Source organism: Ornithorhynchus anatinus, chromosome 7 (genome assembly GCF_004115215.2).
Source record: "Ornithorhynchus anatinus isolate Pmale09 chromosome 7, mOrnAna1.pri.v4, whole genome shotgun sequence".
In the NCBI taxonomy this organism is placed as follows: Eukaryota; Metazoa; Chordata; class Mammalia; order Monotremata; family Ornithorhynchidae; genus Ornithorhynchus; species Ornithorhynchus anatinus.
Genome location: NC_041734.1, coordinates 57,097,078 through 57,169,166, shown reverse-complemented (window position 1 = coordinate 57,169,166; position 72,089 = coordinate 57,097,078).

Below are 72,089 nucleotides of genomic sequence, written 5' to 3'. Positions count from 1 at the left end.
GAAACAGTATGGCCTAGTGGAAAGAGCACATGCCTGGGGGTCAAAGGGACCTGGATTCTAACCCAGCTCCTCCACGTGCCTGCTGTGTGACCCTGAGCAAGTCACTTAACTCCTTTGGACCTCAATTTCCTGACCTGTAAAATGGGGATTCAATACCTGTTCTCTCTCTTACTTGAGTTGTGAGCCCATGTGGGCCACCGACTGTGTTCAGATTGATCACATTAAGCACACAATAAATACGATTAAATGAATGATCTTGTGTCCACCCTAGCACTTAGAACAATGATTGACATATAGTAAGTGTTTAACAAATACCATTTAAAAAAAGCCCAGCAACTTTGTGCTTTTGAGTCCCTTGGGACTGAGTTTCAGAAATCACACTGGATCACACACCATACAAAAATTGTCCCAGTTTGTCAGCATGTTAGATCAGTCTAATTCAGAGTTGGTTCAGGTGGGGCCCATATTTTTGATGAACACTTAAACTGAGTCAAACCTTGCAAATTTCTGACATGGTTTTACCTAGAAATTATTTTCTGGAATAAGTATTCATTTGATGGCGATAGACTCTAGGCATTCTAAGGTTCTTAGGTTTTTATTTCAAGCAGTAGTATTTATTGAGTGCTTACTTTGTGCAGAGCACTGTACTAAGCATTTGAAAGAGTATAGTAGACAGCAGACATGATCCCTGTCTTGGAGCAGCTTGCAATCTAGTGGGAGACACAGACACCAAAATAAATTACAGATAGGAAGCACTAGATAATAAAGATATGTGCATAAGTGTGAAGAATAGGGAGTGGAGGGAAGTGGAAGGGAGTTAAAAACAGTGTTGGCCTAGTGGAGAGAGCATGGGCCTGGGAGTCAGAAGTACCTGGGCTTTATTCCTGGCTCTGCTGATTGCTTGCTGTGTGACCTTGGGCAAGTAACTTAATTTCTCTGTGCCTCAGTTTCCTCAACAGCAAAATGGAGATACTTATTCTCCCTCCTACTTAACTTGGGAGCCCCATGCAGGACAGAGACTGTGTCTGACTTAATTAACTTGTTCCTACACCAGTTCTTAGATCAGTGTTTGACCCATAGTAAGTGTTTAACAAATACCATAAAAAAGGAGGCATGAGAGTATCCAAGTGTTAAAGAAGGCATGTAGGGTGAAGGTGATGATGTTGATGAAACTACTCAAGGAATTATATCTCACAGTCAAATGGAAAGTTGGATGCACTGTAAAACTTCAGTTTGGTTTAAAACTGGAAGTCACACTGGGGACATATACTCTTCTAGAAGATTCTCCCTCCTACTTAGACAATGAGCCCCACGTGGGACAGGGGCAGTGTCCAAACTAATTAGCTTGTACCTACCCCAGTGCTTAGAACAATGTTTGACACATAGAAAGTGCTTAACAAATACCATAAATTCCCTGGTGCTCAAATGGTTTGCTAGTTCTTTGTCTCTCCTCCTGTTGATGAGCAGTCTGCTCCCTAGAAGGCAGAATTTAGGGGCACAATTCACCTCTGGGTCCTCGGTGTGAATCAGAAAGAGAGAAGGTGTTTCTAATTGCAGGTAGGCACAGTTTTCTTCAGGCTTATTGTTAGACTATATTGCTTTACTGATTGTGCATTTGCATATCTTCTTGTAAGTGTGCCTCCAGACACAGTCAACTGGATATACCAACTTCTGCATGACAGATTCAGAGATTTTCAATGAAGTTCATAGCCTGCTGAGCTGGAAGAACTTCTTGGAAATCTGAGTTCATTATAGGAATCTTTAGATGAGATTATTTTAAAGAATCATTATGATTTAAAGGAATTCTATGAAATTTGATATACTTTATGAGTTAATCTTACGTCTACTCTGTCAAAGAGCTAGATAGGTTGTTGTTTTTTTCTGTTGGAATGCCCCAAATTAATAGAGGTATTTTGTAAAAGTCCAAAGTTAATAACAGGAGAAAAGTCATTGAGGAAAGGAAAAGATGAGAGGAGGTTTTTCTTTTAATGAGCCATAATATTTGTTAATCACTTAATGTGTGCTAAGCACTCAATGCTGGGGTACATACAAGATAATCAGGCCCTACAAGGAGATCACAGTAGGAGGGAGAATAGATATTGAATCTCCATTTTACAGATAAGGGAAGTGAGGCACAGAGTAGTTAAGTGACTTTCCCAAGATCACCCAGCAGATACATGATGGAGCTGGAATTAGAACTCAGGTCCTCCTACTCCCAGGCCCGTGTTCTTTCCACTAGGCCACACAGGTTCTCATCTGAATCCATCTGAATCTCTACCCCCAAACTGCTCTAGGTTTGAAGACCAGTATTACTGAAGGATCCCTTTTTCCCATATTTATTACAAGCAGTCTAAGACCTGGGAATCCACAGGATCTTTGTAGGAGAATTTTTTTAAAAAAAGCACCAGACATAGATATTTAAGGGAGGACAATTCGAGAGAATGACATAATTTCTGCCTTCACTTCAGACCCTTGTTTATTTTTGATGACTTTGATATTATTGCCTTTCTACTGAACTTTAAACAACAGTGCAAATATGTACTTGGTGGGTCTCAGTGAGGAGCTGCCTGTCATTTCCTAGGCCAAGATCATTAACAAGAATAATTTTCTGACATGATAAATATTTTATTTATTACCTGCTTCCTCCTTGGTGAGTGGGTGGGTGGAAATATGGGCTGGGTGAGAAGTAGGATGAGGGTGGTGAATCAGTGTTATGTCAAAATCAGAATTATATTTTGGATCCAAAGCTGTTATCTCCTTCTCCCCACAGACCCTAGGAAAGTTTGCATACTCAATTAGTTTAATGACAATGTGGAGAATGGTATTTCCAAACAGTGGAAACAGCCAGGTTGTGATTGTTCCTGCTGCCTACGTGTATGCCTGTCAGGCCCCATGGAAATGACACTTTGAACATACCGGTGTGACATATATTTCAAGGAAAATGCTGCAATTTAGAGCTGACACCTGAATCAATGAGGCTACTCAGCAAGATCCATTCTCATGCTGACACAGGTTCAGTTTAAAGGGTCTCAACAACTAAGTTCTCTGCTTCTGTTTCTCTCTGTCTTGCTCACTGTCTCTATCTGTCCCTTTGTCTCTTCTCAACTTTGGAACTCTGCTGCTGTAGACAGAACTCTGGTCTCTATGAAGCCTTCTAAACTGCTATTGGCCTCCTCTTCCCCAGATTTAGGTGATTTTCCTCATTATTCCCCCTTGAAAAATTTATGTGTCATTGAAAGCAAAGCTAATCTCTCTCCAGCATCTTCCTTCCTGTTTTGTTATTACATTTGTTAAGCACTTATTATGTGTTAAGCACCGTTCTAAGCGGTGGAGTAGATGCAAGTTCATCAGGTTGAACACAGTCCCACATGAAGCTCTCAGTCTAAGGAGGATGCTGACCCTGCTCATCTCCCTTGTCCCTTCTCTTCCTTCCCCACAACCCAGAACCATTTTTCCTCCCCTTCTTTCCTCCAATCGACCTATTAATCATTGGCATTTATCGAGTATCTATTGAGTGCTAGGGAGTGAACTAGGCCCCTGAGAGAGTATAACAGAGTCAAGAAACATGTTTAGTGTCTTCATGGAGCTTACTCTCTAAAGGGGAAGACAAACAAAATTAATTTTCTGATAGTGCAAGTTGGAGGTAGAACAACTATATGGTAAGAAGTAGTGCAAGCCTGTCAGGTTAGAATAGCCAAACAAACTGAATATACAGATAAATATTTACATAAAATATGAGGATCAGAGCAAATGCACTAGTACTCAGTGTGGAGTGTGGAGACCACACAACTGAGGTGCTGTGAATTAATTGGGGAAGACCTCCTGGAGGAGGTGGGATTCAGGAGGACTTTAAATAGGGAGAGCTGTGGTCAGGCAGAGTTTTAGGCTGGAGAAGCAAAATAAGCTAGACAACCTCCTACAACTTCCTTGCTTTTTTTATGGTTCCTTCTTCCAGCTAAAAGAAAAGCAAGAATCAATCAATTAATCATATTTATTGAGTGCTTATTATGTGCAGAGCACAGTACTAATGCTTGGGAGAAAATGATACAACAGAATTAGTACAAACATTCCCTGTCCATAATGAGTTTACAGTCTAGAGGGTAATTACAGTCTAGAGGGAGCATCAGGCTTTGGGAAATCAGAATCATTGGGCACATATGCTAGGTTGGGCATTCAACAGAAATTCAAGAACCACGAGAGCTGGGACTAGCATTCTCAGGGCCCAGCTTATCTGCCTTTTCTGGCTCTCTGAGTTAAGGGGAGAGACAGGGTGTCTAAAGAGCAGAACTCCCCATTATGGTTCCTTTGGTTCTACTCCATAAGTTTTCCCTCACTGCACTGCACTTGGGAACATCAGTTCCTGGGTCCAACACTGCCCTAGCTTCAGTTGGCAGGGAAGGTGCTTAGGGAACAACATTACAGGGAGATAGTACATCCCCTTGATTCTATTTTAATGCTATTGTTTTTGTCTGTCTCCCCCGATTAGACTGTTAGCCTGTCAAGGGGCAGGGACTGCCTCTATCTGTTGCCGATTTGTACATTCCAAGCGCTTAGTACAGTGCTCTGCACATAGTAAGCGCTCAATAAATACTACTGAATGAATGAGAAAGGAAATATTTCTGGTCATTAGATCCCCTCAAACCCAGGTGGAGATGTGTCAATACTGACCAAGACCCACCACTTTTGGGCAAAGCAGAGAAAGAATCAGCAGGGGTTCTGCCCTTTTTGTGGAGAACAGGGTTTGGAAATGTCAGCCCCTACAAGTTGTCCCAGATATGGCTCCTGGCCTCAAGGGAAGATCAACCTTGTGTTAAGTTGTTGGAAAATGTTTCCCAGCAATTTCCAATGATTTTCTTTTGGGAATTTTCTTACATCTTCTTGAGAAGCTAAGCTCCTAGAAAGCAGGACTCATACCTCTGACCAGAATCTCATATACTGTACCTGCTAGAGATAACTGATGATGGGGACAAGGAGGAGGAAGAAAGAGGAGAAAGGGACAAGAAGAAGGGTACCCTATAATCATGCAACTCTGTTGCTGAATTGAACATTCCAAGTGCTTAGTACAGTGCTCTGCACATAGTAAGTGCTCAATAAATACTATTGAATGAATGAATCATGCACAGATGTTGTAGTTTAAATCTCCTATTAGTTGAGTCAAGAATCCTTAACTTCACTTCCAAAATCAGAGTCCTACTTGGAAATTTCAAGCCAATTCCTCCTGCCCCCACTCCCATTGATTACTGAGCAGCCGTGTGGCTTAGGGGAAAGACCCCAGACCGAGGAGTCAGAGGATGGGTTCTAATCACAGTTCAGCCACTTAGCTGCTGTGTGACCTTGGGTAAGTCACTTAACTTTCTCAGTGTCTCTGTTCCTTCATTTGCAAAATGGGGATTCAATACCTGTTCTCCCTCCTAACTGGACTGTGAGCCCCACGTGGGACCTGATTATTTTGTATCTACCCCAGCCCTTAGTACACTGCTTGACATATAGCAAGCACTTAACAAATACCACATTTATCATTATTATTATAATTATTATTATTTCAGGGGCAACTGGTCCTCAGAGTGAGTCAAGTGACAGAAGGGATTTGGCAGGAGCCTAAGACTCCAGTTCTTTCTTTGATATCAGTGAGGTAACACATGGTGCAGAAGGGGCTGTGTCAATTAGCAGCTGAGTAAGAATGAGTGAAGCCACAGGTGCATTGTCAAGATTAATAGCCTGGCAGGTTAGGGACTGGAAGGGGACCAGGTAACATTACACCTGAATGATGAAGCAAACTAATATGAAGTGACTACAACAAAGGGAGAACAAACAGAAAGTGATGAACAAGGAGCAGGGCGAAGGGAGCTAATGGGCTCAGTAAACAGAAATTAGAACCAAATGCACCAGATCTCCAGTTCCAAACCCAGAAATATTCCTGGGAAGGGAGCTCCAAAGCCCTGACTGTATGTCTCACTCCCAGAATGACAATAACAGACCCCTCATTGTTATCAATTTGGTTCAACCGATGTTAACCATGGAAAGGGAAGAAAAATGAAACACTGTCTTGGAGAACAGAAGCCACTGGGTCCAAGCAAGCATCCCTGCTCTCCTGGAAGGTTAATTATGGAAATAACAATTAGAGAAATTAGTGCAGCGCCTGAGGACATTTCAGTTGGAGCTTAGGAAACAAAAAAGTGATTACTCACCAAGAAAAGAGGAGAGAGGCGAGTGATTTGGATCTCATAATAGTGAAAAGTTCCAGCTTGTATCAGAGGGCATATAGGCCCTTCCAGTTCAATGTGGAGAAGTGGGGCCAATAAAAGGATGGTAGGAGAATACGCAAGAGGGAGGAAGGGAGGCTTCCTTTTTCTTAAAGATATAAAATGACTCTTCTGTTCATTTCAGTAGCCTGACACCACTCATAATTTGGGGTCCTTCTGCTCCTCTTTTCTCCTTCAGGTTTTTCCACCTTAGACTAACAAGAAATAACAAAACCCAAGATTTGCAAGGACTCTCAAGATATAATCTGGTCCAGCCCATTGCCTTCATGTAAATCATCTGGGACATAGAGTATCTGTCCCGGTTTTAAAGAAGTTCAACAAGCCTCAAGTTAATGTCACCTTTAGCACTTAGGTATTCATTTATGCCTTTCCCTTTTATAAATGTGTGTTCCCTCCCTATCAACCCCACAGAGATTGAAAGCCCCGTCCTCGAGACTGTAGGCTCTTCGTGGGCAGAGAACACGTTTACCAACTCTGTTGTACTGAACTCTCTCAAGTGCTTAGTACAGTGCTCTATATACAGAAAACACTCAATAAATACCATTGACTGATTGATTTGGGGACAGGGACCAGGTTTAAATTCAATAATATTGGGTTTCCCTCAGTGCTTAGAATGTTATCTCAGGGTTTTTTCTTTTCTCTCCATATGTGTCTGCTGCAAGTGAGCCCCCGATTCCCTACATATTATATATTCTTTTCCAGAGCTTAGAACAGTGCTCTTCACACATTCATACTGAATGTGCTTGTGCCTGTGCTTGGTAAAGAGCAGAGGACTCAGTAAATGCCATTCTACTACTACTAATATGACAGTGACAACTATGTAGTACCTGTATACTTATGCATATCTATATCCTCAATTGCACATTCAATTATTCATTCTGATTTCAATATCAGAATATGTTATGACACATTTTTATGTCTTTCTTTCCTATTAGGATGAAATATCCTGATGGTCAGGGAGCAGGTCTTGGGCTTCTGTTGCACTTTCCCAAGTGTTTAGTTCAATGCTAGTTTCCCTGGAAATCAGGAGTTTCTTCTTCATGTCTAACTGAACTCTCATTTCAATGCAATAGGCCCACTGGCTTATGACTAAGTACATTCACCCATGGGCCAATGCTCACGCCTCTCCCTACACCGATGAAGGTGTAGAAAGCCCATCCGATGAAGAAAGCCCATCTTCCACCTTCTTTTGGACTCGATTAATAATAATTGTGGTACTTAAGTGCTTATTTTGTATCATTCATTCATTCAGTTGTATTTACTGAGCACATACTTTGTGCAGAATACTGTACTATGCACTAATCAGGCACTGTTCTAAGCACTGCAGCAGATACAAGATAATCAGTTTGGACATAGTCTCTATCCTTCATGTGGCTTACAGTCTAAATATGAAAGAAAACAGGAATTGCACCCCCATTTTATAGATAAGGAAACTATAGCCCAGAAAAATAACTTGCCCAAGTTTATTTAGCTGACTAGTGGTGAAGTAGGATTAGAACCCAGGTCCTCTGACTCCCAGATCTATGCTTCTTCCACTAGGCCACGTAGCTTTTCAGCTTAAGTGAACAACTGGGTCACCAAATTATGTCTCCTTGAACCAGGTGGTGGTCTACAAGCTGCTTTTCTTTTGGAGAGTAGCTTTGGCCTCTTTGGGCAGGATAGAGTTAAGTAAGAATATGTGGGCAGACTCAAACTTTGACTCCAGAGGAAGTCATCTTTCCAGTGAGGTTTGCTCTTTCTGTGTAAACTCCTTGAGAGCAGGGATTGTGTCCACCAACTGTAGTGTACTCTACCAAACATTTAGTATCATGTCCTGCACACAGTAGTGATAATAGTGGTATTCATTAAGTGCTTACTATCTGTCAACCACTGTACTAAAGCACTTGAGTAAATACGAGATAATCAGGCCCCACATGGAATTCACAGTCTCAGTAGGAGGGAGAACAGTTATTAAATCCCTATTTTGCAGAGAAGTAAAGTGACTTGCCCAAGGTCACAGAGTAGACAAGTGGCAGAGCCAGGATTAAAACCCAGATCCTCTGACTCCCCAGGCCCGTGTTCTTTCCACTAGACCATGCAGCTTCAGGGCTTGATAAATACCACTGGTGGATTGATTGACTGATACACCCAGGGTCCCTGTCTGCATAAAAGACATTAGGCCCCATTAAAGCCTGCCTGGCAGTGAGCAATCTGTACGACCAGGCTGCAGGTTGTGGATGGTGATGGATGGACAACGATCAGGCCGATCGCTCTCCAACGCCTGCCGCCAGATCAAACCCCTCTTGTCTTCTCACTCCTGTTTTTATTTCGTTCTGTTCCACCTCATCTCTCATTTAACAGGACCTGCCAAAGCTGCCCTTTGATTTTTTTCCTTCTCCTTCAGAGCTCACACTGCCTGACAGCCAGAGAGATGGAGCTTTTTGGAAGAAAACTTGTAATGTAATGAAATTTTAAGGATTGGAGGGAGAGCAGCTGTATGTTCATGATCAGGAGTGAATGCCCAAGGCTTTCCTTTCATCAAAATGAGCCTAGAGCTAGTGACTCCTGGTTCCAAGCCTGGTTTGGGGGCAGGTGGGGAATTGAAGGATAAGATTTCTCATTAATGCTGGGGAGGTGCTGGGGAAGAGGTGGGTAGGGTGTTCTGAAGTCTGTTCGGAAATCTGGGCCAGGGCCAGGACCAGATTAAGAATCTGAACCACCCAGAACAGTGGGAATCCAGTGCCTCCCAGCCCATCCAAGTCAGCACTACCCAATCCCAGCTCCCTGAAGTGACCCTTAAATTGGAATGGGAGAGAAGCAGTGTGGTCTAGTGGAAAGCACTCAGGCCTGGGAGTCAGAGGACCTAGGTTCTATTCCCTGCTCCTTCACTTTGCTGGGTGACCTTAGGCAAGTCACTTAACTTCTCCTCATCTGTAAAATGGGGATTACAACTGTAAACCCAGTCAATCAAATTTATTGAGCACTTACTGTGTGCAGGGCACTGTGCTAAACACTTGGGAGAGTAAAATAAAACAGAGTTGGTAGATATGTTCCCTGACCACAATAAGCCTGTGTGGGACAGGGACTGGGTTCAACCTGATTATCTTGTACCTACCCCAGTGCTTAGTACAGTGCCTGGCACTTAGTAAACGCTAAAAAAAATACCACTGGATTAAAAAAATGGGCCTGACCACAAACCCAGGATCAGAACTGGGCTCTCCAAACATTTCCTTTTTCCTCACTCTCCTGGCTCAGCCCCGTTGGGATGCTCAGTCCTTGCAAAGAACTTTCTGCTCTGTTTTTCATTCTTATTCCAAGCACTTAAGACTACACACTCAGGTACCTAGACATGCTCACTCATTGTTCACATTGTGACTTTCTCTTGGCCTTCTCCCTTCCCAAATTCCCCTGGGTCAGTGAGAAACAACTGAGAGTGTTTGAAACCAAACCAAACCTGACTGAGGTAGGCTGCTTGGTGTTCCAGCACTTTGGACCTCCAGGGACTGAACAGAATGAAGCCACTGCTGATACACTGCCCCTCCAGTGGGACACAACAGCGAGCCTGGGAAAGAATGCAGGGCTTCTAGTACTCAGGACTCCAGCCTCCTCTTTAAGCCCTTTTGAGATAGCAACAAAGCTGGTGCACTTGGGGAGGGGAAGCAGGGAGGAGAACCAGGAAACAAGCTTCTTACTACTTTCTGGTAATGAGTGTGTTGGCCATACCGCATTAATCAAGGCATTATAAAGATCTAATAACAGTTTCACATGGGCCAGCAACATGTACCAGCAGTAATCACAGTATTAAATATTCAGTGTTTTTAAAAATCATTTCTCATTCAACCCAACCTCTCATAGCTTCTTAGAGAAGCAGCGTGGCTCAGTGGAAAGAGCACGGGCTTTGGAGTCAGAGGTCACGGGTTCGAATCCCGGATTGGCCACTTGTCAGCTGTGTGACTTTGGGCAAGTCACTTCACTTCTCAGTGCCTCAGTTCCCTCATCTGTAAAATGGGGATGAAGACTGTGAGCCCCACGTGGGACAACCTCATTCCCCTGTGTCTACCCCAGCACTTAGAACAGTGCTCGGCACATAGTAAGCGCTTAACAAATACCACCATTATTATAGCCCCACTTCTCTCCCCCCTCCCTCACCAGTTTGCTCTGGGAATTCAAGAGATGGGGAAGATGCAAAGTGAGCATCAAGGACCCACTTCCTCTAGTGGATGAGTTCCAGCCACGGTTAGCCCATGAATTTTCTGGACAGGGTAGGTCCCCAGCAACTGATCCTGAGATAAGTTCTGTGGAGATGAGGGTGGGGTGAATATCAAATGCTTAAAGGGTACAGATCCAAGTGCATAAGTGGTGCAGAAGGGAGAGAGAGTAGGGGAAATAGCTTAATCTGAGAAGGTTTCTTGGAAGAGATATGATTTTAATAAGGCTTTGAATGTGGGAGAGTGGTAGTTTGTTGTATATGAAGAGGGAGGGAGTTCTAGAGGAAGAAGTGGGCAAGGGGTCAATGGTGAGTTAGATGAGATTAAGGTACAGAAAAAAAGTTAGCCCTGGAGGAACAAACCAGGCCGGGTGGGCTGTAGAAGAAAAACAGTGAGGTAAGAGGGTGAGCTGATGGGATGCTTTAAAGCTATTGGTAAGGAGTTACTGTTTGATATGGAGGTCGATGGGTAACCACTGGAGGTTTTTGAGACTAGGGAGATGGTGACTGAATGTTTATCTAGAAAAAATGATCCAGGCAGCAGAGCAAACCCCAGACTGGAGTCAGGAGAGACAGGAGGGAGGGAAGTCAGTGAGGAGGCAGATGCAGATTGAAAATGGGATATAAGTGCTCAGATCAGCATAGTAGCAGTTTGAATGTCAAGGAAAGGGAAAACTTTAGCAATGATGTGAAGGTAGAACCTACCAGATTTGGTGACAGATGTACTTAGACTGTGAGTCTCATGAGAGAATGGGACTGTCTCTGACTTCATTATCTTGTATTTACCTTGGTACACTGAGGTATGGCTCAGTGGAAAGAGACCGGGCTTGGGAGTCAGAGGTCATGGGTTTGAATCCCCGCTCTGCCACTTGTCAGCTATGTGACTGAGGGCAAGTGATTTAACTTCTCTGGGCCTCAGTTACCTCATTTGTAAAATGGGGATGAAGACTGTGAGCCTCACGTGGGACAACACAATTACTCTGTATCTACCCCAGCACTTAGAACAGTGCTCTGCACATAGTAGGCACTTAACAAATACCAACATTATTATTATTATTATTACAGACCTTGGCACATAGTAAGCACTCAACAAGTGGAACTCTTGATAATGCCAGAGACCCCTCAGTTTGGCAGGGTCCTTGGGAAATCACCTTATCCACCTCAGCCTCTGAGTAGGATGGATGAATAGTCCCAAGGTAGTTTCACCTGTTGCAAAATTCTCCAGGGAAGATGTTGCCTTGATGTCCTGCATCCTCAATCAATCAATCATATTTATTGAGCACTTACTGTGTGCAGAGCACTATACTAAGTGCTTGGGAGAGTACAATGTAACAGAGTTGATAGACATGTTCCCTGCCCATAGGGAGCTTATAGTCTAGAGTTTACAATCTACAGTTTAGCTTATGCTGTAGTCTCCATTCCAGGATCTCACATCTCAGATAAGTGAGTGACTGGAGTAGACAGATAACAATAATAATTATGGTGTTTGTTTAGCGCTTAATATTCAAGCACTGTTCTATGAGCTGGGGTAGGTACAAGGTAATTAGGTTGGACACAGTCTCTGTCCCACATGGGACTCACAGTCTCTATCCCATTTTACAAATGAGGTAACTGAGGCACAGATAAGTTAAGTGACTTGCACAAGGTCACACAGCAGACAAGTGATGAAACTAGAATTAGAACCCAGGTCCTTCTGCCTTCCAGGCCCGTGCTCTATCCACTACAACATGAAATCTCCAATGCAAAACTCAGCTTGTTTGCAGGAGCATTTTTGTTTCCAGGAAGGGTCCTCAAGTTCCACATTTTGGCCGGGGAAATGTTTCCACCTTCTCCATACCTGGCAGATTTAGAGCAACGAAGAACTTTTGGTTTCTCCAAGGAGGTGAGAGTTTGGCTCAGGAGGAGAGAAAGAGACATAGTTTCTGCCTTCCTTGTTTACGCATAAGTGCAGAAGATTTATATACTGTCATGTTAACCTCTCACCTCTTCAGAAGAGGAATCAAATCCTGCAGAGATTAAAGTGACTCTAAATCTATTCCAATTTGACTGATGCATGAAAAGGGTCAGGAGCAGAAGGATCTGGCTTTTAGGCATGACTCTCTCTGTAGACTGGGTAATCACCAGCCTGCTAAAACTGAGTGGCCTATATTTGCTCAGCTGATTCTATTTTGGGCCCTCATCACAATAAATAATGCAAGCAAACAGCACGGAAGCTCTGGATGCAACTATGTGTCATCTCTCAAACAACTTTGCATTAAAATGAAGGGTGCCAGTTGGCACCTGTTCAAAATGAAATCAAACAAAATGTGACTGAACAACCCCAAATCCTAAAACGTTTGAAATTCCTTCCTATTTAAATGAGAGTTTAGAACTAGATATTTTTGCTTTAAAGGGGACACCGAGACCTGTAAGAAGAAACAAAATAGGACAAATCTAAAAGTTTAAAATGATATTGCTCTCCAACCAGCCCTGGTCCCATTTGTTTCTGAATTAAAGACTTAAGCAGAACTTGATCTTGACCAGTCTCTGGACTGCTCGCTCCCCCTCTACCTCACCACCCCTGAGACTTGGTTCTCCCTCCCCACTTTTTCCTCCTTCTCATCCCTTACCACCCTCTTCGAGTACTGATCACTATTACTTACCCTCCTCCTGGTCCCACCTCTGCATTTCTGACAGATGATGTTTTTCTCACCTTCCTCCTCTTCCTCCTTTCTCTTACTCTGATCCTTGGAGATCTCTATATTGATGATAATGATACTAATTTTGGTGTTTACTAACCACTTACTATGTGCCAAATCCTGAACTAAGCACTGGGGTAGACACGACGTAAGTAGATCAGACAGAGTCCCTTCTGCCTGGAGTTTGCAGTCTAAGATAGAGGGAGAACAAGTAATTTCATCCCAACTGTATAGGTAAGGAAGCTGAGGCACAGAAAAGTTAAGTGATTTGCCAAGGTCACACAGTAGGCAGGTGTCAGAGCTTGGATTAGAAACCAGGACTCCTGACTCCCAGGCCTGTGCTCTTTCTGCTAGTCGATGCTTTTTCCCATCCCTCCAACCTCCCAGATATTCTTTTCCTTTCACTTCCCAACTCAGTGACCTTCTGCTTCATCCCACCACAGCCACACATCACTGTGGGACACACACTCAGTCTAATCATCTCAAATCAAAGCACCTTATCTCTCCTCACCAATTCTGGCTCACCACAGTCTTTTCCAAAAATCTTCAATTTGTCACTTTACTCCCCCGCACCCAAAAAAGTCTATGTGCCTTAGTACTATGTTCCAGGCACAGTACTAAGCGCTGGGGTGGATACAAGCAAACTGAGTTAAACACCACGACATGGGCTCACAGTCTAGAACCCCATTTTACAGATGAAGTATCTGAGGCACAGAGAAGTGAAGTAACTTGCCCAAGGTCACACAACTGACAAGTGGCAGAATGAGGATTAGAACCCATGACCTTCCCCTGGGCCCTAAAAGGACTCACGGCCTAAGAATAAGCACGGAGGGTTGGCAGTAGGGGAGAGGGAAAAAAGCAATAAAAACACAATGTCAACATAAAAGACAAGATTATCCATAAGAACAAAAAGAATACTACAGCACTGCATCTAAAAGAGGAGAATTTTAGCTCCTTACTGATCAGGCAGAGGGATGTTCAGAATCCAACTGTCACAACTGTCACAATGGCCATAGACACAGTCACGATCTTCCAAAGTTCTAACGAGAAAGCCTCATGTCCCTGATGTTCTTTTCTTCTTGGTCCAAAGCCTAAACTCCACCTTCTCCTTCTACTTCGTTTTTCCTTTTGGCTCTGGGGGTGGACCAGGGCTCCACATTCTTCAGTTTAACTAAATACTTCATCCCCACCTCATCCTTCTTCCCTCCTCTCCCTGACTTCCACTTCTCCCTTCCCGGTCCCTCCCCAGCAAACTCCTGCAGGAAGGACCTGGAAGAGGGCAACGCAGGTGGGAAGCTTTAGGATGAAGAGCTCCCGGGAGGCAGGAGCATGATGAAGTAGGGCTGTCGGAGCTGATAAAACCAGCTTGGCTTCAATCGGACAGCCGGAGGCCTGAGGCAGGAGACTGGAGGCCACCGAGCCTCTGCTAACGAAAGGCCTTTATTCCCAGGACCTCCCGTCCCCTTTTTCTTTCAACTCTCTCCCTCTTCCACCGATGGGCCTGATGCTCCTGCCTGCGGCTCATTCCCATTCTGCCAAATACAAAATAAAGGAAGTGATTGGGAAGGAGTGTCTCAGGAGGCTGCTTCTATAATAATAATAATAATGGTATTTATTAAGCACTTACTATGTGCAGAGCACTGTTCTAAGCACTGGGGTAGATACAAGGTAATCAGGTTGGATCCAGTCCCTGTCCCACACGGGGCTCTCAGCAGCATGGCTCAGTGGAAAGAGCAGGGGCTTGGGAGGCAGGGACCAATTAATGTTGGTATTTGTTAAGCGCTTACTATGTGCAGAGCACTGTTCTAAGCGCTGGGGGAGACACGGGGGAGTCAGGTTGTCCCACATGGGGCTCACAATCTTAATCCCCATTTTACACATGAGGTAACTGAGGCCCAGAGAAGTTAAGTGACTTGCCCACAGTCAGACAGTCACACAGTCACACAGCTGACAAGTGGCAGAGCTGGGATTCGAACTCATGACCTCTCACTCCAAAGCCCATGCTCTTTCCACTGAGCCACGCTGCTTCTCTAAGCAGCGTGGCCAATTGTCAGCTTTGTGACTTTGGACAAGTCACTTAACTTCTCTGTCCCTCAATTCCGTCATCTGTAAAATGGAGATTAAGACTGTGAGGCTCAAGAGGGACAAATTGATTACCTTGTAACCCCCACAGCGCTTAGAACAGGGCTTGGCATATAGTAAGAACTTAACAAATACCATTATTATTACTATTACTATTATTTTACAGGTGAAGTAACCGAGGCACAGAGAAGTGAAGTGACTTGCCTAAGGTCACACAGCAGACAAATGACAAAGTGGGATAAGAACCCATGACCTTCTTACTCCCAGGCCTAGGCTCTATCCACAACACCAGGCTATTTCTGTAGGAACCAAATCACGGGGGACTAGGAGAAAGTGAGAGAGGGAACTCTGAGACCCCAGGGGTAATGCTAATCCTCTGCTTCCACTGATTTCTTCTTGGTTCCCTCTTAATCTTGTTTTAGAGGAAGGGAAAGGGAAGAAGGAGGGAGAGGAAAGTGAGGGAGAAGAGGGCCAAAAGGAAGAGGAAAAGAAAGAGGTGGAGGAGAAAGAGGTAAACGAGGGAGGGGGGCCCAAGAGGAAGAGGAGAAGAAAGAGGTGCAGGAGGAAGAGGAAAACGAGGGAGAAGGGGCCCAAGAGGAGGAGGAGGAGGAGAAGAAAGGAGAAGAGAATGAAGAGGTGGAGAAGAATGGGGAAGAGGAGGAGAAGAAAGGAGGATAGGGAGAAGCAAGAGGAGGGGGAGAAGGAAGGGAGGAGGAGCAGAAGAAGAAGAAGAAGGAGGAGGGAGAGGCAGCACCCTAGAACTCCAGGCCGGTCTGGGAGCCCCTAAACTCCCTGCCACCAAAGCCAACCTCCCCAGGGCAGTAGAGCTGTCACCCCAGCGGGGGTGTCGTTTCTCCCCAGGCTTTTTCTCGGGGCTTATTCCCTTAAAACCGGCTTCATGGCCCGGCCCTCCTGGGCTTGGTGGGAACGGAGCCATCGCCCTTGAAGCATGGGGAAACAAATGGTACCTGTGGGCCGGAGCTCTGAGCCAGAGTCCTCGGGGGCAACGAGCCAGAACTGAAATCCGGGTGGGTGGAACAGCTGCGGGACTGGCTGTGGTTGGGGCGGGCACAGCGAGAGGCAGGGATGAGAGATGAAAGCGGTCGGAGTGACAGCTCCCTTTCCTCTCTCTGGGCACCTGTCCTCTCCTCCGGGACATGTGTCATCTCCCTAGGGCATCTGTCCCCTTCTAGAGGGCACCTGTCATCTCCCTGGGGCACCTGCCCGCTCCCCTGGGGGCACCTGTCCACGTCCTGAGGACATCTGTCTACTCTCCGGGGGCACCTATCCAGGGGGTACCTGGGCACTTCCCTGGGGGCACCTGGCAAATTCCCAAGGACATCTGTCCTCTCCCGCAGGGGCAACTGGCAACTTCCCGAGGACACCTGTTCAATCCTCTGGGGCACCTGTCCACTTTCTGAGGGCACCTGTCCACTTCCCGAGGGCACCTGTCCTCTTTCCGGGCACCTGTCCTCTTTCCGGGCACCTGTCCTTTCCCCAGGGCACTTGTCCACTCCCTGAGGGCACCTGCTGATTCCCTGGGACCTCTGTCCTCTCCCCTAGTGCATTTGCCCCCTCCCCAAGTCACTTGCCCACTCCCTTGTGGCAGCCCAGGTGGTACGGAGTTGTCACGGCAGGCGCCCCGATACAGTACGCCAGACGGATGACTACCCTGAGCCCTGCCATCGTTCGTCAGCTCATTAGAAAACACCAGGGGATTCGTTCTCCCTCTAGCAATTCAATATCTCTAGCTCTCTCTCTGTCTGCCTCTCATTCTCTCCTGCTCGCTCTCCATCTCTCTCTCATTCTCTGTTTTTGTCCTCTCATTCTCTCTCGTTTTCCCTTTGTTCTTCTTTTCTCTATTATTCTTGCTCATTACCTTTTTTCTTTATAATCTCTCTCATTTTATCTTTTTTCCATTATTCTCTCATTCTTTTCTCTCCCTTCATCTACCCTTCCATCAATTGCTCATCAGTTGCTATTCAGTGCAAGATGAGAAACTACTATAATTCCACAGCTACAGCAGGCACCTCACCATCCCCCATCTCACAAAAGCCCCTCTCATAGAGCGGAACTCCAAACCTCATCCACCCTGAGGCCTAGGCTTGTCCATTCCCTTTCCTACCCCTGCCTAGTCTTCCAGGGGTCCTGTGGGAATGGTGGCCGGGCCCGCTCCCCAGTCCTCTCCTTTCTCTCTCCCACAGAGCTCCAGGACCCTCCCCTTAAAGGCGGAGGGGACGGGGGGAAAATGGCATTCCCGGGGACCCAGCCTGCACCTCCCCGGATTCATTCATTGACTCACTAATCATTTTTAAGCACTTACTGCATGCAGAGCACTATACTAAGAGCTTGGGAAAGTACAATACAATAAAGAGTGACAATCCCTGCCCACAATAAGCTCACAGTCTCGAGGAAGGGAGACAGACATCAAAACAAATAAATAAAATTACAGATATATACATAAGTGCTGTAGGGCTAGGAGGTGGTGGGGAGAGCAAAGGGAGCAAGTCAGGGTGACGCAGAAGGGAGTGGGAGATGAGAAAAAGTGGAACACAGTCTGGGAAGGCCACTTGTAGGAGATGTGCTTTTAGTAAGGCTTTGTAGGCGGGGAGAGTAATTGTCTCCTCTAGTTGTCCCTGGTTAGGATAGGAGCTGAGGAGGTGGGAGGGTGAAGGGGAGGGCATTGTAAGCCACTGAGGTCTGGGGGCAGGGCTGGGAGGAACCAGCTGGCAGAGGAGGCTGGAGGGGGCAGAGTTAGTATGGGCTCCTGATGCCAAGGCTACTTCACTCTTCCACTAGCCCCCGACTGCTGACCCCAGCCAGGGCCCCCCAACGCTCAGCCCTCAGTCCCCAGTTCCCAGCCTGGCAGAGAAAGATGATTCCTTCTCCCCATAGCAGGGCAGACGTGGCAGCTGCGTGCTGGGCCTGCTGAGCAGGGGCTATGGATTTTCTCCTTTGAATTCACCAGGAAAGGGATCGATCAAACTGAGGAGACATCAATAGTTCCAGGCAACTGAATCAAATATATAGGAATTTGGTACCATGAACCATCTGGTGGCCCCACTCAGCCCACCCTTTGAAATACCATAATTCAGTCTCAGCCTTGAGGGCTGCAGCCCCTCCAGACCACCACAGAGACGGCTCACGGGGGCATCTCTCAGAGATAGGAGCAATCAAAGCATCCAGGGGTCACTAGAGGTATTTAAGTGCTTACTATATGCCATGCACTGTGCTAAATACTGGGATAGAAACAAGATAATCAGATCGGACATCATCCCTGCCACATGGAGCTCACAGTCTGAAGGAAGGGGGAATGGGTAGCTTATCCCCAATTTTTACAGATGAGGAAACTGAGGCCCAGAGTAACTGAGTGACTTACCTTAGGTCACACAACAGGTAAGGGGTAGAGGCAGGATTAGAACCCAGGTTTCCTGGCTCTCAGTCTTGTGCCTTTTCCACTAGGCCACACTGCTTCTCAGCAGTCCAGGGCCTCAGCTCTTCCCCTGGGATCCCGCAGATTTTAAAGTCCCAGATTGTAGAGGCCACTTTGGCTGACCCACTCCCTGCTTCCGGACCCTAACCCACTAAACTGGCCATAGTGGAATAGGTGGAAATTTGTTGCAAATTCCCCATCAGTCTCAGCCGACCTCAAAGTTAGGCCTTCTGCATTCCTCTTCTGCCTTTTTTCTGAAACAGCAATGTGATGAAACAAGTTTCATCTCCCACCTTCTCCCTCTCCACTAACTATACCATCTCTGGCTGCAAATTTTCACATAAAGTTGCCCCTGTGATTAGCCTAGTGGCAGCCGTACTACGAGCACACCATGGTCCCTAGGAGACCAACTGTCCAGTGGTCAGTCTTAGCTCAGAATGGAGAGTAGGTGCCCCCTGACTCTGGTCTTGGCTCCAGGCAGAAGCCCAGCAGTAGCAGAACCACCTGGAAGAAGAAAAAAAGGGATTCTCTCCCCGACAGTTCCAGGGAGCCTCAGAAAACTCCAGAGAAAATGGAGGGCAGATAAATATCATCATCACCAGCAACAACTACATTGTCTGAGTGCCTATTGGGTGCTGAGTACTGCACTGGGTGCTTGGGAGTATGCACTAATGGTAAAAGACATAATACTTGCCCTCAAGGGATTCACAATCTGCAGGAGGAGGTAGGCAGCCTTGGATTGTAAACGTACAAATGAAAATAGAGGAAAAACCATAGCAGTCACTAGAAAAACAAGCATAAGCAAAAGAAAAATAAAGGAATGAATACTAACAATAAGTAAATATACATATGAATGCTAAGGGTGACTGCTGAGGGTGCTCTAAGATGAGCAGAGTGACCTAGTGGAAAGAGCACAGGCCTGAGAGAGGACCTGGGTTCTAATTCTGCCTCCAACTCATCTGCTGTGTCACCTTGAGTAAGTCATTTAACTTTTCTGTGCTTCAGTTCCCTCATTTACAAAATGACATCTCAGTACCTGTTTTCCCTTCTACTTGGACCGCGAGCCCCGTGTGGGACCCGATTATCTCGTATCTTCCCCTGTTTTTAGTAGAGTCCTTGACACATAATAAGTGATAACAAATACCACTACTATTATTATTATTGTTGCAGAGGTTATAAATAGTGGTATTTACTGAGCGCCTACTGTGTTCAGAGCATTAATCTGAGCATGAGAGGGTTTACCAGAATCAAAAGCCTCAGTGCAATGACTTGGGGAAAGAGTCCTGAAGGAGGGGGGTTTTGAGAAGAGTTATGAAAGTGGGAGGAATTTGGTTTGGTGGATTTGAGGGATAAGGAAGAACCATGAGATAGAAGGGTACATGCAGTGGGTGGGAAGCTGGTGAGTAAAGAGCAAAATTCAGATTGGGCTTTAGCTAGGTAGAGTGAAGATCCTGGGGTCCCAGAGCTAGAAAGGAATTGGCCTAGAAGGCCATATCATCCATCGACCTGCCTCCAGGTCGGATCATATAAGACTCTCTCCTGTTTTCATAGCTCTTCCCAACTCCCATCCCATCATAAAAACTAGTATATTTAGCCCCTTTCACTAGCAGAAAGTCCTTCTTTCTATCTAATCTTATCTAGATTATGCTTAATGAAGAACTGGCCTCTTTTCAACCATCCCTGACCTCGCGACCTTTCCACAGAAAAGATAATTTTCCAAAATTAAGTGGGAAAAAAAGGAATTGAGAAGGGGGTGGGAAAAGCATGTGTTTTCCCAGGCAAGTTGTCCAGTCATAAGAAGGTGTCATTACAGAAAGCAACCGGCAACACAGTCAACAGCCGACCAGGACCCCAAACCTGGACCCGAAGCCAAAGGGAGAACCAGACTCCTTATTTCCTTCCTGGCCTCGGGTAGGGAACTCGCTCAGCAGGAAGCTGAACAAGATATTTATAAGTTTGGTAAATAAACACATACCCAATTAGCCAGAATTATCCACATTGTTAGAGTAACTGAGAAGCTTCAAAACATCTAATAAAACAATCCCAGGGTTCAGCATCTCATCTGCCTCCATCACCAGAGGCTCAGCCGGGGGAAGAGAAAACATTCTTTAAGCTGATTTGTTTTTATTTGTATTTATTGGTCTGCACGCACGTAATACAGAGACCGCCCCATCTGGCACACAGCACTTCTTAAAGGGAGCAGAGGAGCAATCATGAGGATTGAAATGAATCCAGATTTGTCCATGGGTTTAACCAGCTTGTTGTCTCTTTCAGCCACAGATATTTGGGATTGGGGAAGAGAGAGGGAGAGAGAGGGTAGGGGAGAGTGGAAGAAGACAGGGAAGATTTGAAAAGTCTGGGGCTGTTTCTCTGACAATCCAAACTTTAGTGGGAGTAAACAGTCCTGTAAACAGTCCTCAGTGTGAATGATCCAGCCCTCTGACTTCTGTTCCTTTTGGCTGCCCATTTTTGTGTCACCTCATTGGTCTTTTGTGTGTCCCCAGGATCAAGATGGGAAAAGTAAGAGAAGAAATTGAAGTCATTCCACTTCACCCTCTGTGATCGGGTCTGGTTGACTGAGCTGGATCCGAGTTATTGATTCACTTGGGTTTTATGCTGCCTTCACATTATTTTCTCCTATTCCCTTCTTGACCATTGGCAATCTGGCTTCTGCCCCCTTCAGTCCACTGAGACTACACACTCCAAGGTCACCAATAACCTCTTCCTTGCCAAATTCATTGGGCCGTACTCTTCTCTTTGATCTCTGGGTCACGCTTTTTATAGTATTTGTTAAGCGCTTACTATGTGCCAAGCACTATACTAAGCAGTGGGATAGATACAAGCTAATCAGGTTGCGCACAGTCCATGTCCCACTTGGAGCTCGCAGTCTTAATCCCCCATTTTACAGATGAGGTAACTGAGGCACTGAGAAGTTAAGTGACTTGCCCAAGGTCTCACAGCATACTAGTGGTGGATATGGAAGGAATCCAGGTTCCTTTGATACCATTTACCACTCCTTTCTGGAAACACTATCTAACCTTTGTTATATTGCTGATACAATTCTCTCCAAGGTCTCCTTCCATTTCTCTGGTTTCCCCATCTTGGTCTCATTCACTGGACCCTCTTCGGCCTCTAAACCCCTAAATGTGTTTGTGCCTCAAGCTCTATTCTGGGTTTCTTATTCTCCTCTCTTTACACTCCATTTGTTCACTGACCTCATCCATTGTCACATCTTCAGCTACCACCACTCTGTGGATGCCTCTCAAATCTATCTCGCTAGTGCCTGCTTCTCATCTCTGCAATCTCACATTTTCTCTTGCCTCCTGGGCATTTCTACATGGATATATCCTGCCGGCAACTCGAGCTCAGTATATTTAAAATGGACTTCACCTCTCCCCTAGAAAACCTACTCCTCCTCTTCACTTTTCCAACACAGTCAACCACACCATCATCCCTGTCCCAGAAGTCTGCAACCTTGACACTATCCTTCTCTCCTTGTTAATACAATATTAGCTAATTGCTTACTATGTGTCAAACATGGTTCTAAGTGCTGGGGTAAATAAAGTTAATCAGTTTGGACGCAATCCCTGCTCCACACTGGGCTCAGGATCTAAATAGGAGGGAGAACAGATATCTAGTCCTCATTTTACAGGGGAGGAAATTGAGGCACAAAGAAGTTAAGTGATTTGCCCCAGGTCAAACAGCAGGCTAATTGGCAAAACCGGGATTAGAACCTAAAGCCTTTGATTCTCTAGCCTATGCTCTTTCAACTAGGTCATTTTGCTGTCACTAAATCTTACTGGTATATTCACTTACCCTTAACATTTAAACGTATTCTCAATTTACATTAATTTAAACTGGAAGTCAGAGGATGTGGGTTCTAATCCCAGCTCTGTCTGCTGTGTGACCTTGGGAAGTCACTTAACTCCTCTGAAAAATCGGGATTAAGACTGTGAGCCCCATGTGGGACAAGGACAGTGTCCAACCTGATTATCTTGTATCTACCCCAGGGCTTAGAACAGTGCTTGGTACATAGTGCTTAGCAAGTACTGTAATCATTACTATTATTATTACTATCTATTTATCCTTCCATACTTCCACGGTCAATCTGTGGAGTGACTGTACGCTCCCTAAGCTCCCTCTGGGCTGGGATCGTGTCAATCATCTCCACTGTATTGTACTTTCCCAAGTACTTTGTACAGTGCTCAGCACACAGTAAGTCCTCAAAAAATACCACTGATTGAATGTTGTTTCTTTTTCTCCAACTATTTGTGAGTATTTTGTGTCAGCCAGCCACCCCCCCATTAGACTGTAGGGTCCTAGAGGACTGGGGCCATATCTTTTAGTCTATTGTACTTTCCCAAACACTTTCTATACTGCTTGCTACACAGTAGGTGTTCAATAAATACTTACACTGCCCCCATATTGTAGATGCTGTTGTTTGATTCATTCATTCAGTAGTATTTATTGAGCACTTACTGTCTGCAGAGCACTGTACTAAGCACTTGGGAGTACAGTACAATAATAAACAGACCCATTCCCTGTCCACAATGAGCTTACAGTCTGGGGCGGGGAGGGGGACATTCATTAATATAAATAAATTACAGATATGTACACAAGTGTTGCCCCTCTCAAGGTCGCACCTTTAGAGTTTCTGGTACTCTACAAGTCTCGGCTATGGGAGGGAGAGTCAAGCAGAGACCTGTCCATTCCATTCCTAGCTTGGCCAGGGCCAAGGCAAAACTCACCCATGCTGAGCAGCAGTGGCAGGAGAGAGAGTCAAGGGCGGAGATTCAAGATTACTGGGCGGAAGGAGGCAGTGGTAAACCACTTCTGTATTTTTACCAAGAAAACTCTATGGATAAACTACCAGATCGATTGCAGATGGAGATCGGGGTGTTCTGGGAGAGATGTGTCCATGGTTTTGCTATGGGTCGGAAATGACTGGACGGCATAGGACAAGACATAAGTGTTGTGGGGCTGGGAGGGGACAATGTGGGAGAATATTTTTAAGTTTGGAGGGGAGAAGGAACTGGAGAGACAGAGAGCTTACCCCTAGTGCTTCCCAGAGAGTTAGAGGCACCAGAGATTCCTCTCCAAGAGTCTTGCCTCCTCGGCGGCCGTGTCCTCCTGCTTCCTGCAGCGGGCAAACAACTCTTTCTCAGGCATCCTCAGAGGCCGTAGAGTGACGAGTGCATGGAGGGATTTCTCCGAAAACATGAAGTGGGTACATAAAAATCGAATGTCTAACAGGAACTGTTCTTGTGCCAAGTTATAAATCTCAGCTAATTACAAAGAAGCATTGGTCTCCAGGGCTTTGCCTCCAGCTCTAGTTTTCTCAGTCCAGCACCTCTCAGCACTCTGCTACCTTCCTCCTTCCCCTTCCCCAGGAGGAGGCTCTGAGACTTCCCAGAAGGGAACTTGGTCTTCTGTGTCTTGGAGTCAGTGGAGAGGAAGGAAGAGGCATTGTCCCTGATAGGGAGGGAGGCCCAGACCATAGTGCCAGGAGAACAAATATAGACAAAGGTGAAAGCTAGGAGAAAGCTGGGCCAGATGAGAAATAGAATGAGAAGCTGCTTAAAGCACTAAAGCATCTAATCAATCAATGAATCAATTTGTTAATCATATTTATTTAGCACTTACTGTGTGCAGAGCTATGTACTAAGCAGTTGGGTGTGTACAATATAACAGAATTGGCAGACTTGTTCCATGCCCACAATGAGCTTTCGGTCTAGAGGAGGAGATAGATATTAATATAAATTACAGATATGTACATAATTGCTGTGGGGCTGAGAGAGAATTGAATAAAGGGGGCAATGGACGGGGAGTGGGAGAAGAGGAAACGATGGCTTAATCGGGGAAGGCCTCTTAGAGGAGAAGGGCTTTTAATAAGGCTTTAAATGTGGGGAGAATGATGGTCTGTCAAATATGAAGAGAGAGGGCATTCTAGGCCAGAGGCAGGATAAGGACAAGGGGTCAGCAGTGAGAGGAGATCGAGGTACAATGAATTAGGTTGGCATTAGAGGAGCTAAGTGTGCAGGCTGGGTTGTAAAAGGAAATCAGGGAGGCAAGGTAAGAAGGGTCAAGGTGATTGCTTTAAAGCCTATGGTAAGAAGTTTCTGTCTGATGCAGAGATGAAAGATCAATCAGTGGTATTTATTCAGCACCTGTATGCAGAACACTGTACTAAGCACTTGGGAGAGTGCAAATGAATTTGTAGACATGATCCCTGACCTAAAGGAGTTTACTATCTAGGTACATCTTCATTTTAGTCAACAGCTCTTCTGCAGTGTTATAGAGTACATTTGCTTTTCCATGATTATTTGTCTTCCTTCTGGTTGATGTTGCTCCCCTCACTGTCTGACTCTCCTGTCCCAACTCTTTTCATCTCTCTCACTTTCCTTCCTTTATCTGATTTCTATCTCTGCCCCTTTATATATCTATTTCTCTCTCTTTCTTTGTCTTTGTTTCCCTTGCTTGTAGTAGATTAGGACTGTGTCTGTTATATTGTACTCTCCCCAGAGCTTAGTGCAGTGCTCTGCACACAGTAAGTGCTCAATAAATATGACTGATTGCCTTTCCTTTTCTCTTTTTTATCCTAGACTGTGAGTCCCATGTGGTCCCAGTCCCAGTCTGACTGTGTCAGATCTGAGTGTCTTGTATCTACCCCAGGAGTTTGCACAGTGCTCAGCACATAGTAATTGACTAATACCACAATAATTATTTTTCCTTCTTTGTCTAATCCCTCTCTCTCTATTCTGCATTTTTTCTATCTCTCTTTCCCATCTGCCTCCATCTCTCTTTCTCTCCTTAGTCTTTCCCTGAGCAGATGAATAGTGTTTTTATTTCAGATATGAGCAGTGATAAGACTCCTCCTAATTATCTTGATTCCTCTCTGACTGTTTTGCTAGAAATGCTAGTTTGCCACTTAGCTATTCTTTCCCTGTTTTCCTACATATTTAATTCATGTGTATTGCAGACCATTTAACCAGACTCAATGAGCTGTGAAGATCAAGATATGAGCCAGAGAAATTGTTCATTATTGAATTAAGATGCTAAGCTTAAGCTTCAGTGATATAAAGATTGGGCAGATGGAAGACCTTAGTGGGAATGGAAAGTAGCAGCTTCAGGCAAGTTGGCAGCAATTTGGAAGAGCTGGAAAAAGCCCTGTGGGTCATCGAGCCTCTGGGACTCCCTCATTCAGGCCTGAAAGCACGGGTTTGGGGTTCCCCAAAGTGGGATCCAATTGCTTCTCTTCCTGCTGTTGTCTCACTTGTTTCCTGAGTCCCAACTGCATCCTGCCACTAACAGGACTAATGATCAGCCAAATAAAAGAAACAGAGAGCAGCCACGGCTCCAAGCTTTCACTGTATTAGCCCAAACTCCAACTGGTTGGTCCAATGGACATCGGGAGAGGCAAACTACGTTCCATGTGTCTCCTTTCCCCCTACCACTCTAAAATGGGAGGTGGTGGGGCAATGGGAGCACTTGGACAGCTTGAGGGGCTGTAATACTGATAGGAGTGTGGCACTGAGGGTTGAACTTGGACTGAGCAGAGAAAAACGGTCAAGGACTGGCAGCCTTCTTTGACAAACAGTGTCAGACGATCAAGAAGATACTCTGGCAGGTGCCAAGAAAGCTCTTGGTTGTAAGCTCCTTGAGGACAGGAGTCATGTATACTAATCCTATTCTACTCACCCAAGCAATCAATCAATCAATGGTATTTTTTAAATGATATTTGTTAAGAGTTTACTGTGTGGTAGGGACTAGAACTAAGGACTGAGGTAGATACAAGTTAATCAGGGTGGACACAGTCCATGTCCCACATTGGATCTCTGCCTCTCCTGGCCCTGAGGGAAGGTGATGGCTGCTGACTGGGACTGGGGCTGCTGGCCTGCTCGGCCGTTTGTAGCCAGAGCTCTGTTTGCAGGAGGCACAGCTGGAGGAGTGGAACAGGAGTTAAAAAGTCCCTGGTTCCCCCTTCCTTTCCTCTCCCCTCTAATCTGTAAACTCATTATGGGCAGGGGATGTGTCTACCAACTCTGTTATACTGTACTCTCCCAAGCACTTAGTACAGTGCTCTGCACAAGGTAAGTGCTCAATAAATACAATCAATTGATTGATGAAACTCAAAAGCTTAATCCCTACTTTACAGATGAGTTAAATGAGGCACAGAGTAGTTAAGTGACTTGCCCAAGATCACTCAGCAGACAAGTGGTGGAGCCAGGATTAGAACACAGATCCTTCTGACCCCCAGGCCTGTGCTTTACCCACTAGGCATGCTGCTTCTCTTTACTGAAGGCTTAATGTGTGCAGAGCACTGTATGAAGCACTTGGGAAAGTTCAAGAATTGGTAGCCATGATCCCTGCCCACAAGGAGCTTTCACTTTACAGAGTAAGACAGACATTAAAATAAATTACAGTTAGGGGAAATAGAGTATAAGAAAATGTACATAAGCACTCTGGGGCTGGGGTGAGTATCGAAGTGCCTATGGGGTACATAGCCAAGTGCATAAGGGATGCAGGGGGAAGGGTGGGTAGAAGAACCATGCTTACACACATTAGAGACTCAAATATTTTTGACTGATCAGTGAGGTTGCTGCACGTGTCCTCTGCACCAGATTCCAGCTCAGTCATTTGCCCCCAGACCTGGACAACTGGGCACTGCTACAATTTGGAAAAAGGAGACCTGTACTCTTCTGACTGTTGAGAGATGCCCAGATTTCTGTGGCCGGAGATGGGCACACAACCTAAGTAGGAGGACCTGGCACTCTGGATTGTGGCTAGGTGTAGATATGGGTGTCATCTCGATGGGGACAATGGGGACAACTGTCTCCATGGCCCACAGGCTGCAAGATGACTACTTTTTTCCCTTGTGGCACTTGTGTCCCACTTTTCTGAGGTCCCCTGATGCACAGGGGGGAGGAGTGCTAGGGGATCCAGCTCCCCCAGTTCCAGTTCCTCCACCCACAGATTTTACCACCTTACCCCCAAGAGCACATCTCAGGAACTGGGGGCCGGGACAGGTGTATAGCCCAATAACACATCACCTCATCCAAAGAGCAGACATTTTCCACGAGGCCCTGATGGCTCCCTCAAAAGTGCATGAAGCGGGCAGGAAGAGACTGAGTTTAAGGGATGGCGAGAACATCTTTTTCTCTCAGTCCTTGAGCCAAGGATAAACACTATTACTACTAGAGACTGTAAGCTCATTGTGGGCAGGGAATTTGTCTGTTATATTGTTATACTGAACTCTCCCAAGCGCTTGGTTCAATGTTCTGCACACAGTAAGTGCTCAATAAATATGACTGAGTGACAGATGGGATTGAGGGGGATTAGGCTTGGATTCTCCTGGTCACAGCACTGGTCCCATCTCAGAGTCCAAGGGGAGTTAGTTCTTCCATCTCCTCTGGTCTGTCAGGTCCAAGAGGACTCTGGGTACAGAGAGCTCTACAGTTTAGGTTCCCTGTGACTCCATGAGTCCAGGCCCTGTGAGTCCATATTAGGTCTTGGCCCTCTCCTAAGGAGAGGGCAGGAAGTAAAGGAAACACAACTGGGTGGGATTCTCTCTCCATTCTCTCCCAACTCATTAAGTGATTTCCCCTTATCTATCGACAACACACCCTATACCATCACTACCTTCAAAATGACATTTTGTCCCCACGGTTACACTCTGTCCCCTCGCTCCATGACCCCCACTTGTCCCCATAACCAAAATCATATCAGCATCAACACGGCTAACTCTGGGGCCATGTTCCCTGGTCAGCCTCTCTCTGAAAAGCAAGCAAGACTCAGCTCACAAATTACATTCTGGACCTTATAATGCCTAAAGCATGTTTCCCTTTGCATTTCTCAAGGTTTCTCTGGGGTTTTGTGATGATGGCATCTTAATTAGGGTCTCTTGGCCTCGTCATAATGGGCCAAGGACAGGAGGAGAGAGATGCATGCTGCTAAAGAGATTTAATTAAACAATATCAGGCTGATGGCAGCTGAGGGAAAGCTTGGAGGAAAATCCGGAAGTTAGAGAAGCAAGTCTGAGGAAGGATTGTGAGTTTTCAGTGACTCATTGTGGCTCTTGCTCTCTCAATGACAAGAGAAAAGTTTTGATTTGCTAAAGATTTTCCCTCTCCTTAGCCAGCCAAGGTCTAGTTCTCCAGATGAGCTCCAGGAGCTTTGGGAGGCTGTCTACCTCTCTGCAACCGAGGTTAGGGTCTTATCATAACAACTGGACCCCCAACTTTCTCTGGGGAATTCTGAGGTTAGGGAGAAGACTTGTGTTTCTCTTCCATATGCTTGTCCCGCTCCAATTTTTATATGGGTGGGGGCTTCAGAGAGGGCTCTTATGGAGCCCCCGGGCCTGTATATAGGTCAGGGTAAGTAATTCTGAGGCAAAGAGCAAAACATTTATCCCCTCTGATTCCTCCTGGAGCAGACAGTGGCCCATTATGGTAACACTTAGGTGTCGATGGCATAATTTCCTGTGCATGCTCATTTTGAAAATGCACCTGAATTATTTAATAGTCCATAATGGTTTTCTGCAAAACCATTACCCACAGCTGGGGGTGTACGCTGGACAGACATTGAGGGGTGAGGAGGTGGGCCTGGGATTGCTGGGGCCTTGCATTCAGAGATGGGAGAGGAAATTAACACTTGTTGCAGGCCAGATTTGATAATGGCCAGTCTCAGGGAGCCAGAAAGTGCCCCCTCCCTCCCCCGCCCCCTCCAAGCGGGCAGAGACTGGTGACGTAAATGGCAGAGCTCCTCACCTCCAGGCAGAAAGCAGAGGAACAGCCATCTTCAGGCAGGGGTCCGGGAAGAGATGTGACGCGGGAAAAGGACAGAGGGAGAACAACCAGCCTGAGCGGAAGTTTGAAAGTCCAGTCTCTGCTTGAGCCAGGCTGGCTGCAATCAAAGGGAAAAGAGACTGAGGGAGTGGAGAAGCCACCACAAGGATGGGTTTCTCCCCTGGGAGCCTGGGCCACCTCAGGGAAGGCGAACCCTGAAGAACTTGGAATATCAGGGAAAAAACAGCTTGAGCTCTTCCCTCTTTCCCTCTCCCTGTGTCCCAGGAGAAAGGTGCTGGGATTTGGGCTTGGATTCCTTGCTTAGCTCACTCCTGGACAGTGGTTCCAGCTCAGAGGCAGAGAGGGGCTGATCCAGGCTTCCATGGTATTTGTAAAGTCCTTACTACATGACAGGCACTGTACTAAGTGCTAGGGTAGACACAAGCTAATCAGGTTGGACACAGACCATATCCCACATGTCTTAATCCCCATTCTAAGGCTCACAGTCTTAATCCCCATTCTACAGAGGAGGTAACTGAGGGACAGAGAAGTAAAGTGACTTATCCAAGGTCACAAAGCAGACAAGTGGAAGAGCCAAATTAGAACCCAGGTCCTCTCCCACGCCTGCACTCTCTCCACCAGGCGACACTGATCCCCTTGGCCACTGGGAGTGACTGGCTAATCACATGATGGGAGTCTGGGCCTGTGCCAGCTGCAGACACACAGTTCTTCCATCACTTTCCAGAGAATAGCTCAGGAGACAGCTAGAAACCCTGGATGCCACACAAAGCATCAGAGGGAAACAGTATGCACTGAATAAAAGCTAGTTCCCTGCCCTCACAAGCACACACACACACTCCCCCTCCCCCCCCCCACTCCCGCCCTTTATCATTCATCAGTGTCAGAGGCAGCATCTAAACTACTCATGCTGTCTTCTTTCCTGTTCTCATTCTGGTCAGCAGTCCTTAGGGAATTCCAGCATTTTACTCATTAAACTTCATTTTCAAAATCTTCAGAGTGTGGGCACAAAAATAGTTTATTAGGTTCCCTCTACCTCAGAGGAAAAAAAAACCAGCAGCTCATAGTCTACTATACTTCATTCACAGTGCTCAAAGATAAGAAGCAGCGGGGCCTAGAGGAAAAAACATGGGCTTGGGAGTCAAAGGATCTGGGTTCTAATCCCAGCCCCACCACTAGTCTGTTGTACGACCTTGAGCAAGTCACTTCACTTCTCTGTGCTTCAGTTACCTCATCTGTAAAACAGGGATTAAAACTGTGAGCCCTCTGTAGGATAGGGACTCTGTCTAACCCTTATTAGCTTGTCTCTACCCCAGAGCTTAGTACAGTACCTGGCGCATAATAAGTGCTTAACAAATACTACAATTATTATTATCATCTCCCCACAAGAATTTCTTCTTTTTGTGGAAGATTTTCATGGCTGTTTTCTGCATACTCCAAGATCTTCAGTATTCTCCTTCCCTGAGGTAGCCCAGGCTCCTGGGAGAGAAAACCCACCCTTGCAGTGGCTTTCCCACCCTCTCTGTCTCCTTTCCCTTTAGCTGCAGCCAGCCTGGCTCAAGCAGAGACTGAACTTTCAAACTCTGCCCAGGCTGGTTGTTCTCCCTCTGTCCTTCTTCCACACACTCACATCACTCTCAAGGAGCCAAACCCAACATTGGCCCCTCCTCACACTCTCTGTGACATCTCACCAGGGAATGGGAAAAAGGTTACATAGACTGGACAGAGAGTGAGGAACCGAGATGCTGAACTTCCCTGGGCTGTAGCAACTGGAAGAGTGCCTGGGCAGGGAAACCTTGAGCCCTTGAGCCCTTTATCACATGAATGTAAATACTCTCAGCTGCTCACCGATGAGCAGAGGGAACAAGATGGCAGAAAGTGCCCAGTGGACTCTGGGAGAACATGCTGAGAAGAGTCAGGTTGTCTGACAGAGAGTATGGTTCAGCTTGGCTGAGCTGATGGCCTGTGATCCCTCAAGTTCTGGATTCCCTCCTATTATCTCCATTTACACACACTCCCTTGGAGAACTTATTCGCTCCCAGGGCTTCAACTACTAGGTGGATGATTTCTAAATCTGTCTCTTCAGCCCTGACCTCTCTCCTTCTCTGAAGTCTCACATTTCCTCACACCTTCATAACATCTCTACTTAGTTGTCCCTCAGACACCTCAAACTGAACAGATTGAAATATAACTCCTCACCTTCCCACCCAAACTTTGTCCTCCCCCTGTCTATCCCACCACTTTCAACAACACCACTATCCTTCCTGTCTCACAAGCCCATAACCTTGGTGTTAGCCTCGACTCATCTCTCTCATCCAACCCACATACTCAATCTATCACCAAATCCTGGCAGCTCTACCTTCACAACATTGCTAAAATCTTCCCTTTCCTCTCCATCCATAGTAATATTACATTAATCCCAGGTACTTTCCCAAATGCTTAGAACAGTGTTCTGCACACAGTAAGCGCTCTATAAAAATGACTGATTAAGCACTCCATAAGTACCACTGATTGACACAGTTTGTGATCCAGCCTGGTGCATTCACTGGTGAATGGCAGATATCTCCTTGTTTACTTTCCCAGTAAAGCAGGGAAAATAAAGCAGTTTGGTTTTTTTTAAGTTGTTTTTAAATTAAAATCCTCTCATAGAAAACACTTCTACTACTAACTGAATGTACCAAAAATGAAGTACGAGATGTGTTAAATTCTGTTATACAAAGTGCTTAATTTATTAAGTCATTTTCTTTAAGATGGAATTTTCTGATCTGATGTGTATTGAAAATAAAGTAACAGTGGTGGATGGGATATCTGGGAAACACAGAACCACTTAATGAAGCAGCATGGCTCAGTGGAAAGAGCCCGGGCTTGGGATTCAGAAGTCATGGGCTCAAATCCCGGCTCTGCCGCTTGTCAGCTGTGTGACTTTGGGCAAGTCACTTAACTTCTCTGTGCCTCAGTTACCTCATCTGTAAAATGAGGATTAAGACTGTGAGCCTCATGTGGGACAACCTGATTACCCTGTATACCCCAGCGCTTAGAACAGTGCTCTGCACATAGTAAGCGCTTAACAAATACCAACATTATTATTATCCTATCTAGCCTTGACTAATAATAATATAATAATGTTGGTAGTTAAGCACTTACTATGTGTCAAGCACTATTCTAAGCACTAGGGTAGATACAAGATAATCAGGTTGTCCCACGTGGGCCTCACAGTCTTCATCCCTATTTTACAGATGAGGTAACTGAGGCACAGAGAAATTAACTATCTTGCCCAAGATCACAAAGCTGACAAGTGGCATAGCCAGGATTAGAACCCACAACCTCTGACTCCCAAGCCTGTGCTTTTTCCACTAAGTCATGCTGCTTCTCAACAACAGCCAACAAGCCTTCTGAGACAACTGCCTCCTCACTGACCTCCCTGCCTTCTATCTCTCCCCACTCCACTTTTCTGCCCAGACCATTTTTCTAAAAAAAATTCAGTTCATATCTCCCCACTCCTCAAAATTCTCCAATGGTTGTCCAACTTCCTCCACAAAGAACAGAAAAGCCTTACTATTGGATAAAAAGCACTCAATCAGCTCTCCCCATTTTATCTTATCTCACTGATTTCCTACTACAACCCAGACCACACTCTTCACTACTCCAATACCATCTTTCTCACTCTACCTTGCTCTCATCTTCTCTCCTGCCTGGAACTTCTTTCTCCTTCAACATATAATAAAACACCACACTCCCCACCCTCAAAACCTTTTTAAAACCACATCTCCTTCAAGAGGCCTTCCACAACTAAGGCCTCATTTTCCTTCTTCCTCTCCTTACTATGTCCCCTATGCCCTTATATCTGTACCCTTTAAGCACTTGAGAGTCATCCCATCCTCAGCCCCACAGCACTTGCATACATATCCATAATTTATTTTAATGTCTGTCTTCCCCTTTAGACAGAAAGCTAAGTAAGTTCTTGGTAGGCAGGGAATGTCTACCACCACTATTATATTGTACTCTTCCAAGCACTTAATACAGTGCTCTGCACACAATAAGGGCTCAGTAAATACCACTGATGGAATGATTGTAAAATGAGTATTCAATATCTCATCCTCTTCCTACTTAGACTATGAGCGACATGTCAGACAGGAACTGTATCTTACCAGACTAACTTGTATATACCCTAGTGCTTGGAAGAGTGCTTGACATATAGTAAGCTCTTAACAAATGCATAATAAAAATAATGATAATACTGATTATTATTGTTGAGCTGAACTGGATGCTAACCTACTCACTTTACCTCCATCTCATCTATATCACTGCTGACTTCTCACTCATGTCCTGCCTGTGGCCTGGAACACCCTCCCTCTTTATATTCGACAGATGATCACTCTCCCCACTTTCAAAGCCTTATTGAAGGCACATCTCCTCCAAGTGGCCTTCCCTTCATTTTCTCTTCTCCAACTCCCTTCTGCCTTGCCCCTTCACTTGGATTTGCTCCCTTCATTCTCCCCTCCCTCATTTCCACAGCACTTACGTACATATCTGTAATTTATTTATATTAATGCCTCTCTCCCTCTAGACTGTAAACTCATTGTGGAAAGAGAATGGGTGTTATAATGTTATAATGTACTCTCCCAAGTGCTCAGTACAGTGCTCTGCACCCAATAAGCACTCAATAAATCTGATTGATTGATTAGGTGGGGTGACTAGAAACAGGCACTAGGTTCTGCGCCTACCTCCACCCCTCTAAATTAGCACATGCTCAAGACCAGATAAAAGTCAGATTGAAAGACCTGGAGAAATATAATCAACTTTTTCCTCTATGCTTAGGAGGAAACTGAACCCTCTGGCAGAAGAGTGCAGGCTTCTCTGAACCTAGTGTCCTGGGAGAAAGGGAGGGCTAGGGGAGCTGTAGGGGAATAAAGGTGGAGTCACTGCCAGTTCTGCAGGTGGAGGGTGAGTGCCCTGACTTGTTAGACTGCCCCCTAGGTTTTGAGTGTCCTAGCACCATCTCCTCCCTTGAAGGCTCCCAGATCTTAGGTCGGACACACACAGAGGTAGCTTTCTCCCCCATTCAAAGTACACTGACCTCGCTTGTCAGTCCTCTGCCCTGGAGCATTAGCTGGGAGACTCAGAAAATCAGTCGTCAGAAAGTGGTCCTTGAATTATAAACCAGCTGCCCTTCGAGATCAATATGACAAGGTGCTTCTGGGGAAAAAGTTGCTTGAAGCAAAGGAAGGTTAAATCTCCCTGAAAGGCAATCAGGCCTCTAGCCTGCCTGCAATCTCTCCTGGGCAGTGATTAAGGGAAAATTCCAGATATTCAGCTGCTGGAGGGACAGCTCACTACCCTCCCCTTTTGAAAGAAGCCCACCTGGGGGTGGAGGACCTTGGGCGGAGGAATGTCAAGCAGACAGTGAGAAATCACCACTGCCTGCCTTTTGCTCATTCCCATTTATCTGATCCAACCCTGTTCGCAGAGAAGGGTTGCTTGGTGTGGACATCAGAGCATTCATTTCCAGTCAGACTCAATAAATCATTTTGATTTGGCATTGAATCAGTCTCCCTCTACTTCTCCTACTGGACAGGATTCAATCTTTATTTTATAGATAAGCAAACAGGGGCACAGAGAAGTTAAGTAACTTGCCCAAGGTCACAGAGCAGACAAGTGGCAGAGCCAGAATTAGAACCCAGGTCCTCTGACTCCCAGGCCTGGGGTCTTTCCACTAGGCCATGCTGCTTCCATGCTAATTTAATTTATGCTATTATCACTTGAACTTTATATTTCAGTTTCTTTGCCTGTTCCATCTTCTCCATTTGACTAGCAGGATTTTCAAGGGCAGGAACCTTGTCTTCACCTTCCTCTGTCACTCCCCATAACTCAGTGACCTCCAAGAGGCCTTCCCCAAATAAACCCTTATTTCCCCTACTCCCTCTTCCTTCTGTGTCACCCTTGCACTTAGGATTTGTACCCTTTAAGCACTTGATATCCACCCTACCCTCAGAGCACTTATGTACATATCTTAATACTGCATTGTATTGTATTCTCCCAAGTGTTTAGTACAGTGTTCCGCACACATTAAGCACTCAATAAATGCCATTGATTGATTGATTGATAAGACAAGAGTACTTTAAAGAGACCCAAGAATATTGCTGCAGAGGGTGGGGATCAGAGCTCAGGACAGAAGCAGTAGAAGGACACAGCTTATAACAGGTTCACTTCAGGTGGATAAATAAGCAAGTTACTTGTTTAGCAAAACCTGGTTCATTTGCTTTTCTATAAACCATATGACTGCAATCAAGAGCAAACTGAATGGAGGCTGTAGACTGGTAAGTGAAGAACGATCCTAGTTAGACAAGAAACAGCCACTGTAACACTTAAAAACTGACACTGATTGCTGCTCAAGACTAGAAATGATTTATATAAGAGTTTGTTCATCATCAATGGCATTTGTTGAGTGCTTACTGTGTGCAGAGCACTGTACTAAGCACTTTATGTGTCCTGAAAGAAAGTGAACTAAATCTCACAGAGGATCCTCAAGTACACTGCAACCCAAGTATAGGAAAGTGAGGGGAGAGAGAGGAAGAGAGAGACAGAGACAGACAGAAAAGGGGAAAGCTGTGTCCTTGTTTAATAGTATTAATCGATTAAATGCAACCTACTAGTCCAGAGAATTCTGGACAAGCATTTACCAAAGACATGACAAATAGACTCAAACTTCATGTAAGATCTCAGAAGAAGGTGGACACTTTGCAACCTAACCCAGCTGAAGACTTTAAGGAAAAATTGTAATTCTGAAATGTTAGCAGATTCCTCCATTAGAGAGCAAATGGTGGCCAGAATGAGAAATGCAGACATAACGAAAGCACAACTGAAACTAGAAGAACAGATTTAAATCCAACCATTACATATGTTAAGCAGCTGAAGTTAATTCATAATGCAAGTGACTGATAGGAAACAACAATAGTTAAGGCTGTGTGGCAGAGAATAGCAAGAATTGGGTCAAGGTGACAAATATGAAAACAAGCCAATAGACTAAGAACAAAGACAACATTATATTAAAAAGAAATTGGGGATTGACCACAGAGTTATCCTTCATCACATACTAGTGCAATACTTTGCAGGGGACAGGAACAGGAACTGTGTCTGAGCTGACTGAATTTTGTTATTGTTAAAACACCACATTGATTAGTAATGACAGTCACACACTTGAGCATTTTACAGGGAACAAGAAAGAAGACAACTGGGGATTTTATAAAAATAGTTGTGGTATTTAAAATTGGGTGGAAACAGATGGGTTTGGATTATTAAGCTTTTAAGGTAAATGTTAAAACGTTAGAATAGAAAGTATATCCATATTTATTACAAAGGGAAAACTGCTGGGATGCTACTCCTTTAAGAGAAAGAATACTCCAGAGAGGCACAGGAAGTACTGCGGCAGAGGAGTGAAAGCAAAGTTAAGGGTAGGAACAGTGGCAAAGTGTGATTTGTCCTGAGTTCACTTGTAAGTAGTTCAATGAGAGAAGCAACACCTGACTGAATTCCTTCCCTGGAAAGACCTACAACAGCCATATTACAGACAGTGGACTGACTGAGAAGCTGCTTGGTCTAGTGGAAAGAGTATAGGACTAGAAGTGAGGAGTCTTCAATCAGTCAGTTCCATCTGTTGAGTGCTTACTGTATACTTGGGAAAGTAGGATGTAGACAGAGTTGGTAGAGATGTTTTCTGCCCACAGCAGTTTACAGTTCAGTTTTGCCATCAATGAGCTCCTCTGTGCTTCAGTTTCATTCATTCATTCAATAGTATTTATTGAGCGCTTACTATGTGCAGATCACTGTACTAAGCTCTTGGAAAGTACAATTCAGCAACAGATAGAGACAATCCCTGCCCACTGACGGGCTTACAGTTTAACTGGGGGAGACAGATGGACAAAAACAAGATAACTTAATCACGATAAATAGAATCAAGGGGATGTACACCTCATTAACAAAATAAATAGGGTAATTATATACAAATGAACTCAGTGCTGAGGGGAAGGGAAGGGAGGAGCAGAGGAAAAGGGGGGAAAGGGGGCTTAGCTGAGAGGAGATGAAGGGGGGGGACAGAGAGGGAGCAGAGGGAGCAGAGGGAAAGAGGAAGCTCCTTATCTGTAAAATGGGGATTAAATATCTGTTCTCTCTCCCCTTTCCTCAATGAGTCCCAGGTGGGACAGGGACTGTGAGCTGATTGAATTGTATCTAGCACAGTAAGTGCTTAACAAATGTAATAATAATAATAATTATTATTATCAATAAGGTTAGGCTTGGAGCCACCTTCCCTGCTCTCTGCTTCCCAACTTTGAGTCTGTTGTGGAGTAAGTGCTCTTCCCAGATCACAACTTCAGCTCCAAATAACCCTTTAGTAGGCAGCTCTCCCATTGTCCCAAGCTGAGGCTTCATGTAGGGGAGGGATGTTTCACCATGAACCTTCGAGCACAGGGAGACTACAGGGCCTAATTAGCTTGCAGAGCAGATTTGAAATTACCAAACATGAGCGTGTATTTACATTCTTATTTGTCCCTAAGCATTTGCAGTAAAAATCAAAGTGAAGCCATGATGTGATTCCCCGGTGGCGCGTGCTTAGAAACTATCCGTTTTAGCCAAAATTGATTTGAAGCTGTGAATAATTTTGCTTTTATAAATGGCAATTGCACATATGAAAGGTGGGAAAACAAACGAAGGGGAAACGGAGGAACTCAGCAGGAGGTGTCCCGGGGGAACTAAAGCCGCCGCCGCCGCCGCCGCCTCCTCCTCTCTGAGATCAATGCCCTAGCCTCTGGAGGGCAATGTTCACACCAAGGGGATGGACCTTGGGGAAGGTAAACGAGGGAGGACAATGCCTCAGTTGCATTACTGGAGTTGACTGACTAAATAATAACTGTGACATTTGTTAGGCACTTAATATATGCCAAGCACCCGGATAGATATAATTCAGTCAGATCAGACCTGGTACATGTCCGTCAGGGAGCTCACAGTCTAAAAGGGAAGGGAGAAGGGGTATTTAATCCCCATTTTACAAATGAGGAAATTGAGACACAGGGAAGTTCAGTGACTTGCCCAAGATCACACACAGAAGGCAAGAAGCAGAGCTGGGATTGGAACCCAGGTCTCCTGACTCCCAGCCCTCGGCTCTTTCCATTAGGCCACAGTGTTTCCCTGGCAGTCTGAAGGAAAATGAGAGAGCTCAGCTCCTGGGTGCCTCCTCTCCAAGCTCACTTTGACCTAGGATATCCCCTTGGCCCCAGCACCACTTAGAGGGGGCTGGGGTAGGGGTAGAGAGTGGATGGTTTGGCCACTTTTAGACACACCTTTGACTCCTGGTCTCCTTTAGGATATTCTCCCCTGCTGCTTCTCGGCATTTTCAGTTTCACTAGACTGTTCCCTTGGGGTCTACCAAACCTATCATACTCTCCCAAGTGCTGAAGTCAGTGCTCTGGATCAAGTTCACTGAATAAATATTCAATGAGGCATCATTGATTGAATCCCAACTGAGGAAAGCCCCGAAGAGTGTATGTTGCAGGGAATCTCTCCCAACAACATCTTTTGGAAAGACCGTCCTAGAGGAACTTAGGCCAGGTCTGGCTGTGACCCAGTGCTTGATGGGGGCATATTAAGAGTGGATGGGTGTTCAAGGTGTCTATCATTTGTTATCTGGTCAGTGCCCTATGAGCTTGCTGTATATATATAGGTTTCTTGAGAACTGCTTATTATTAACTTCCTGTGATTTCTGTAAGTGAAAGTACTCACACCCTGACAGTGCCTAGAATAGCAAGTCCTTTCCAGAGTCACCTGCCCTGCATATTAAGTGCCCTTCAGGGTTATTAATAAAAAGTGCAGCATGTCTGTGACAAGTGAGCCTCTTATAGCAATCTCCAAGTGAGAAGGACAAATCATGTCCAAAGTAAGGCCAATGGCTCAAATCCTGGATATTGAAGGGCACATTTGCTGTTGTTATTTGGGTGTTAATTTAGACAGATGTTCAAGTTGTATATTAAAAGTCCTAAATCTAAGTTTGGAAGAAGAAATAAAGTAATGAATTAGTGCCACCTATGGCAAGTGATACTTTCGTCTAATATTCAGAGACCTCCAGAAGATGATGTGCACAGAAGTAATGGAAAGAGCACTGGTCTAGAAGTCAGAGGATCTGGGTTCTAATCCCTGCTCTGCCACATTTATTAAATGGTGTTTATAGTGTTTACTATGAGCCAGAAACTTTGGCACTGAAGTAAATACAAACCAGTCAGGTCAGGGATACAAACTAATCAGGTTGGACACAGACCCTAACCCACATAGGTTTCACAGTCTTAATCCCCATTTCACAGATGAGGTAAGTGAGGCACAGAGAAGTTAAGTAAATTGCCCTAGGTCAAATAGCAGGCCAGCAATAGAGCCAGGATTAGAACCCAGGTCCTTTTGACTCCCAGGCCTGTTCTCTTTCCATTAGTCCATGCTGCTTCACCTCCCTGCTGTGACACCTTGGGCAAGTCTCAACTTCCCTGTGTCTCAGTTTCCTCATCTGTAAAATGGGGATCCAATGCCTGTTCTCCCTCCTATTTAGACTCTGAGCCCCATATGGGACAGGGACGGTGTCTGACCCCAACACCTAGACTATTATTTGGCACATAGTAAGTGCTCAACGAATACCATAATTATCATTATATGTAGAATCACTAGAACCTTAAGGGCAAAGGGGACTCTGGAAACCAAGAATTTACACTGACAAATACCCAGATGTGGAGGCATGGAGGAGAGAATATGGGCAAGGCAGGGGTAAGAATGGGCATGGTGGTCACTTAATGACGTTAACTTCCCTGAAAGTTACCATGTTCTCAGGTAGAAAGGGCATACATTGTTTAGACCTGAAACATCACCGAGTGTAGTTTGCCATCTTCCAACTTAGTGACCCCAAGGACTAGATGCAACTGGAGGATTCCTCATGGTAAAAGATTTCAGTTGGGAATGTAGGGATGTGGTATTGTTATATAGAACTCTCCTAAGTGCTTAGTACAGTGCTCTGCACCAAATAACTGTTCAATAAATATGATTGACTGACTGACCCACCCAGCAGCTGTCTCTGGAAAATGTGACTGAATAAACTACCAAAGAAAATATCCAGACTGAAGTCTGTGTGTGAGCAGTCACGTTTGGATAGTCACCTGGAGAGGAATACAGCTCTGCACAGAGGCTGGAATAATCCAGGGGGCAGGTGGGGGGTGTAGGAGCAGGGAAGGAGAGTTGGACCAACCATCTGGGAAATTACAGCCGTGCAAAACTGGTCTTTGTTTACCAAGCCTAGTCCAAATGCCTCCTCAGTGTAGAACTCCCTCCAACTCTCTGACTCATTCCGTAACCACATCTTTGAAATTCTGCTAAAAACCTACCTTTCACAGAGTTCCAGAAAAATCTACTAGCCCATCAATATTTTTCCTAGTTTTTCCACACTTCCCAAAGCTACCCATTCTATACTTACCTTCACCTACGCCCCAATCTCAACCTCCCATTCCTCCATTCCATCACTTTTTAACCACCTCTACCCCCGCTATCCACACTCTTTTAAATTCCTCTCAAATTCCTCCAACAGCACATTTATCCATGCTATGAGGTAGTGATGACTGACCAATCAATCAGTGATATTTATTGAGTGCTTATTTTGTGCAGAGTACTGTTCCAAGCACTTGGGAGAGTACAATACTGATGTGGTCCATAGATGTAGAAGAGGAGGAGCACTGAGCATGGTCTCAATATTTAAAGTGAACTCTGCCTTTCTAAACTCTCAATAGCCTTCAAGGGAAGCAGAGAAGCAGCATGACATAATGGCTAGAGCATAGGCTGGGAGTCAGAAGGTCATGAGTTCTAATCCCAGCTCCTGTGGGACCTTGGGTAAGTCACTTCACTTCTCTATGCCTCCATTACCTCATCTGTAAAATGGGGATCAAAGATGTGAGCCCCACTTGGGAGAGAGACTGTGTCCTACTCCATACTGACCTCCCAGTCTCCTGTCTCTCCCCACTTCAGTCCAAACTTCATTCTGGTACCTGCATCATTTTTCTACAAAAACATTCAGGACATGTCACCCCACTCCTCAAAAAACTCCAGTGGTTACCCATCCACCTCCATATTAAATAAAAACTCCTCATCATTGACTTCAAAGCAATCCACCACCTTGCCCTCTCCTACCTCACCTCACTTCTCTCCTCCAACCCGGCCCGCACACTCTGCTCCTCTTCTCAATGTGCTTTGATCTCATTCCAGGCTGCCATCCTGCCTCTAGCCTGGAATGCCCTCTTTCCTCACATCCAACAGACAATTACTCTCCTCCACTTCAAAGCCTTATTGAAGGCATATCTCCTCCAAGAGGCCTTAATGTTGGTATTTGTTAAGCGCTTACTATGTGCCGAGCACTGTTCTAAGCGCTGGGGGAGATACAGGGTCATCAGGTTGTCCCACATGAGGCTCACAGTCTTAATCCCCATTTTCCAGATGAGGCCTTCCCAGACTAAGCCCCAACTTTCATCTCCTACTCCTTTCTGCATTGCTCCAACTTGCTCCCTTTTCTCTTCCCCCGCCCCCAGCCCCACAGCACTTATGTACATATCTGTAATTTTATTTATTTGTATTGATGACTGTCTCCCCTCCTGTAGACTGTAAGCTCATTGTGGGCAGGAAATGTGTCTGCTTATTGTTGTATTGTACTCTCCCAAGAGCTTAGTGCAGTGCTCTATGCACAGTAAGCGCTCAATAAATACGATTGACTGAATGAACGATTTGCATGAATTCACCCCAGCACTTAGTACTGGACCTGGTACATAGTAAGCACTTAACATATACCATAAAAAAGGCAGCCCAGTAAATGTTCGGAGTCCCTTATAGAGTGAATTCACCACTTCCAAATGTTTTGTTCATATTACTCATTTATTCTTCTCTTTCCTATGGTTCAGGTTCTCTTACTCTGTGTAAGATAGCCTCTGTCTATCTCTCTGTCTCTCCACCCTCTTTCATTGCTCTCTCTTTCTCACTGTGTCCCTGTGGCTCTCTTGCTCTGTCACACTTTGATATATCTGCTTGTACTCTTTACCTTTGTACCTCTCAATCTTTTCCAGTGTTTTTCTCCCTCCTGCAGCTTCTGTTTTGTGGCAGCAAACAGGAAGAGAACAGAAGGCCAGGTAGCCCAAGGAGAGGCTGGGCAGCTCATCCACCACCCCTACTCAGTGCTGAGCTCCTTCTCTTCTGGGGCCTCTTTTCTCCTCAGCTCACTGTAGCCTGAGGTTTTGCAGCCACTAGCCTCCACCACCAGCAACTGGCCCTGCCTGTTTCACTACCTCTGTAGTGAAACAGTGGACACCAAGTTATCATCCTACTACCAGCAGCAGCAACAGCAATAACAATCTATCTTCTCCTCTAGGATTTAACTCATTTTTTAAAAGTAGTATTTGTTATGTGCTTATTATGCACCAGGCACTGTACTAGAATTGGAATCTTGTCTTATGCTGTCGAGTCATTTCCGAACCAGAGTGACGTCATAGGCACATCTCTCCCAGAACGACTTACCTCCATCTGCAGTTGTTCTGGTAATGTATTCATAGAGGTTTTGTAGTAAAAATATGGAAGTGGTTTAAAAACTGCCACCTTCCGCATTTGAGCCTCCACCTTCGACTCTCTCCTATGCCTCTGCTGCCCAGAACAGGTGAGTTTTGACTTGTAGCAGATTGCCTTCTACTCACTAGCCACTGACCAAGCTAGGAATGGAATGAATATGCCTCTGCTTGACACTCCCCCCATAGTCATGACTGGTAGAATACTGGAGACTCTTCAGATGCATCTGTGAGAGGTGAGAACTGGAATAGAAATAAGATAATCAGGTTGGACACAGTCCCTGCCCTCTATGGGTTCACGGTTTTAATCCCCATTTAAAAGATAAGGTAACTGAGGTACAGAGAAGTGAAGTGATTTGCCCAAGGTCACAGAGCAGATTAGTGGCAGACCTGAGATTAGAGCCCATGTCCTCTAACTCCCAGGCCTGTGCTCTTTCCACTAGGTCACGCTGCTTCACCCTGCTCCTTGTGGGTGGAGAAAGTGTCTATCAATGCTATTATTTTGTACCCTCCCAAGCTCTTACTACAGTGCTCTGTGCAAAGTGATCAGTCAATACCACTGACTGATTGATACTGAGCACCTAAATTGTAAATGCCATACTGAGTCCTTGGAAGCAAGACATTTTCTGCAATCTAGCTGCTCACAATCTGCTATGATTATCACATTACTGTTCCCACCAACTATTTATAATACCTACTACAAACAGAGCACTGGACTAGGTTCTTGGGAGAGCAACTAGAAGTAGAAGACACAATCTCTGTGGTGGGAAGAGAAGAGTCTGTGTTGCCCATGTTTCCCAAACAAGATCATCAGCTCCTTAAGGGGAGAGACTGTGGCTACTTCTTCATCTGTAACTTCTGGACAGTTGGGGATTTTGAATGTAGTTAGCCTTCAGGACAGGCTGACGGCTGACTCGGGCCCTGTCCCAGTGTGAGCATCAATCAACAGTGGTTACAAACTCCCCAGTCCCCAGAACAGATGGTAACAATACTGTTGTCCCTGTGGCTAATAGCAGGTTAGAATGCAGCCCCAGACCCAGAGGGCTCATAGAGGAGCATGGCAGGGGAAAGCTGCAGTTGTCTGATGATCGATTTGGATCAGAGCATTTAAATTTCACTCCACAAAGGGAAACATGATATTCAAATCAGCCAGTGGTCCTGAACTGAGAGCGGGGCCTTTGCCGGCCTAATGTTAATTTACATGATTAAATCAACCCCATTTACATATTAAATGGTGTATAAATTATATTATTTAGACCCATAAGTTTAAACATAGCCAAAGAAGTAAAAATTTATGCTGGAAATGTGTTGCATACTCATTTGTAAATAAGGTTCTCAAAACAAAATGTGCGCTTTTTTTAATAGACCAAACCAACAATTTTTTTGAAAATATGACAAAGTCTAAGAATGGAGAGAGGGTTGTGGGTCCCTTCCTTCTGTCATTGAGATCAAAAATGCATTTCTAGCATTTTGGTCTTTTCTTCCACATTCTTGGTCCTTGGTGAACAAAGCAGCTGTGGAAGGTCTGCCTGTCCTCGATCCCACTGTATGGAAAGGGAAAAAAGGCTCACCCTGGGCTATGTACTTGGCCCCTCCTTCTCACCATCCAAACCCCAGTAGACTTGTTCCCTAGTCCAGGGGCTACCCACAGTCCTACCAGGGAGAAATAGGGAGGGTTCTGACAAAGTACTCAACCTCAAAGTCCCTTTGGCACTTCAGGGATGAGTGATTTATACAGATATCTGGATAGAGAAGCAGCGTGGCTCAGTGGAAAGAGCATGGGATTAGGAGTCAGAAGTCATGGGTTCTAATCCCAGCTCTGCCACCTGCCAGTTGTGTGACTTTAGGCAAGTCACTTAATTTCTCGGTGCCTCAGTTACCTCATCTGTAAAATGGGGATTAAGACTGTGAGCCTCACATGGGACAACCCGAATACCCCGTACCTACTCCAGCACTTAGAACAGTGCTCAGCACATAGTAAGCACCTAACAAATACCAACATTATTTTATTTATTATTATTATAAGTTAAACTCTCAGCAAGAATCAGACTCCTAAGTACTTCCTCTCCTAGTCCATTTTGTCCATGGATATCCCCACCACTACCACCATCCAGAGGGGGCCAGGGTCAGGGGGAAGAAGATGGACTAACAATCCTATCCCACATAAATGTTGCCATCTCTCCACTCTCGTTGGATGGTTAGTCACTCGTTCACCCTTCAGATTCCTGGCCTCCTTAAGGGCAATACCTCCCCACTCTCACTGCCACCATTCCTTCTTGACATTTTCAGTTTTGCCAGAGCCACTGGAAAAAGCAATCCTCTTAAAATAAGTCCCCCTACCTATAGGTAAGAGCCTATTGTCCACATCCTTTCAAGAGACTACTGTAGTAAGAGGGATTTTGGTTAGACATCAAGTAGTACCCTAGTCTATTTAAGAGGAAGTAGATTCAATTTGTTTCCCAGAAAAGCTCAATTAGACTCTAGAAAGACTTTTGTGGAGGCTCTGATGATTGTACTGGATTGTACTGGAACAAATGATGTTTGTTTGTCCTCTCCCTGACTTTCCCGTCACTGTGGACGGCATTATCATCCTTCCCATCTCATAAGCCCGCAACCTTGGTCATCCTTGACTCTGCTCTCACTCACCACACACATCCAATCCGTTACCAAAACCTGCCAGTATCACCTTCCCAACATTGCCAAGATCTGCCCTTTCCTCTCCAACCGTACCACTACCTTGTTGGTACAATCTCTCATTATATCCTGACTGGATTACTGCATTAGCCTCCTTTCTGATCTCCCATCCTCCTGTCTCTCCCTGCTTCAGTCTATACTTCACTCTGCTGCCCAGATTATCTTTCTACAGAAACGCTCTGGGCATATCACTCCCCTCCTCAAAAATCTCCAATGGTTGACTATCAACCTTTGCATGAAGCAAAAACTCCTCACTATTGGCTTCAAAACTCTCTATCACCTTGCCCCCTCCTACCTCACTTCCCTTCTCTCCTTTTACTGCCCAGCCCACACACTCTGCTCCTCTGCCACTAACCACTTCACTAAGCCTCATTCTCACCTGTCCCACCATGGATGCCTGGCCCATGACCTACCTCTGTCCTGCAATGCCCTCCCTCCTCACATCTGCCAAACTAGCTCTCTTCCCCTCTTCAAAGCCCTACTGAGAGTTCACCTCCTCCAGAAAGCCTTCCCAGACTTTGCCTTGACTGTAACTGCCATAGGGTGCAGGTAACTGACCTAACCTTACATTCTTTCATTCAATCATATTTATTGAGCGCTTACTGTGGGCAGAGCACTCTACTAAGCACTTGGGAGAGTACAGTACAACAGTATACAGACACATTCTCTGCCCACATCAATTTTACAGTCTAGAGGGGGAGACAGACATTAATATAAATTGCAGATATGCACATAATTGCTGTGGGGATGAGAGGGGAGATGAATAAAGGGAGCAGGTCAGGGTGATGCAGTAGGGAGTGGGAGAAGAGAAAAGGAGGGCTTAGTCAGGGAAGGTCTCGTGGAGGAGATGTACCTTCAATAAGGCTTTAAAGGTATGGGAGAGTAATTGCTGTCAGGTTTGAGCAGGGAGGGTGTTCCAGGCCAGGGGCAGGATGTGGGTGAGGGGTCAGCAGCAAGATAGATGAGATCAAGGTACTCAGGATTTGTTTTTCAAGTGGAGGGCAAAGGGAGCTCCCAGTCTACCCTCAGCTCCTCTCCATGGCCTCACATCCCCCAATCCTGAAAACACCTGTCAAAGGGAAATGCCCCTTAACAGCTAGATTATAAACTCTTCAAGGGCAGGGATTGTTTCCTTTATTCTACTCTACTCTCCCAAGTTTTCAGTACATTTATTCATACACAGTGGATGGTAAGCAAATAGTATTCATTAATTGAAGGCAGGGATTGTGCCTATTTACTCTCAGCCAACTGTATTTATAGAGTGCTTACTGCATGAAGAGCACTGTACTAAGCCCTTAGGAGAGTACAGTGTAACAATATAACAGACACCTTCAAGCTTACAGTCTGAGGGGGAGACAGATATTTATATAAATATATAAAATACAGATATTCATTCATTCATTCAATAGTATTTATTGAGCGCTTACTATGTGCAGAGCACTGTACTAAGCGCTTGGAATGAACAAGTCGGCAACAGATAGAGACAGTCCCTGCCGTTTGATGGGCTTACAGTCTAATCGGGGGAGACAGACAGACAAGAACAATGGCAATAAATAGAGTCAAGGGGAAGAACATCTCGTAAAAACAATGGCGACTAAATAGAATCAAGGTGATGTACATTTCATTAACAAAATAAATAGGGTAATGGAAATATATACAGTTGAGCAGACGAGTACAGTGCTGAGGGGATGGGAAGGGAGAGGGGGAGGAGCAGAGGGAAAGGGGGAAAAGAGGGTTAAGCTGCGGAGAGGTGAAGGGGGGGGTGGTAGAGGGAGTAGAGGGAGAAGAGGAGCTCAGTCTGGGAAGGCCTCTTGGAGGAGGTGAGTTTTAAGTAGGGTTTTGAAGAGGGGAAGAGAATCAGTTTGGCGAAGGTGAGGAGGGAGGGCGTTCCAGGACCGCGGGAGGACGTGGCCCAGGGGTCGACGGCGGGATAGGCGAGACCGAGGGACGGTGAGGAGGTGGGCGGTGGAGGAGCGGAGCGTGCGGGGTGGGCGGTAGAAAGAGAGAAGGGAGGAGAGGTAGGAAGGGGCAAGGTGATGTAGAGCCTTGAAGCCTAGAGTGAGATATGTACATGAGTGCCGTGGGGCTGGGAAGGGGGATGAATAAAGGGAGCAAGTCAGGGTGATACAGAAGGGAATGGGAGAAGAGGAAAGGAGGACTTGGTCAGGGAAGGCCTCTTGGATGAGACGTGTCTTCAATAAGACTTTGAAGATTGGGAGGGTAATTTTCTGTCGGATTTGAGGAGGGCGGGTGTTCCAGGCCAGAGGCAGGATGTAGACGAGACTTGGCAGCAAAATAGAAGAGATGGAGTTACAGTGAGAAGATTAACATTTGAGGAGCAAAGTGTGAGGGCTGGATTGTAGTAGGAGAGTAGCGAAGTGAGGTAGTAGGGGAGGAGGTGACCAAGTGCTTAGTACAGTGTTCTGCACATAGTAAGTGCTCAATAAGTACTATTGATTGCTTGATGGATGACAGGCCTGGCAAGAGCAGAAGGAGCCTCAAACAAGCAGAAACTTCTCATGTGATGAACAGAAAGCTAGTTTGGTGCTTTAAACTGCAGCAAAGTCAGGCCCTTTCAGACCCTGCCACTCCTTAATTAATGGTTGGGACACTCTCCAAAGCTGGAGACACAAAGAAAATCTGCAACAAGAAAATGCAGGCATCTGAGAGCTGGGCTTTGTGTCAATAGTTTAATTCTATTTTTCGGTCAGCCAGGGTTGCTGGAGAGAAAAGGAATTTGGAAAGAATGTTTTTCAAGGAGGAGAGAGAACCCTTCGTTTGAAACTAGTCATCAAAATTACTCAGTAGGAGTTGTTTGGAGATTGTACATGAACTTGGGCAGGAAAATGGAAAATGAATCTTCCTGTGTTGCCCTGGAGAAGCAGGACTAAAGGGCAGAATGAGGAATCATGCACAGACACGCTCCAGGGGATGGGGAGTGCGAGGGCCATATCTGCAGCAATGTAAGTAGGGCGGCTGCCCTGGACACAGAAGAGGGGGTCAAAAAAGTACACCACGTACCTTCAAAGTTCAGCAAAATTAACCCCAAGCATGGGCTCCTGGATTAGCCTCTTTCCTAGTCAACAGCCTCTCCTCCCTCCCCAAAACCTAAACACTTCCCCAAAAATCCCACCTCCTCCAAGAAGCTCCCCCCTGATTAATTTCCAAAACTCCAAGTTGTGCCAATCTAACAGCTGCCCTTAGCACAAGTATCTATGTCCACTGTCACCATTTATGTATGTCTATTCAGATTTATTCATCCGTATATGTTCTTGCTACTACCAGTTGCATCCTTGATCTTCCTTCTTACCCCACTATTTTAAAATAATTCATGTGAGAGTCAGAGAGAATTAAAAGTTCCTCCTTTCCTCTAATTCAGAAAGTTCCCAGCTGGACTTAGCCTTGCAAAAGTCATTCTCCTGTCTCCAAGTCATGGGTGTGCCTTCATAGGAGGGGAGTTCATTGCCCTCTCACTCCAGTGATAAAGTCTGTTTTTCATGACTCTGACTCAGAGTTTTCCCCAATATTCAACCTGAATCTCCCTAACTGTAATTTCAATCTCATCTTGATTTTTTCATCGTCTTTGGAAATGGAGAGCCTCATCTTCCATCCTTTTCTCTTTATTAAACCTACAACCCAGGGCTCCTGAATCATCCAGCATTAGGTACAGTGCTCAGCCCACAGTAAGTGCTGAATAAATACTATTATTACTGTTACATATCGACTGGAAAGCTCAAACATATAGTTGAGGCCACTCTGTTCACAACAACTGCTTTCTGTGGGTCCTTTCCCTTTTTCTTTTCTCTGGGAAAGAGGTTGGAAAATAAGGCAAAATGAACAGTTCTTCTTCATAGTCAAACAAGCACCAAATAATCCCCATCCTGGGAAAGCAATTTAACTGATTTTTCTACTGCTGTTTCATCCAACAAAGACCCATAAGAGGCCAGTGGATCAATAGAGGAATTTGGCTTTTAAATGAGCAGGGAATGTGTCTGTTTATTGTTATATTGTACTCTCCCACGTGTTTGGTACGGTGCTCTGCACACAGTAAGAGCTCAATAAATATTATTAAAATCAATGAATTCCTGACCATTCCCTTTGAGGGGGTCAGCCTCTCCCCTCAAAGGCAGCAGAGACTTGAAAGATGAGGATACATCCTACCTCCACCCAGTCTTTCTCTGCAATCCTCGGTTTGCCCTTTGGTTAAATGGGTATGATGATTTCCATTCCTGGCCTTCATTCCCTCCAGGCATGGGGAATGGATGCCTGTTGTCATATTCAGGAGGGCTTGGAGATTTCAGGGAGGCAGGTGTTGTCCAAATCCTATCCACACCTGCACTGGGCCAGTTTTCTGGGCAAGAGACTGCTAACCATTTGATTGCCTTTTGCAACTCCAGTACTCACTGACAAAGTCTGGGACAGCTGTCAATTCCTATGTGTGCTGAGCAAACAGGACCAGGCAATCAAATCCTAATTATCTAGTCTAATGGGGCAAGACGATTATGATTTGTGGAAAATTGTTTATTAGCTGCTAAAACCTAGATGGCAAACAGCATTCTACAGTTCTAGGCAAGCACCAAGGTTCCAGAAAGACCTGAATGGAGAAGGGGTGGATCCTTGCGGGAGGTCTGAATGATAACTGTGCCAAACCTGCAATCAAGATATTTTCTATCCTGGGTTCAGGGAGAAAGATCCCATTCAGTTGCAAAATTACAGAATCCTAGAGCTGGAAGAAAGCCCCTAAAGTCATCCCTGCTTCCAGACAGCTAAACCAGGGAGGACAGAGCTGATCCATCCTCCCAGGGAGGAGACTCAGTTGCCTGTCTCGTGTTAGATCCCTCTGATGGCCAGGGTGTTCTTTGCCCCAGTCTGCTGGCAACTCTCCATGGAGGTCAGACTACACTAGAAGTCTTTGGCTGGAGCCTGTACACCTGAATCTATGTTAAAGCCACCTTCCTTCCTCCAGCAGTAAATTCTTCCTCTTGACTGAGCCTGTTAGGGGGAATTCAGTATCTGCCAACCTCAGCCCCTAGATGGGAGCCTGGGAAGCCAAAAGGGAAGGGGTCCCCCTAGATGATCCCATTTGGGTTCTGTGCCAACCACACATCTCTGAAAGTGTTTAGGGCCCATTCAAAAAGAAATCAAATTTGGGGATCATGTAAATGATTTTTACAAAATTAAGCCAATCAATGAGCTCTTATATGTGCAGAGCACTATACTAAGAACTTGGAAGAATACAACAGAATTAGGAGACATGTTCCCTGCCCATAGTGAGCTTACAGTCTAGAGGAAATAACTTTGGAGACTCCTGGCCCTTGTCCTCTCTTTATTCAGGTTCTTGTTACTTCTATTTGAAAGACATCAGTCCTGACAGAGAAAAAGAGAGGAGGGATGAGGGACATTTTGTGCCTTCTGTGAGGCTTACTGGACATGATCCAATTATCCATCCAGCCATCTCTTTACCCAGGTAACAAAGTTCTCTCCTTGTTGACTCAGTCTCTCTTTGGTAGGGTTTTTGCACCTTAAGACACCTTGGCCACATGCTATTTGAAGACAGATCTTAAGATGTGAGGCTATTTATGTCAGGGTTTTTAAATCCAACTTTTCTTCCCAGAAAAGCAGAAAGAATGTCAGATCTGATCATCAAGTCAAGGAAGAAGTCTTCTTATAAAGAAGAATGACTAGAGGAGGAAGAATTGGGGTTAGATGAAAGGAGAAAATTCTTGATTAGGTGGATCGTAAGAACAATCAGGATAAAGCTTCATCTCTGTGGAGTAGGTTAAATAATGCCCAGCCATGACTTTTCAACCAATGATAAACTTTAGCCATAAGAAAAAGGACATGTTGAATTAACCAAAGTGATTGGCGGTTACTGCTGCCATTGCCTTTCCCTGGGAAGCCAGTGAGTTCCTTCCTTGGAGCAGATATTCCAGCCATTTGGTTGGTTCAGAGAAAAGTATTTCTAAAGTGGCAGAGTAGTTGCCCCCTGGCTCACCTTGTACCTAATCAACAAGTTAAGTATTGGTTCCTGGAAGCATGATTGACTTCCAGGGACTTAGAACTTAATTACATTTTAGCAAAGTCTGTTTTGAATCCTTGGAGAAGTGAGACACTTTCTGTTCAGCTTTGAAATTATCTCGTTGAAGGGATCTAGGCAACCAAATTATTCCATTCATCATTAAGTGTCCTGGAGAGCAAGTGTCAGGACTTTGTCCCAGCCAATTTTCCCTCTCCCTAGGTGCTGGGCCCAGTGCTCAGTTGGGGGGAAGTGAAGGAAGAGAGGAAGAGGAAGCTAGAAAGGGAGGGGAGAAGGGGTATTAGGAGAAAGAAGATAGCTCCAATGAAAAACATTTTACATTTCCAAATAGAAAAGAAATCCTGTGATCTTCCCAGCATTTCACACCACCCTCCCAGACATTTCATTTAAAAAAAACAAACATCTTTGTGGTATTTAAGTGCTTATTATGTGTCAAACACTGTTCTAAACACTGGAGTAGGTAAAGTTAATTAGGTCAGACACAGTCCCTATCCTGCATGAGGCTCACAGTCTAAGTATGAGGGAGAACTTTAGAGGAATTCCCTCACCTGAGCTGGGGAGAACAAGAGGGCTCCCAAGGACTTGAGACTGTAAGCTTGTTGTGGGAAGGGAATGTGTCTGTTATACAAGTGTGTTTTACTCTCCCAAGCACTTAGTACAGTACTCTGCACAGAGTAAGTGCTCAATAAATATGATTGAGTGATAAGAGAGTTCTCCAACTCCAATGCCACTGTCCATTCAACCCTGCTTCAGGCCATTCAACACTGGACTCAGAATCTGGATGTTTTGGTGAGGAACCAGATCTCTGAAGTATTAGCAGGTCTTCAGAGTCAGGTATTTCATTAATAAATGAATTCCACAATTAATGAATCCACCATTTGTCTGCTGTGTGACCTTGGGCAGGTTACTTAACTTCTGTGTGCTTCAGTTACCTCATCTGTACTGTGAGGCCCATGTGGAACATAGATTGTGTCCAAGCTGACTGTTTTGTATTTACTCTAATGCTTAGTACAGGACCTGGCACAAGATAAGCACTTAACAAACACCATTAAAAATAACACATTAAACTAGATCCCGGTGTTTCAAAGGGATTTGGAAACAGTCAAAAAAAAATCTAGATTCACCAGAAGTGATGCCGACTGACAAGTGGATTCTGACCCAATTACTAACCTGCGGTATTGTTGAGAAAATGCTGTCAGTGGAGAAAAGTCTGAATTCTCCTGATGTTTTGTAACTGGGGCATCTACATATCAGATCCCTTTGAGAAGCAGCAGGCTGGGGACCCCTTGAATCCTCTCCCATGAGATGACTGTTGACACAATTTGTTTTCCTCACTTCACTCCAGCTGGGCCCTGCACCTGGATTAAAAGTATCTCAAATAGTTTGTCCAGTAAACTGGCTGAATCTCAAGAAGAATCTCTAGTTGCAGGACCCCTCTAACCCTGATGCTGCTGAGAAACCAAGATCTTTGCTGATGGGGAAGAGAGAGCACCCACTATCAGATAATTTGGAGTCTTGAGGTAGACAAGTGGGAAGATGCTGGAAGATTCCCTCCGTATCCCCTTCTAGGCAGACACAACTTATTCCTCACCTAAATGGGGATATTCTTCAAACATCTGAGGCATGCATGTGTCCAGCTGTACCTAAATCACTAATCTTCATTAAGCACCAAGTCCCAGCTTTACTCTATTGGTCTTATTGCTGGGAGGGCTGAAGCAGCCTCAGGAAAAAGAAGGGTCAGAATGAATCAAATAAACAAAATCCCTGAAAGAATATTTGGGAGGGGGAGATGGAGAGGGAAGAGATAGGTTAAGGAAATTTGGAGCATATGTGTCAAACTAGAAAGAACCAGGAATTATAGGTGAGGGGAAGTGCAGGGGGTGGGAGAATTGATCCAACAAATTGATCCAGAATCTTACTCTGGGGAAGCTTGCATTATTTTCCTTTATACTTCTCTGTTGCCAACCTCTGTTTCTAAATAACACTGCTCTTTCCTATTGGTTTCCAAGAAAGCAGAATAGCTGCACTGGTTGTCTAGATAGCCCCTCCCACCTGATTCAGGCCCTGATCCATCAAACTCCCAGCCAGAAAGGGATGTTTCTTCCACTTTTACTTTTCCATATGATCCCACCCAACCTGGTTCACATCCCAACCTGCAGGCTGGTCCCCTTTCCCAGGGCCAGTGTCCAAGAGGAAGAGAGATGGAAGAAGATTGTAGAAAGACTATTGTCTGTTTTGAGCTCTCCTAGCCTTTGCAGCTGGGCCCTATCAGCCCCAGGAGGTGGCAGTCATTGATTGGAAGAGGGGGTGATTAGAAAGCCAGACCTGTAGCTTTAATGAGGCTTTTGATTGGTCCAGAGCCACCACTATAGCAAGGGGAATGGGCAGCTGCATTGACCCATTGGAGGCTGTGCTATTATTTAAATGAATATCTTGACCACTGCCCTTCTCTTGACCCATTACCGTGCATACAAGGCATGACAGCGTGGCTCAGTAGAAAGAGTCTGGGTTTGGGAGTCAGAGGTCATGGGTTTGAATCCCAAATCTGCTGGTTGCCAGTTGTGTGATTTTGGGCAAGTCACTTAACTTCTTTGTGCCTCAGTTACCTCATCTGTAAAATGGGGATTAAGACTGTAAGCCCCACGTGGGACAACCTGATCACCTTGTATCCCCCCAGCACTTAGAACACTGCTTTGCACATAGTAATTGCTAAACAAATACCACCTTTATTATTATTATTATCACACTTATCAAGCCTGAGTCCTCAAAGCCCCCAGATAGCATGTGGGGAGGTTCCCTTGGATTGCTCCCAGTAGAAGGGAGATTCAGTAAAAATTCCCTCAACACTTAGAGGTCAGGATTCCTACATTCTGGTCCTGGTTCCACCTTGACTCTATGTGACTTTGGGCAAATAACTTGCCCTCTCTAGATTACAGTTTCTCCATCTATAAAACAGAGAGAAAATGTCCCAGCCCTTCCTGGCCATCCCTGGGAATTAGCACCTGCTCTCCCTTACACCAGTGAGGAAACTCCATCCTGTCCTGCCTTCCACCACCCAATGGGAAAGAGATCAAAATACAGAATGAGAGGATAAAGGTGCCACAAAACCCTTGGAAGAGTGTGGCTACTATGGTTGGATGCTGTAGGTGTGCCTTGGATGCTGAGCCATGAGGAGTTTAAAATTCTGCTCCTCTAGCCACAGAACTCTGCTGATTTTTTTTTCTGTGTATTTGTGTGGTATTTTACTATTTCATCATTCTGGATGTATCTGTCTCCAGTCCTTCCTCCCCACTTATACTCTTAGATTCACAATTTAAGGGACAGGGAGCCTAATTCCTATCTGTGTATTCTCTCCCAACACGTAGTGGAGTGTTTGGCACACAATAATCACGTGGCTTAGTTAGAAAGAGCCCAGGCTTGGGAGTCAGAGATCATGGGTTCTAATCCCAGCTCCGACACTTGTCTGCTGTGTGACCTTGGGCAGTCACTTAACTTCTCTGTGCCTCAGTTACCTCCTCTGTAAAAGAGGAGATTTAAAAAAAAAAGAAAAATGTGAGCCCCACCTAGGATATCTGATGACCCTGTATTTACCCCAGCACTTAGGACAGTGCTCAGCACATTAACAAATACCATAATTATTATTACTATTACCCTTACTTCTAAAACTACTACTATTAATGCTAATTCCTGCTGTACAGGAAAAAGATGGGAGTGGTGAGTTCTATGAGCTCTCAGGAGAAGTGCTGATAGGTCTGTCCAACCACAACCATCAAGTGCTTCAGACTGCAGCCCCATGGACTAACTGTGGTTTAAGGTTTCTTCTGGAAATGGAAGAAGGGGCTCAGAGAAGCTGACGTTTCCAGAATGTGCTTACTGGGGCCTGGAACATCTTGGCCTCACTTGTTCCCCTCATTAACTAGGTTTGCCATTTTTCTCTCCTCCCTGGGGTGGGGGTGGCGGCTCGGAGACCCCAAGAATGGGAACTAGCAAGGAGTTCAGGTGAGAGATGTCATGTAGGTACCATGTTGGGAATCGAATGTTACTCTAATTCTTCTTGTTCCAAGCTCTAGCCAGACCAGTTCCTCAAAGGCAAGGTCAGAATGAGAGGCTTGACACAAGAAACAGGTGGCCCATGGTGTGCGTTCATCTCCTGTGCCCCTCTATGTTGGATTGAAGGAGATGCTAAGAGGGAGAGGGAAAGTGGAGGGGGTGGGGAGAGAAAGACCAGCACAGACACAGAGATGCACGGAGAGAAAAGACAAAGAAGGGGAGAATCTGCTTCCACATCTGAAAGTGATAAAACTCTGATAGCTGGCAAAGCAGCTCAAAGTGGAGGATGTGGGTCTGAGCAGATCCATGAATATAATAACATCAAGGGCAGGTGTGGGCCAGTAGCCACCTCATTAGGTGATTTCCTTCCTAACAATATTCCAGGACCCTTGTGCATTGAGCAGCCGCTGGCTGGTGGCTCCAGCTTCCGGCCACCACAGGCCACCTCTCTGAGTCTTGAGAGGAGGGAATAAGGGGGTAAGGGCTTTCCCTTCCCTCAATTCTCCAGAACTCCTGCTTCCTCTGAGTAGGTTGTGGGGAGGCAGCAGTGAAGCTGTGAACCTGACAGATCAGTTTGTAAAGAACTTCAAAATCTTTGGAGGGAAGAGGTTCATGCTGCCTGCCGCTCTATCTGATAGACACAAGGCAAATGATCAGGATTTGGATTTTCAGTCTAGGCAGAAGCCTCATTTTCCTTGAGTCTTGAGTTTCCTCATTTGCAAGACGTTCCCCACTGCAACCTGAAGCACTTTGGGAGAAGCGTTGACTCAGTGTGGGCATTTCTAAATACACCTCTATACACTTCAGATTTGAAGAAAACACTTCTGACAATGAGCCTATCCCTGCAGGTAGCTGCAAAGGATGAAGAACCATCCCACACCCCATACATGCCAAGATAGTCCTTTGCTGCCCTGATGTGTTTGCCGCTTGTCATTCCTGCCACTGTCTCAATCTTCCTGAAGCCTCTGTTCCAGGAGAGTCACCTCTCTTCAGATTGCCACTCGTCAATCTCATCTAACTGCTGCAGTTGCCTCCAGCTGTGTTTTTGATGACGCTCCACTGAGTCTGTAAAACACTTGTTCCCTCCTCCCTGTCCCATTCAGTTCACCCTTTGGCAGTTTCTTGAATATCTTCTGATCCATTTTCTAGCATTCCCTATAGGCTGTAAGCTCCTTCAATTAATCAATCAATCATATATATTGAGCGCCTACTGCAAACAGAGTACTGTACTAAGCATCTCAGAGAGTACAATATAACAGACACATTCCCTGCTCACAGTGATCTTACTGTCTAGAAAAAGAGTCAGACATTAATAAAGTAGCTCAGTGGAAAGAGCCTGGGCTTGGGAATCAGAGGTCATGGGTTCAAATCCCGGCTCTGCCAGTTGGCAGCTGTATGACTGTGGGCAAGTCACTTAACTTCTCTGTGCCTCAGTTACCTCATCTGTAAAATGGGGATTAAGACTGTGAGCCTCACATGAGATCACCTGATTACCCTGTATCTACCCCAGCACTTAGAACAGTGCTCGGCACATAGTAGGCGCTTAACAAATACCAACATTATTATTATTATTATAAATAAATTACAGATATGTACATAAGTGGCTCAGTGGAAAGAGCATGGGCTTTGGAGTCAGGGCTCATGAGTTCGAATCCCAGCTCTGCCACTTGTCAGCTGTGTGACTGTGGGCAAGTCACTTAACTTCTCTGGGCCTCAGTTCCCTCATCTGTAAAATGGGGATCAAGACTGTGAGCCCCACGTGGGACAACCTGATTCCCCTATGTCTACCCCAGCGCTTAGAACAGTGCTCGGCACATAGTAAGCGCTTAACAAATACCAACATTATTATTATTATAAGTGCTGTGGGGCTGGGGTGGGGAGGTGAATAAAGGGAGCAAAACAGGGTGGCACAATAGGTAGTGGGAGAAAAGGAAATGGGGGTTTAGAGAAGGACGCTTGGAGGAAATGTACCTTCAATAAGGCTTTGGAGGTGAGGAGAGTAGTTGTTAGATATGAAGAGGAAGGGCGATCCACGCCAGAGGTGGGTCATGGGTGAGAGGCAGTAAGATAGATGAGATTGGAGTATAGTGATTAGGTTTGCATTAGAGGAACAAAGGGTGCAGGCTGGGTGGTAGTAGCAGAAGAGCAAGGTGAGGTAGGCAGGGTCAAGGTGATTGATTGCTTTAAATCTGATGGTAAGGAATTTCACTTTGATGTGGAGGTGGTTGGGCAACCTCTGGAGGTGCTTGAAGAGTGGGGAAACATAGACCGAACACTTTTGTAGAATAATGATCTGGGCAGCAGAGTGAAATGGGCTGGAGGAAGGACAGAAAGGAGGCAAGGAGATCAGCAAGGAGACTGATGCAGTAATCAAGGCAGGAAAGGATGAGTTCTTGGATTAATGTGGTAGCAGTTTGGTTGGAGAGGAAAGGGTGGATTTTCATAATGTTGTGAAGGTTGAACTGACAGGATTTAGTGATAGATTCAATATGAGGGTTGAATGAGAGAGTGGAGTCAAGGATGACACCGAGGTCACCGGCCTGTGAGACAAGAAGGATGGCCTATGAGATAGGAAGGATGATGGTACTGTCTACATTGATGAACAGGACTTGGGTGGAAGGATAAGGAGTTCTGTTTTGGACATGTTAAGTTGGAGGTGATGGCAGGACATCCAAGTAGTGATGTCTGAAGGCAGGAAGATATGTGAAACTCCAGAGAGGGTGAGAGATCAGGACTGGAAATGTAAATTTGGGAATCATCTGCAAAGAGGTGGAAGTTGAAGCCATGGGAGCAAGTGAGTTCTCCAAAGAAGTGGGTGTAGATGGAGAATAAAATGGGACCCAGAACCAAACCATGAGGAACACCCACAGTTAGTGGCTGGAAGGCAGAAGGGGAGCCCACAGAGAGACTGAGAATGAGCAGCCAGAGAGGTAGCAGGAGAAGGAGAGGAGGACAGTGTCAGTGAGCTAGGGTAAGATCATATTTCCAGAAGAAGGTGGTGGTCAACAATGTCAAAGGCATCTGAGAGGTTGAGGAGGATTAAGATGGAGTAGAGGCCATTGGACCTGGCAAGGAGGTCATTTTTGATCTTTGAGAAATTTTCTGAGAGCGAAGGGATGGAGAACAGTTTGGAGGGGATCAAGGTGAGAATTGGAAGAGAGGAACTTGAGATGGCGGATGTAAAGAACTCAGTCGAGGAGTTTGGAGTGGAATGGTATGAGGGAGATGGGGTGATAACTGGAGGGAGCCATAGGTCAAGGGAGGTTATTTTTTTAAGATGGGGAGAGTTGAGGACTTTTTTAAGTAGTGGGAAGAAGCCACTGGAGAGTGAACAGTTGAAGATAGCAGTCAGGAAGGGAAGAAGTACAGGGGCAAGTCCTTTGATAATGTGCAGAGGGATGGGGTCAGGTGCACAGCTAGAGGGGGTAGATTTTAAGAGAAGGCAAGAGATCTCCTCTTGAGTTACTGCTGGGAAAGATGAGAGAGTTGAATAAGAGGCAGGAGAAGAGAGGGACTGGAGATGAGCAGGGGAGATTTTAGGGAGATCATGCCTGATAGTTTCAATTTTCTCAAAAAAATAGATAGCCAGGTCATTAGGGGCAAGAGATAGAAGAGCTGGGGGGACAAGAGCTTTAAGGAGGGAGTGAAATGCCTGGAACAGCTGGTGAGGGCAATGGGCACAAGTGTCAATTATGATGGAGAAATAATTTTGCAGGGCAGAGGGCAGAAGTAAAGCCTACAAGGGTGAACTTCTGGTGATCGAGATAGGCCTGATACCTAGATTTCCGCCAGCAGAACTCTGAAGCTCCTTCTCAGGAGTTAAGGTAGCTGACTGTGGAGGTGATCCAGGGATATAGGCAGGGAATGTGTCTGTTAATTCTGTTGCTTTGTACTCTTCCAAATGTTTAGTACAATGCTTTGCACATAGTAAGTGTTCAATACATTGCATTCATTGATTGATTGATGTCCTGTTCCTTTCACAATCTGAGTTTAGGGTTTCCTGAATAAAGTCTAGTATACAGTCTCAGTTTCCTTGAAGTTATCATCAGCATGGCCAAGTGATTCATGGTCATTTTTATGTCTTCTTCTTTATTTGCCTCCCAATTAAAGCGCTTAGCACATGGCAGTTTCCAGATGACTGTCGCTCAGAATTTCCAAGGTGTCCTTCATCTGTTGAGATGGAAGAGTTTCCTGGCAGATAGGAAGCATAGTCTGACATTGGTTTCATGATCTCTTGTTGCATTCTCACATGTGGCATAAAATAGGTTGAACAGGGTTAAATCTATTACACCGTCCTACTTTGCCCCCATGGTGTAGAGCAAAGGACCAGGCAGAATTTCTTCCACTCTATTTTAACTGGTCATTCAACATTTTGGCACCTGGATTCTAATCCCAGCTCCATCACTTGTCTGCTGTGTGACCTTGGATAAGTCACTTAACTTCTCTGTGCCTCAGTTACCTAATCTGTAAATTGGGGATTAAGACTGTGAGCCCTATGTGGGGCAGGGTCTGTGTCCAACCTGATTATCTTGTATCAACCACAGTGATTAGTACAGTGCCTGGCACATAATAAGCACTTAACAAATGTCATGAAAAGAGAGCCTCATATGGGACAGGAACTGTGTCTGACCTGATTATCTTGCATCTACCCCAGCACTTAGTATAGTGCATGGGTCATAGTAAGTGTTTAACAAATATAGGAATAAAAATAACAATAATCTACATATTCAGATTAGAGATCTAATGCCCTATGGCACTCCTGCACATGTGTATCTCTCCTGTTGCAGTGAGCAGATCTGCTGGTTTACATTTGGAGCTGAAGTCACATTGCATTTCAGGGAGGGAGTCATTAATTATATTCCTCAGTAGCTGATCTACATTGATAAAGAATAATAGCTGATCTAAAAGGACTCTGCCTAGGATCTTGTTGGAAATGAAAAGGAGTGAGGTCCTTCAGAAAGTGTCTATAGTCAATTCTCTCATCTTTCTTTAAAGACTGGGATGGTAGTGGTCAATCAGTATTCATGGAGCACTTACTATGTACACTGTACTAAGTAGTGCTCCAAATGCTGGGGCGGAGTCCCTGCAGATCTATATGTGTGGATTTGTGGATTCCCACAGGAGTGCCATTTGATCCATTCTTTTTATCATTTTTTAAGTGGCACTCAAGGGAATTTGGACCTTAGGCCACAACTTCTCAATCTTCATGGTTCTCAAGGCTGAGGAAGGCTTCACCCTCCAGCTTCTCCATCCTTATTGACTCCCATGCCCATTGCCCTCTCCAGATGTTTCAAACTTTAAACTCCCTTCTCAAACACCCTGTTCCCTTAACCCCCTCTCTTGTTCCTAATGACCTTGCCTCATACTTCATCCATAAAATTGAAACCATTAGGCATGATCTCCCTAAAATTTTTCCTGGTGGCTGAGGTGTTATTGCCCTCTCTGCAGGATTCCTTCCTCTTCTCTGACATGTGTAGTACCTCTACCTTGTAAGCTCATTGTGAGCAGGTAATGTGGCTACCAATATGACCTGGCCTCATACTTCATCCATAAAATTGAAACCATTAGACATGATCTCCCTGTTATACTGTACTCTCTCAACTCAGTACACTGCTCTGCATAGATTAAGTGCTCAGTAAATATGAATGAAGCAGCATGGCCTAATAAATAGAGCAAAGGCTTGGGAGCCAGAAGGATCTGCATTTTAATCCTGGCTCTGCCACTTGTCTGCTGGGTGGGTGACCTTGGGCAAGTCACTTTGCTTCTCTGTGCTTCATTTACCTCATCTATAAAATGGGGATTTGCTGTGAGCCCCATGTGGGACACGGACTGTGTGCAAATTGATCAGCTCGTATATACCCCAGTGATTATTAGTGTTTAGCACATAGTGAGTGCTTAACAAATACCATAAGAAAAGAATGATTGAAGGGTAGATCCATTCCCACTCTTCTGCATTCCTGTTTTCCTCTGATTGCAGTAAACATAACCAGGATGACTTCAGCCTGGGACTACGTTATTACAAAAGTACTGATAGTTCACCACACCCAAATGCCCCTCTCCCTTGTTCATTCCCAGGATGTCACTTTAAAGGAGAAACTGGTTTGTTTTTATTCATTCTGGTCATTTTTATAAAGCTTCTTCACACTGTCCCTACCCCTGTGGTTGTAGAGAGGATTTAGCCAACAGCAGTCTAGCTGAGATTTTTCTTTATCCAGCCAACTCTTAATTATCCAGGAGTGGATTAGCTGATCTAAGGATAATCTGGTCCCCTTCTCCTCCTTCCTGCCATGTGGCTATTTCAGTGCTCCTGGCTAGGGACAGAATCAGGAAATTAAAGTGATCTGTCAAAGCAATCGACCTCGATGAAGGACTTGAAAGAGGAGAAAGTGGAAATTCATGGCTAAAATGGTTGTTTGGCATTATCTGTGAGTATCTATGATCATCCAAGGAGCAGCGCAGCCTAGCTGATAGAGTATGGGTCTGACAATCAGAGGACTTGAATTCTAATCCTGGCTCCCACACATGTCTTCTGTGTGAACTTGGACATGTCATTTCACTTCTCTGTGCCTCAGTTACCTCATCTATAAAAAGGAGATTACTACTGTGAGCTCCAAGTGTGACGTGGACTGAGTCCAACCTGATTAGTTTGTGTCTATCCCAGCATTAAAACAGTGCCTGGTGCATAGTAAATGTTTAACAAATACCATAAGAAAAAAATACACGCTCCCTTTTCCCCCTTCTCCCATGTAAAGGTGAATGAGCTGGATTTATCCTGTTCATTAGTCAAAAAACAACAGGGCTAGCAAAATGCAGTGGCTTCCCAGACCCCTGCAGAGGCAATTCAAGTCCCTACAAGTCCCCTATGCCACCCTCTATATGCGGACCTCACTCCACTGGGCTCTCTGCTTCTATTACCTGTTGCCCTATTGTACCCTTCACTTACATTACAGCTCACAGTCACTCCCTCCAGGAAGCCTTTCTTGTTCAACCCTAGCCCTTTCCAATCTACCAGCCCAATTCTTAACCCACTTCACCCTTTTTTCACTCACTGCCATCATTACTGGAACCACAGTACACTTTTATATGGGCTGCTTATGTATTTCATGTCCTTTACTAAACAAGAGCTATCCCCACCTCCAAAGTTTTATTCGAATCACATCTCCTCCAAGAGGCCATCTCTGGCTAAGCCTTCATCTCCTCTATTCCCTCTCCTTTCGGCATCACCTATGCACTTGAAATCAGCACCCTTTAGGCACTAGGTATTCACCCCACCCTCAGCCCTAGAGCACTTAGATTTCATATCCATATTTTATTTTGATGCCCATCTCCCCCAATAGACTGTAAGCTTTTTGTGGGCAGGGAACATGTCTTCCAACTCAGTTGTACTCTACCAAGCATTTAGTACAGTGCTCAGCACACAGTAAGCACTCAATAAATACTATTGATTGATTGATGTCCTTTTCTCTAACATGGACATCAAGTACCTAGATCAGACTGACAGACTCCATGCTTAAATAGCAGGCCATTTTACTAAGCTGGTAATTCCTCTTCCCAGCATCAGCTCTGAAGCTGGGAGGAATAGAGGCCTGAGAGGTCTGAGATGATTTGCTGTTGGAATGCCTGAGCTGTGTTGACAGTGAAAAACAATTTATAGCCCGAAGACCTGCAGCAAGTAAGCAAGTTTTCTGGGAGCAGAGGGGAGTGGTTGCAGTAAACTCTAAACTGTAAACTCGTTGTGGGCAGGGAATGTGTCTGTTAGATTGTTGTGTTGTATTCTCTCAAGCACTTAGTACAGTGCTCTGCATACAGTAAGTGTTCAATAAATAAAACTGATTGATTGATCGATTGATAGAGCAGGCTCTTCATGGTGGGGTAGACCCAGAGGCTTTCCCTCCAAACCCTTCCCTTTGCCCTGGACTCCTCTTATACTGAAGCTAAATTCTAGACAATTTGGGATTACTTCCAGTTCTCCAGTTCTGTGCCTGAGGTAGCTGGCTTGGTCTCGCTTTCAGAGCAAACCCAGGACTCTGTTGATTTTCCAGGATCCCAAACTTTGAATGACCCAGGGAGAAACTTCAAGCAAACTGGGACCAAAATGTGCAGCTAATAATTGTGCAACCCAGCAAGATAGGAAAATGGGGATAAAGGCCCAGTCAGCCCCCTCCAATCACAGCTAGATGCTCCAGTTATTTTATTCTTTCTGACAGTTTTTTTTTCAGTTAGTTGCAATTCATAGTAATTCATCTGGCAGGTGTTTCCACCACATTCATCATAGCTGGGTCTCTGGAGGGAAAAGTGGGTACAACAGAAAGAACTTCATCGATTTTAATTCATGCCCACTCAGAAACATTCTGGCCACAGATCGGACAACAAATGCCACTGTGATTTGGGAATATGCCTGACAAGTGAAGTAGTCCAGTGTGAAGAGGAGCATAATAGGCCATTTACCAGGTCTCTAGGGTCTTCTTTTAGTTCATTATGTCTATAGGTGTCAATGACCAGAAATGTTCGCTGTACCCAACCATGAGGGGGAGGGAGGGAGAGATTGGGCTATATGTCAGATTGCCAGAGGAAGCTCTTGTCACCACTTACAGATTCAGGTAGCCACTCTTGGTATGGACCACTTGTCCAATTCCCCACACAAGATATCCAAACCACTCAAGCAGTGATGAGGAAAGCAAGGGGAACTGAAACTGCTGTAGTGTAATGCTGCTACAGAACCAGTGTGGCCACTGGCCCCGGCAATAGCAGGTCTGGCCAGAGACTGGTGTGTTAACCAGGATGGCCAAAGGTGTCTCCTCTGATCTACCAGAGTTACTGGCTCCCTTTATTATCAGCCTTCATGTGGTTTATTATGAGAATTGGGCAATCTTTAAATTGGCAGGGCCTTCATAGGTCATGTGCCCTCCCCTGCACTCTATCTTTTTAAACTCTTCAGGAAAGGAGACTCCAGCACCTTCTTTGGTGAGCTGTTCCAGTGATTAGCCCAACATCAATCATCTTTAATGGTATTTACTGAGCACTTACCATGCACCAAGCACTGTACTAAGAGCTTAGAAGAGCACACACCAGGAAGATCTTCCCACTGATGACCCCCAAATCCCTCTTGCTGTGGTTCCAGCTGGCTTCTTCTTATCCTTTCTTAGCAGGGATTTCAACCTCAGTGTGCAGAAGATGCAAACAAACAAAATGAAACCTTTGATCAGTTGGTGCTCAAAGAGCCCATCATACAATTTAAACCTGCACTGAGGTAGGTTACTCCATTGTAAATGTAAAGATTTTAACTCACTCATCCCCAACCCCCACAGCATGTCCACTTAGCAGCAGCTGTGTTAGGAAATAGCCTCCCCAGGAACCAGGGCTACTTGGTTTTGTGAGACACATATGTGAAAACATTATGGCGTCATGTGATGACATCATTAAACTGTATGATTGCTTCATAGCAACAGCTGCTCAGAGGAGTGGACTGTAGAGGAAGGGAGGGGAACTGGAAGGGAGAAGAGTGGAGAGAATAGAAGGGGAGGGGGAGGTGAGAGAAGTAAAGACAGGGAGGAAAAGGAAGGGGAGAGTAAGGGAATGGTGGCTGGATGGGCCATTGCTGGCAAAGATTAATCTCGTCTCTCACCTCTCCCCTCTCCTTGCCTCAGGGATGTGAGTCTATCACCCTCCCCGATGAGGTCTGCAGTGACATCCCTTCAGGTCAGAGCAGGTTTTGGCTGCGTGCTCGAATCTGCACGGTAAATCTTTAAGTCCTGTAGCTGGCCCTGGCCCTAGCCCTTGTCCAGCCCCAGACCCTGGCCCAGATCTTATCCCTGCTCTTGACTCCCAGCCTTCCTCCTTCCCTTCCAGGTCCCAAGGGTTGCCAAGCCTGCAGAAGATTTCAAGGCTAGTGTGGATTCCCACTTTTTGATGCAAAGGCTCGGGGGGGGGGGAGGTGGGGGGAAGGGGGGGAGGAGGGGGTGAGGTGTTGTGGGCAGAGAAGGGAACTCTGTAGAAGACAATTTGCTCTAAGAAGGCAGCATTGCAGATTTAAGTACTAGAGCTAAACTCCAATAATGAGTTTTCTTTCCTTGTCCTCTCTGCTAGGATTGGAAGGGCGAGAGGACAATGCTAGTCTCTGGGTGTAGTAGGGACAAATACAACCAGTGGGTTGGGGGGCTGGGGGATGGGGCTTTGATTACCTCATCCAGGCATGGACGAGCAGCCTAAAGGCACGTCATAACTGCTGCTGGACACCGGCTCCCCAGGAGAACAGTGAACAAGGCCTTAATGTGTGGAACCAGGACTTTCTGTGCTGCAGGCAAACTCATCTGTACACAAAAACCAGAATTATTCACTCCTGGCTTTGGTGAAGGGGCTGGGAGCTGTCCATTTTTCATCACCACAGCCCCAGGCTGAGAAATTCGCCGCTTTTCTTTCCTCTGGTAATTCATCATCAATTATCAACTGTATTTATTGAGCGCTTACAGTGTGCAGACCACAGTACTAAGCCCTTGGGAGGGTACAATGTTACAGAATTGGTAGACACGTTCCCTTGGCCACGACGAGTTTACAGTCTAGAGGAGGAGACACACATTAATATAAATAAATCATATACTGTATATGATATATAGATATAAATCATATATTGTATATGATTTATAGTTATGTACAGAAGTGCTGTGGGGTTGAGGGTGGAGCGAATATTAAATGCCCAAAGGTGACAGATCCAAGGGAGAGGGAGCTGGGGAAAGAGGGCTCAATCAGGGAAGGCTTCTTGGAGGAGGTATGATCTTAGTAAGGTTTTGAAGGTGGGGAGAGTGGTGGTGTGTGGAATATGGAGTGGGAGGGAACTTCAGGCTACAGGGGGGTTGTGGGAAAGAGATCAATGCTGAGATAAACAGATTTGGGACACAGTAAGCTGGTGCTAGAGGAATGAAGTGTGCAGGCTGAGCTGTTGTAGGATATTAATGGGGTAAGGAAGGAGGTGATTGTTTGAGCTGAGTATTTTAAAACCAATGCTAGGAGTTTCTGTTAGATGTGGCGCTGGATGGGCAATGACTGGTAGTTCTTGAGGAGTGGGGAGATATGGAGTGAACATTTCACTCAATCAACCATATTTATTGAGCATTTACTATGTGCAGAGCATTGTACTAAGTGCTTAGGAGAGTACAATATAATAGAGTCAGTAGACAAATTCCCTCCCACAATGAGCTTACAGTCTAGAGGGGGAGTTAGACATTAAAATAAATTATGGATATGCACATTGTGAGGTAGTACTTGGGGAGTAGTGAATGTCAAGTGCTTAAAGGGTATAAATCCAAGTTCGAGGACAAAACAGAAGGGAGAGGGAGTAGGGGAAATGAGGACTTCGACAGGGAAATCCTCTTGGAGGAGATGTGATTTTAATTTGGCTTTGAAGGTGGAGAGAGTGGAAGTCTGTCTTCTATGAAGGGAGACAGATGAGACTGCGGGACAGTGAGTAGGTTGGCATTAAACAAGTGGAGCGTGAGGGCTGAGTTGTAGTAAGAAAGCAGTTAAGTAAGATAGGAGTGGGCCAGCTGATTGAGTGGTTTAAAACCAGATGAATGTTTTGAAAGAGTTTCTGTTTGACGCAGATTTGAATGAGTAACCACTGGGAGTTATTGAGGAGTGGGAGACATGAACTGAATTGTTTTCTTGAAAAATGATCCAGGCAGCAAAATGAACTAAGGGCTGGAGTGAGGTGAGTCAAGAGGCAGGGAGGTCAGTGAGTAGTCAAGGTAGGATAGGATAAACTCTTGGTTCAGCTTAGTAGCAGTTTGGATGGAGAGGAAAAGGTGTATTTTAGCAGTGTCATGAAGGTAGAACCTACAGGATTTGGTGACAGATTGAATATGTGAGTTGAATGAGAGAGATGAGTTGAGAACAATGCCAAGATTTCAGGATTGTGAGGCAGAGAAAATGTTGGTGTTACCTACAGTGATGGAAAACATTGAGGAGCAGTCATCCTAGTAGATAGAGCATGGACCTAGGAGTCAGAGGGACCGGGGTTCTAGTCCCGGCTCTCCCACTTGCCTGCTGTGTGACCTTGGGCAAGTCACTTAACTTCTCTGTGCCTGTTACCTCATCTGTAACCTACATGGACTGTGTCCAACTGATTAGCTTTTATCTAACCCAGCTCTTAGAACAGTGCCTGGCACATAGTAAGTGCTTAACAAATAGTATTTGAAAAAAGACCGGGGGAGGATAGGATTTGGGAGAGAGTAGTTCTGTTTGGACACGCTAAATTTGAGGTGTTGGTGGACATCCACATGAAGAATGTCTTAGAAATTGCAAGACTGCAGAGGAGAGAAGTCAAGGCTGGAGAGGTAGATTTGGGAATCATACATGTAGAGATGGCAGGTGAAGCCATGTGACCAAATGATTTTTCCTAGGAAGTGGGTGTAGATGGAGAATAAAAGAGGACCCAAACCAACTGCCTACCCTGGGTGTTCCTAATCCTGGGACAGAGCTGTCCTTCCTAGCTTCCTCTTTTCACCCCTTCATCTCCCTTGGCCACGAGTTCTCCATGTTTAATTCAAAAGCCTTTACATCCAGACATCAGCTGGGATCCCTCTTCCTTCCTTCCATTCCATAGCTAACCAGCCTTCAACGATTGCCCCTTTAGCCACCCCTGAATGGGAGAAATGGGGTCTATGTTTCCCTTAGACTCCTGTGGATTTGACTTTTCTAGTCCTACCCAAATTTCCATCATTTTCTTCCTCACTTTCCCCTCCTCCCTCTCCTTCCTTCCTCAAAAAAAGAGCCCAGCCTATATGGAAGAAGTTGACGTTTGCCCCCTTCACTTGCTATAGAGCCTCTGCACTGCAGAACTTTGCTTTTCGTCTCAGATTTTGCAAATTTTATGAGAATTTTTCTGTCAAGCCAATTTTTTTTTCTTTCCCTCCAGCTAAAAATGGGAAATTTCATTTCACTCTGATCTCAGAGGGGGTTTTTTTCTCTCTGCTCTTGGGACATGATTAAATAACAAGTGTGCACATACACACAAGCCCAAAAATATTTTATTTCCCAGATTTTTCTCTAATAATGAAAACTACTGATGGAAAACTACTGTGCAGCTGAGTAGTAGCTAAAACAGAAAAAGAAATAATCAACTTTTCAGCAAAGCCCCGTCTGGGGGGAATGGGGAGTTTGTAACTAAGTTTAGTTACTAAAAACGGGCAAATTAAATGTCTCGATCAGTGATGCATTCCCCATTAGAATTGAATATTTCACAGATGATCGGAAGGGACCCCCCCCTTTGTTGTGAGAAATAGGATATTCAGAAGACTTTCGTCCTTCAGGCTGGCTAAAGGGCAAACCTGGGTCTAATTTCTGAGCAGGGACTGCTGGAAGCATTTCTTTCCTTCTCTCTATTGATGTGAATATTAAATATAGCAATTACGGGAATATAAAAAATCATTAAAATGCAATTATTTCAGCTGTATAAGTTTATAGCTACATAACTACATTTAAAGGACTGACTTTGTGGATCTTTATGTGCTCAATAAACCTGAGAAAATTGCAAGAAAAATGAGAAGATGACTTGAATGCACATCACAAGTATATTCCAAACCTTCATTTCACTTCATGATGTCACTGGTGCAAGGCCCCACCCCCAGCCCCCTAGGTCCAGGAATGAAAGGGCCATGGATTAGGAAATGGACCAGAAAGTCTTCCCTGACTAATTTGCAAAACTTAATTCACAGCAACCCAACAAGTTATACCCTGTTCCTACCTTACATCCCTGACTTCCTACTAAAACCCAGCCCATACTTTGCTCCTCTAAAGCCAACCTACTAATTATACATCAATCTCATCTATCTTGCCACTTAACCCTAGCCCACACAGTCTGCCTGAGGCCTATAATGTCCTCCCTTTATATCCAACAAATGCTCACTTTCCCCACCTTCATAGCCTTTTTCAAACCACATCTCCTCCAAGAGGCCTTCCTTGACTAAGCTCTCATTTCTTCTTTTCCCACTCTTTCTGCATTGCCCTTGCATTGGATTTGCATCCTTTATTCACCCCTCCCTCATCCCCACAGTATTTATGTACATATCCATAATTTATTTATTCATATTAATGTCTGTCTTCCCCTCTAAACTATAAGCTCAACGTGGGAAGGGAATGTGTCTACCAACTCTAATAATAATAATGATGATGGCATTTATTAAGCACTATGTGCAAAGCACTGTTCTAAGCACTGGGGAGGATACAAGGTGATCAGGTTGTCCCACGTGGGGCTCACAGTCTTAATCCTCATTTTACAGATGAGGTAACTGAGGCACTGAGAAGTGAAGTGACTTGCCCAAAGTCACACAGATGACAAGCGGCTGAGCAGGGATTTGAACCTATGACCTCTGACTTTCAAGCCCGTGCTCTTTTCCACTGAGCCACGCTGCTTCTGTTATACAGTAGTCTCCAAAGAGCTTAGAACAGTGCTCTCCACACAGTAAGTGGTCAATAAATATGATTGATTGATTATCCTTAGTGCCTAGGTATTCTATTCACCTCTAGACTGAAAGCTCCTGTGGGCAGAGAATATGTCTGCCAACTCTATTGCATTGTACTCTCCCTAGCACTTAATACAGTGTTCTTCATGTAGTAAGTGCTCAGTTAAATACCATTAACTGGTTGATTGATCCACTCCTAGATACAGCTGTACATTTAATTATTTAACTATTTCATCCTGACAGAATCATTCTACTCCCTGATATCTCTTTGTTCCATCTCCTGCTCTTATCATTTGTAAATAACTTTTGTATACCTTCTCCGTTACATTGTAAGCTCCCTGAAGGTAGGAAATTTGTGACTTGTTTCATTTACGCTTCCCTAAACACTAACTACAGTAGCTCTAGGTGCTTAATAAATGTCACTGTGTAATGGGTTAGACTCACATCTTCCTTCAGGGAGTTGAGCTTCCACTTGCACAAGGAGAAATTTAACATTGGAAACCCAAAGGCCAGAGTCATTTCCAGCAATACAAGCTGCTGGGTAATGGCGAGGATAGTTTAGCCCAACCATGAAAATAAGTTACCGGTCTCCCTCATCCAAAAAGGGGTGCAGGGGATACCATGAATGACATTAGCATCTTTAGCATTTATCTGTGATCAAGAATTACTCAGGGTGAGTAGAGTTAAGTGGTAAAATGGAAAGTCTGCCTTAAAATTGGTCAGTTTGGGTTTCTTCCTGTGCAATCCATACCCCAACCCCAACTGGATAAAACGGGGCTAGGGACTAGATCCAAGCCATGTTCAATTTATTGGATACAGTCATGCAGGGGAATGTCCTGAAAGGATTCTGGGTGGTGGTGGAAGTAGTAATAGTAATAGGAATTGTGGCAGAAATCACAATAACAACATTTATTGGGTGCCCACTTAGTGTAGTCCTCTGTTCTAGGCACTTGGAAAGTAGAGAAATACAGAATAATGAAGTGAAACTACCCCCGAAGAGCTAACATTCTAACAGGAGAGGCTATTCATTCATTCAATAGTATTTAGTGAGCGCTTACTATGTGCAGAGCACTCTACTAAGTGTTTGGAATGTACAATTCGGCAACAGATAGAGACAATCCCTGCGCTCTGCCCAGTATCTTGCCAGCAATGGAGAGCCCTGAGACGTGACAAGGAACCCGGATGTTTGTGTTAAAATACACTTCAGATCCTCTGGCAAACACTTTCAACAGGCTTCAGGCATTTTCAATCAAACAGTTGTACTTTTTGAGCACCTACTGAGGGCAGTCCATGGTACTAAGTCCTTGGGAGAACACAACAGAAACAAGACTGTGGTTCTATGGCTTCTAAGAGCTCACAATATAAATCCAGATGGAGACATTTAAGAGTTTCAAAACGCAGATGACTGCACTCTAGAAGCACACACCCAAGAGGACATGCAGATTAGCATAAACCTTTAACAGAGTCAGTCTGGAATTAAAGACTGAAACCAAGGAAATGAAACAGCCAGCACCAAAGAGACACTATCAATCAATCAATAGATCGATTATATTTACTATGTGCTAAGTGCTTGGGAGAGTACAATATAATGGAGGTGGTGTGTATATTCCCTGTCCACAAGAATTTATGGCCTAGAGGAGAGCTTTCAGTCTACAGGAGCTAACACTACATACAACCAAAGGACTTCATTCTGTTACTTAGGCAGCATACTATCTAGAAATGCAACGATAAATAAGGAAGTAGAAAATCAAATCAAGAAGGGCAGCTTAGGGCATAACAGCCAAGAAAA